Raw genomic sequence first — 72,089 nt, 5'->3', positions numbered from 1 at the left:
AGGTACTCTTCCCATCTAGTCTAATGATCCATGACGTACATGCAAAGCATATCCTCTAACACCTGGTTAACCCTCTCTGTCTGACCATCTATTTCTAGATGATAGGCTGTACTGAAGTTGAGCTTAGTGCCCATAGCTGCCTGTAATGCCTTCCAAAAGGAAGAAGTGGAGAGGAAATCCCTGTCAGAAATAATCTTGCATGGAATGCCATGAAGTCTAACAATGTCTTGCAAGAACACCTGTGCAACCACTGGTGCTGTGAAGGTAGTCCGAACTGGTGAAAAGTGGGGCACTTTGGTCAACTTGTCAACTGTCACCAAGATGGCATCATGGCTTCGAGATGAAATAGAAGACCAATGATGAAATCCATGGATATAGTATCCCACTTTCACTCTGGTATAGCATGAGACTGGAGAAACCCACCTAGATGGAGGTGCTCCACCTTGACTCTCTGACACTCAAGGCATTGGGCTATTAACTCAGCAATGAGCTGCTGCATTCCTGGCCAATGATATAACTGTCTCAAGTCAGAATGCATCTTCTTCACTCTAGGATGTGCTGCATAAGGAGCTCTATGAACCTCCATGACAATGAATACTCGCAATCTCCTAGAAGAAGGTACATAGATGTGCCCTCTATGGCATAATAGTCCATCGGACTCTAAAGAATAATCCACATATTTCCCTTCTAGAGTTTCCTGAGATCGTATCACCTAACAAACCTCTAAATACCATCCATCCTCTGGCAACTACTGCAATATCCGATCTCTCAAATCCGTGCCCATAGATATGGTGTATACCTCGTGACGTCTCCTACTCAAAGCATCTGCAACTATGTTTTCTTTCCCTTTGATGTAGTGAACATCAAAATCATACTCGCACAAGAACTCCATCCATCTCCTCTGATGTGCATTAAGGTTCGGCTGAGTGAATATGTACTGAAGGCTTTGATGGTCTGTATGAAGCTCAAAATGATGACCCAAAAGGAAGTGTCTCCACCTCACAAGTGCATGCACTACTGCTGCAAGCTCCAGGTCATGAGTAGGGTAGTTAAGCTCATGATTCTTAAGTTTCCTAGACTCAAAAGCTATAGCCCTACCATCCTGCATAAGGACTGCTCATAAACCCTCTAGGGAAGCATCTGTGCAAACCATGAAGTCAGCAGAGGGATCTGGTACTATAAGGATAGGTGCGCTAGTAAGTGCCTTTTTGAGTTCCTGAAAGGCCCTCTCTCACTTCTCTTTCGACTCAAATTTCTTCCCTTTATGCTAAAGAGAAGTAATGGGATGTGCGACTCTAGAGAATCCCTCGACAAAGCGTTGGTAATAACCTGCTAAGCCCATGAATCTCCTGACCTCTGTCACACTGGTTGGCACTGGCCAATCCATAATAGCTCTGATCTTTGATGGGTCAACTGAGATCCCATCACTGAAAATAACGTGCCCAAGGTACTTGACTGCTGAACAAAAGAAAGCACACTTTGACAAACTGCCAAACAACTGATTGTCCCTCAAACACTGCAAAACCTGCCTCAGGTGCTCCTCATGCTCCTTCTCATTCTGAGAGTATATCAATATGTCATCGAGGAACACAATCACAAAATGGTCAAGAAATGTGCGGAATACCCCATTCATGAGGCTCATGAAAATAGCTGGAGCATTCGTAAGACCGAATGGAACCACAGTGAACTCATAGTGGCCATATCTAGTGCGAAATATGGTCTTGTGGATATCACTTTCCACTATTCTCAACTGATGGTATCCTGACTTCAGATCAATTTTGGAAAATACTTTGGCACCTTGAAGTTGGTCGAATAAATCATCGATCCTGGGTAAAGGATATCGGTTCTTGATGGTTACTTTGTTCAACTGATGATAATCCATGCATAATCGAAGAGATCCGTCCTTCTTCTTCACAAAGATGACTGGTGCACCCCACGGAGATACGCCAGGACGTATGTGACCCTTCTCTAGGAGTTCCTCAAGCTGCATCTTGAGCTCATTAAGCTCATTTGTGGTCATCCTATAAGGTGCTCTTGAAACTGGCTTAGCTCCTGGTACAAGGTCCATATGGAAGTCAATCTCTCTACGGGGTGACATTCCAGGTAGCTCTGAAGGAAACACGTCTGAATATCCCTTAAGAATAAGATGGTCATCAATCGATGTTTCCTTTTCGTCCTCTTCCCCTCTTTCATTGATGGTGATGACAAATAACTGACATCCCTTTTGCATGCTCCGCTTAAGCTGCATTGCGGAAATCATACAAAGAGACACGGGTCTCTGAATCCCTATGATTACTATGGGCGAACCCTGATCATCCTCACACTCGATCACTTTCAAGCGGCAATCCATCTTGGCTCTGTGGGCATAAAGCCAATCCATGCCAAGTACGATGCCATATGATCCAAGTGGTGTAACTCTAAGGTCTACTAAGGTGGTGGTATTGCCAATCTGAAGTTGACATGCCCTAACCTTTGATTCCACTGACACTCTCGCCCCTGAAGCTAACTCCACTTCCCAATTGATACCCTATCTAGTTGCCACTAGCCTGTAATGCTCCACAACCAATGGAGATATAAAGGAGTTAGTAGCTCCTGAATCAAATAATATAGATACACTGTTACCTCTGATCATACCTGCAGCCTCAATGACTGTGGCCTGGTGCTCTGCCTGGCGGTTGTCAACCGCTGTGAAGACTCTATGGGACTTGCCCATATCTCCAATTGTAGGTTGTGATGCTGCCATCCTCTGATTCCCTGCCATCTGACCCTAAGGAAACTCTCTCGCCATGTGCCCCATGGCTCCACACGTGAACCAAGCACCGCGTGCCTAAAACTGGATGCCTTGAGGCCTAGAAAAAGATTGTCCCCCTGTCCTACTAGAACCACTATACCCACCCCTGGAGGACTGCTGAGTCCTTGCCAGAGGTGTGTAAGGAACCTGAGATCACTGATCTCGCCTTTGACCCTAAGACTACCACTATTTGGGCTTTGTACCCTGCTGACTCTGCGGAGGCCTCTACCTCTAGTTCTGTTGCGACTGTTGCGGAGGAGGGGGTTTGGAGAACCCCAATGTGTGCCTGTTATTTCCCTTCCATTGGGGTTTCTAAAACCCGTATGTCTAAGGTACATGGTTTCAGTTCTAGAACCGATCCCTTGTATCCAGTGGCTTGACCTGAATCTCCTCTGCTATCAAAGCCTTCTCCATGGCAACCCGAAGGCTCTCTAGAGCAGACATCCTCACTGGTCCTGCTATGCCGATATTCAACCCTCTGATAAAATTATTTATGAGAAGCTTCTCATCTTTCAAGTAGTCCATGTATGGCAAGAGCTGAAAGAACTTGCTCTCATACTGGGTCACTGACAAACCCTTCTACTGGAGGTCATGGAACTCATCTATCCTACGCTATCTGTAATGCTCTGACAAGTACCTCTCCCTGAACCTCTCTGTAAAAATCTCCCATGTGAGAGTATCAGCAACTAAACCACACTTGTATTCCTCTCGTCTCCACCATGTGGAGGTCGTTGCTCTCAATAGGTGGACTGCTACACATGCCTTTAGATTGCTCTCGTAAGAGCGCAATGCAAAGCACCTATCTAGGCTCAAAAGCCAAGCCTCAGCTTCTACCCTGTCAGTAGATAACCCAAAAGATGGTGGCTGGAGGCACATAACCTCTCTGATTAGATCCCCTCGATCCTGATGTGATCTCTCATAATACACTGGCTCTACCACTGGAGGTGGTCCTGGTAGGTGAACGGACTTGAGCTCATGCCCAACCTGACTCTCTACGAGATTAGGAGGTGGACTCCTACTTCGTTCCCTATCTGTCGATCTATGGCTCCCTGAGTTCTGATTTTCAACATGATGATCCTCTGCTGGAAGCCTTTCCTGGACTATCCCTATCAGGTTCTAGAGTGCTTCTAAGATGTCTCAGTTTGGGTCAACTGGCCGTTCAAGAGGGGCCTCTGGGTTCCTTTCAAGAACTGATTCCTCCCTATTGACCTCTTCACGTGCCATACTTTCACGCCTAGGACCTCTACCACGTTTGCGAGCTTGTTGTGTAGTTGGAGACATCCTAATGAAAATAAAATAAAATAAAATAAAATAAATAAATAGTTTATGGAGAAATATTTAATTAGTTAAAATTAAATATCATAGAAAATTAATTTAATATAATAAATTAAATAATTAAAGCGAAACATAATGGAGAAAGGTTCCTAGCATTGAAAATCTTGCTCTGATACCAAAATGTCATGCCCAAACTTTTGGGCATGACTGAGATAAGTTTTTTTTAAAAATAGCAACCTAATAACATTAAATTTGCTAAAATGAAACGCACTAACATGCTTTGTCTTAACTATATTCTGAGTTAACTCTAACCACTAACTCAAGTAAGCGAAAATAATTTAAAATTAAATTGCGGAATACTAAAAGAATTATTTATTATCTCATCTATCTTAATCAATAAATTAACTTAGTCATAACTCACTAAAATTAATTGATGAAGAAAATATTAATCTCCAATAATCATTAATTGCTTTTAGGATCTAATTAAATTAGTCCTAGCACTTAGATGTATTAATGCCTAAATTTTATTTTAACAATAATTAAATTGTAGTTAACTAATTCAACTAAAGGATCAATTAAATTCATAATGAAATTTGTCCTATAATGTTTAATCTCAAAACCCTATATCTAGGTGGACTAAAAATATTCCCTATAGTCAAATAACTTGCCAACAGAATAAATTTCCTAAATGATTAATTCCAATCTAATTTAAAATTTAAGAATTCATATTTAAATGTTTATTTAACATATATAAAATATGAAAGTTAAATAAACTAATTGAATTAAAGTCAAATTTATACATCCATAATTTTAAACTATATATATATAAACACCTATATATTTATATGTTAGGATATTCCCCCCCCCCCTTTTTTTTAAACATACATTTTTTTCAAATTACCCATGAACCCTAATTTAAAATATTATAAATAGAACCCATTATCTTAACCTCCCTTTTATTTCTTTTAAAATATCAAGTTTACCCTAACCCCAATCGGGTTAGGGTAACATGATTTTTTTTTTGTGTTGCAGCGAGGAGGCCCGAAGGGAAGCGGTGGCCATGGAGGAGAATCGACAGAGGTTTTTTTGTTGGGGCAAGGGTTGCTAATGGTGGCAGCAGTGCCGAGTGCCGCCCACTGTGTGTCCACACAGTGGCGGGCCGCGGGCATCACCCACTGTGTTCCCACATAGTGGCAGGTTGCGGGCCACCCACTGTGTGTCCACACAGTGACGGGCCTTGGCACTGCCCACTGTGTATCCACACAGTGGGTTCGCCCCCCCCGAAACCCCCTTTTTATATATATATATATATTTTTTAAATTTTCTTTAAAAATAAATTAATATATATTTATATATATTTTAAATATAATTGTATATATATATATATATTAGATGCACAAGATTTCTAGGATGATTTTACCATGCCAATATATGTTATTATTTTAATCCTTTGAACAGATTAATTAAATTATTCAATTTTAGATCAATGTATTAGTTTATTTTTTTCGATAACCTTGCTGCTTAAATCAGAGATAGACTAAATAATTTAGATTTATTTTATGCAATAAATGATTGACAGAAATCCAATAAAATTAAACAACAACTATAGAATATGATATTATTTAAATTAACTAGACTATTTAACTCTCTAGATTTTATTTTCTGCAAATAGGTAAATGACAGAATTCAATAAATTCAACAACAACTATATAAATGTGATATTATTTAAATTTATCCTTAGAGATATGCATAAGGAAATAAACTGATCCTTTTATTTTCAGAAATAATATGCAAAATAAAATTTTCATTTCCAAAACTAACATGCATACTATAATTTCAATAATTATAGGGAACTTAATCCAAGATAAACATTTTTTTTTTTTGCAACAAAATAATACTTTAACAAAATAAATGCATTTCTTTAGAGTACATTTAGAATACATTATAGCCATCAATACAAATGGGTGTGGTAACCGACTAGTCTCTCATTTCTATTAAATGAGGACTTTAATTAAAATAAATACATTTTCTTTTCAAAGTAATTACAACATATAGTTTCCCATTCACACTGCTGCAACTTAACATATAAAATATTCTATTTCCAATTCTTTTTCTGCAAACAAATAATTCCAGCAACTTCTACTTGTCTTTTTCTTTTCTTCCAACAACCTGCAAATAAATCATAGGCTATGACCATGGAGTGCTCACCTCCCAGCCTAGGCTTACTAGAAGCCACCCCCAAGCTTGGAGAACCAAGCCCTAGATAGGTTACAAACATGCAAACACAACAAGCAAGGGAAAAATCACATAACATTCACTTTCCCAACCAAGGCTACACTTCATCACAACATGTGATGATTTCACATGGGTGGTAGTGGACCAAGTACCCTGAGGAGACTGCAAGCATAGTAGAACACAATGCCACCTCATGGCAAACAAAGTTATTTCATAAGATCATTAACCCCACATTCCTTATGCCCCCTGAGGCATTCATGCCATACATTCTCCCCTTATGACCCCCAAATGCACAAACCAGGCCATCCAGCAAGGGTCACAAATACACCCCTTGAGTTCACTCTCATAAAGAGAGTCTCTCACTCGAGGGCTGTCAAACTTCTACCACCTGCAAGACCATTCTACTCTCCCAAGAGTAGAAGGCCTTGGTTACTCCCAAAACACAGAAATGCATACAAGACAATAAAAGATGTCACAAAGTAATTTTCACAATAGAAAATACAAGAAAACCATTTTTACATACAAACTAACTTTCCATCATAAACATGCAACATGAAAGAAACACAAGGAGAAGATAAACCAACCTTAAATCTGCCCAATGGTATACTAGAACTAATTTGAGCATGAGCAGCCCAAATCCACAAATCTTCCTTCCACACTTAGCCAAAATCTCGAATAAAAAAAAAAACTTAAACTTTTCAAAATGCAGTCTCCAAAAAATGGAGAGTGGGTGATTACCCACAAAATCTCTCATTCTTGCCTAAGAAGACCTCAGTGAGAGTTCTCATAGGTTTCTAAAATTGAAAAAGGAAAAAGTAAGAAAAAGATAAAAAATGATCTCTCATCAACAAGGAAGGTTATCAAACCTAGATGGCACCTTCTAATTTTGAATTTTCGCACATCTTAGAAAATCCACTTTTTGGGATGACTAAACAGTCACATGGGAGTAGATACATGCCTAAAAACACTCCTAACCCATAAGTATACCTTATGGGCTTTAGGAAACACCTTTAAACTACCCCTAGGAGTCCATTTCACCCCTTATAAACCCATCTGAAGTTTATTTTCGGGTCAAACTTGAGTTGACCACTCCAAAGACTCTCTACTCAGGGAAATTTTAGAACCACATTCAAATGTTTGAAAAAGCTATAGTTAAACAACTCCCTTCAAGAGACAAGTCAAAATTCAAGACATAATCAATACATGTGTCAAGTGACACAATAAAATGCATTACAAAATTACACATGGAAATTGTCTCTTGTTGGATTTAAATAAATCAATAATAAAATTTAACACACATGCATCATTCACTATCACAAATAAAATACTATACATACGGGGTGTTGTCTCTCCAAATAGACAACCCCTGGCTTTACGAACGTACATAGGTCTAGGTTTGGTTCTCCATAATATTTCCATGGTCACATGGATAATTTCCTGCGCATCTCAATTACACATTAGTACTTCCAGATAAGCTCATATAATATTTAAACATATGAATAAGAATACACGTCAAAAACTCTGCATACAATTGATATTAAACAAAGTCAATATATCTTGTATCAAAATAAATCCACATAAGCAATTATCATAATCCTCATAATTTTGATCCATACATAAAACATGCATCCTATTTCTATCATCATAGTAAAGTCCTGCAATTCCAATATTGACATACATCATCACAAAGTAATCCTATTCTAGAATCATATAGAGTTCTATATCTATAATGCATAGAAATGAAGCATCAATATATATCAATGTTATCCAAATCATGAAATCATATAAGTTCCAAATCCATAATGTATAAAAATAAAGCATCCATAATAGTCTCAACATGAAAAATACTGAAATGCTAGGATGAGTTGGGGTAGGGCCTCACACTTGAAGTGTAGAAGGTTTTGGTGTAAACCTTGTTATATGTTGTCTTTTGTTTCTGTTTCCCGTTGTTTCTCTCCATAAGCGACGAAGATTTAAGATTCAAGTAGGGAATACAAAGCAATTAGAATTTGAGAACAACAAGTCTATTTTAATCATTATAATTAAAAAATATAAATTTTAATAATTTGTCTTAAATTATAAACACTATTGATATATTAATGTTTCAATTAGTGCAAGTGAAATTTCTAGTGGGAGAATGAGAGAATTATCAATAATCTATGTCTAACCTTTATCCTCTTCATTGTGTGAGTTTTGCGTCAATTGCAGAGGCTACACAATTCAAGGAAGTGCTAGACAAATATATGACAATTTTGTTATTGTGAGGATCCGGTTATTACTGAGAGGGGGGGTGAATTAGTAATAACAATAAACTGAAATATTTTATCAATCTGAAAATACTTCTCAAAAACAGTTCATAACCAGTACCGGTAACTACTTAATCAATCACTTAAAGAAGATTTACCAAACTACTCATTCATTTGTTCATAGACATGTAAGCAATGTAATGATATCAAATCCAAGATAAACAAATCAACCACCATATGAACAATGAGATTTTTCACGTGGTAACCCAAATGGGAAAAACCACAGTGGGAATTCGTACCCACAAAATTTGCACTCTTTCAAAATGCGCCCTGTTAAAGGCCTAGTTTGCTTAGGAGCTTTACAATAATGGCTGGTTAAGAGCAGACCTTGTTAGGAGTCACTCGATGAAGGGATTTTAACCTTAGCTTTGTGAGTAACTCTACACTATTAGGAGTAACCTTGCTAAAGGATTTAAAGTCAAGTTAATGAGCCACACAATGAAGGGATTTACAATATTAGGCCTGTTAGTACCTACCCGGTTAAGGGATTTTAATACTATTGTAACTGTTAGGGAACAATATGTAAATGACCTGATCACAACACTCTCTACTTGCTAGTACAAATCCACTTTAGCTCCAATCTGATTCACACATGTACACATCTCAATTTGGTTCGGCACACTCTCCTTCTATGATCACCGACACAAAATCTCTTCTCAAAATCGACCTAAATACATTTTTCAACTAGGTCAGTTACATAACCCTAACCAGATTCAATATACATTAAATTTACATCATAGATCATATCATATCATTACAAATCATTAAAGTTCATCATACAGATCATTACAACAAATTTTAAGACAATTACAATTGTTAAATGATCATAACACATCATCGCACATCGAACTGATAAGTTGTCAAACCCTTATCACATTCTACTAAGAACTTCATTGTTTCCCAAGAAATTAGCTCCGTGATCATGCTCAAACAATATCTTATCCGTTCACATGGATTCTGACATGTCACCACTAAGATAAGATCATGAAAAGATTCACCGCCAAACCATAAAACATCACCGGTTAAATCTCTTGTCACCGGTTCTCAAACCCTACACTGAAAAAACAAAAACCAATTACAAACATGACTTTCGGTTCTCCAAACATGAAGTGGTCCCTGTCATAGACTCATTATAATGTCATAAGGATATATTCCAAACCACAACACCTAATTGAACACGAATCTCTACCGCAACCATCTCCTATTGTTCCTACTTACCGGATGACTGCAACTTAGCAGTTTTGTTGTCCAACTCAATTCATTACCGGTTAGGCTCTACTTAGATAACTTAGATGATATACCAAACATAAACAAACATGGCTGCCATCAATAACAACACAAATAACTGGTCATAAGACATCATATCATAATTATATCATCACTAATAGTCCAGTAATATATCATAATCATCCTTTACTAGTACATCATCATCTCCATCAGTTATGCCAACATGCCAACATTCTCCCTCTTTGGAATTTATGGAAACAGTGAAAAAATTCAACACCAAAACAATCAACTGATGACAAATACCAGGAACTCAACATTCCATGTTGTACTGATTTGTGCTTCACTTGATCTTCTCCTCCCTTGCATTACTTCTCCCTTTCATTGTTCTTCTCCCCCCTCTGACAACAATGCCAAAGGTGCAAAGGCATCTTTTGTCTTCATTTTTGCTACTTTATCTCTGTTGCTCCCCCTGAGGAGTAGCCCACTACTCATCAATCCATAGTGAAATATGTTCAAGAATCCCACTAGATTGATGTATCACTAGGATCCTAGTTGATCTTGTGTAGGGGTATAACCCCTAGCTTGCCTCTGAGATATTCAAAGGTTGCCTTAGGCAATGGTTTGTTGAATATATCTGCCAATTTCTCCTTACTTGACACATGCTCCAATCTCGCTTTCTTTTCCTACACTCTTTCTCTCAGAAAATGATATTTCAATTCAATATGTTTAGTCCTAGCATGCGGTACCGGGTTCTTAGAAATATTTATAGCACTTGTGTTATCACAATATATGATCACCGGTTTTGTCATATCCTCCTTGAATCCTTCCAAGACATGTATCATCCATATAGCTTGTGTACAATTTATGGATACAACCACATACTCTGCTTCTGTTGTAGACTAAGAAATACAAGTATGTTTCTTACTGGTCCAAGATACCAGTCTACCACTGGGTGAACTCACAAAGCTAGTTCCCACTTTTTGGTACGACCTGATTTTTGCTGAAATCATACATTTTTAAAAAAATATAATGATTTAAGCTTCGAGAGGTCCCATTTGAAGTAATTAATTGAAGAGAGTTAAATCAAAGGCTCTTAGATCAAAATTTCTTGGATAGAACCTCTCTACTTCTAAATCATACTTGCAATGGAGTCTCCTTTGCATCTATCAAATGCTGATAAAAAACCAATTTTACATTAGCTTTTGGGGGGTCAAATTAATTCATTTAAAAGTTTTTTTTTAAAAGTATTTAGTCCTTATTATAAGCTTTCCAAATAGTATAACTTTTAATATATTTAATTTCATTAATATATTTTCATTTTATTTCTCATGAATGTAGGTTTTTCACCGAGCATGAACTTCTTTGTTCAATGCATTGGGAAAAATAGTAAACTAATTCAAAAAAATTCTAAAAAATATCTATGCACTAGGTATTGGTGTTTTCTTTCTAACAAATAAAACAAAATTAAATTTTGATATATATAGAACAAGTTATGTGTTCAAACGTACACCTATATCCAAATTATAATTAGTCAAACTTCAAAACTTAATAAAATAAAAAATATTCAACATATCACTATCAAACAAAGTGCATGCCCTGGGTATTGATGTTACAAACCAAAATTCAAAACAATTAAGTTTTTATCATTTATAGAAAAAAAAATTATGTGTTCAGGATACACATCACTCTTTAAAAATGTTGTTTGTTGTAAACAACTAATTTTTGAGGGAGATGGAAAAATCAATAAAATTTTATTCAAACAAATTTGCAAAAAATATATTTAGAATCTACAAACAAGATGTTAAAAATCACTAGTTTATATCATCTTCAAATTCTTAATGGTTTAAAAGTTATAGGAGTTAGAAAGTGAAGGTTTTTTTCAAAATATTCATCTAAGTGTCAAAGTTGGTCAAAAAGTGGGAACCAGTATTGTGAGTTCACCCCACCTAGAAAGAATGCTCCACCTATTGTGCTTTTCTGGTCATCCACATTTCCTACCCAATCTGCATCAATGAATACCTGCAAAGAAAAATTTCCTCTATATGGATACCATAATCCATAGTCAATTGTCCATCTAATATATCAGAATATTCTCTTCACTATTGTCATATATGTCTTCTTTTGAAATCTTGCTACTAAACCAATGGCATGGGCAATATCCAATCTACTATGAACAACATAATGAAGTTTCCCAATCATAGATCTATATTCCTTCTCATCCACCGAGGGTGAATCATCTTATTTTGACAATTTGAAACCTGTAACCATAGGTGTTCCAACTGGTTTATAGGCTTCCATTCTAAAGGTGTTTAACACTTCCTTCACATACTTAGATTGACTGATAAAAATTCCACCTTCCAGTTGTTGGACCTGCAAACCAAATTTTTTTTTATCTCACCTATCAGAGACATCTCAAACTCTTCCTTCATCTCATCTGCAAAAGTCATACACATCATCATTTCCTCCAAATATGATGTCATCAACAAATATTTCTGCAATCAACATCTTGTCTCTTTAGTCTTCAAATAAATATTGTTGTCCTCATTGGTTCTCTGAAATCCTATCTTTATCAGATGTGCATGGATTCTTTCATACCATGCCCTAAGTGCTTGCTTTAACCCATATAATGCTTTATGCATTTTTCATACCATATCCTTATCTTCTGACAATGCAAACCCACCCGGTTGTTCAATATACACCTCTTCTTCAAGAACACAATTAAGAAATGTTGACTTTACATCCATTTGGTAAACTTCAAAACCTTTAAATGTTGCAAATGCAAGTAGCATCCTAATTCCTTCAAGACTAGCAACCGGTGCAAAGGTCTCTCTATAATCTTCACCTTCTTCTTGTTCAAACCCTTTGCAAGCTAGTCTTGCCTTGTTTCTAACAACTTCTCCTTCTTCATTCAACTTGTTTCTATATACCTACTTTGTACCAATCACATTTTTATCATCAAGTCTAGGAACAAGTGACAAAGTCTTGTTCTTCTCAATTTGATCAAGCTCTTCCTCCATAGCCTTTATCCATTCATCATCCTTGAGATCTTCTCTTATTGTCTTCGGTTTAACTATGGAAATCAGACAAGCACTTTCTCTAATTTTTCTCCTTGTCTATACTCCAGCATTCTTGTCTCCAATTATCTAATCTGTAGAGTGATTCAACTTCACATATCTAGGTATAATCGGTTATGGTATATAATTTTCTTCTTGTTCATCATCTTCATCTTCTTCATCTACCGGTTGAGAAGTATCCACCACACTATTCTGCTCAGCATCAATCTCAATCTCTTGTTCAATAATCATTAACTTCTATTCCTCAACTGCATTAGACTTGCTGGTATCATCATATTTCTTTGCAAGTAGGGTTTCTGGTCTGAATGCTCTTCCACAATCTTCACAATCTGCTATCAACTTCGCCAAAGTAGCAATTAAAAGCTCATCTATGTTCCTATAGCTATCCAGATGTGCTCTCAAAAATGTTAAGTGAAACATGAGACTACAAAACATCTTTTATTTACTTTTTACTAAACCGGTTGAACATACCCTAATCACTATTCAACTCTAAAACTTGTTGCCGACACACATATCACATTCAATTTACCAGTTTGAGATGTAACCAATTGAAAAATTACTTCATAACATCATATTGGGATTCTCCACACTAGGTGAAGAATTGGAGTCCTCTGATGGTTTCTCCTCACTTTTCTTCTTCCATATCTTATTCATCTTATTTCAGGTTTCTTCCACATCTACTTTCTTCTCTCCTTTCTAATCAACAGACTGATTAACTGGTTTCTTTAATCTAGCTCTGCAAAATTTTGCAATGTGTCTTGTTTTATGACAATGGAAACATGTCATTCTAGATGCGCTCTAGGCTCCAGCATTGCCTCTACCGGTTTTTCTCCAACAATTCATAGCATCATGTCCATAGTTGTGATAGGTTGAACATGTCACATTCCATCTATTCTTCATTTCATAAGGACTAGACTGGTTCACATAAGGTCTTTGCCAAGTAGGGTTACTCCAATCATTGAAAGATCTCTACCAAGTAGGGTTCCTTCAATCATTGTAAGATCTCTGATTGTTCACTCTTGACCTGTACTCAATAGCTCTATGCCCATACTTGTTAAAAATTGAAGCAATATCCATTAAAAGTTCTAGGCTTATATCCTGCATATGCATTAGATCTATATCCATCAAGAGTACTGGATCTATGTCTACAACCTTTAATAGTACGACCTACCTTATGATAGTTAAAGCATATTGGTTTGTAGATTCTCTTATCGATGTTCTTCTTTTTGGTCTTTGGTGTAGATTTGCCTTCATGCATGGCATCCTTGGTACTAGATGGCTCTCCTTGTTCAAAGGTTGTGAATCCCAAGCCATGTGTATCTCCATTCTGCCACTGTGAGTGAATCTTCTCATCAAGCATAGCATTGCTCTTATTGAATTTAGCTAGTATCTCATTAGCATCAGCGAACTCTTTGGTAAGTTCCTCATTATTCTTTGTAAGACTTTCTCTAAGAGACATAGCCATGTCTAGATCAGCTTGTATTTCCTCTTTCTCCTCTATTTCCTCATGAAGTTCTACATGCAAGGTACTAATCTCCCAGTTCATCTTTAATATCTCATGATCCTTATCTCTTATTGTCTCTTCAGCTGTCCTTCTGGCTTCCAACTCTTGGCTCATCCTAATGGCAAGGGCTTCTATCTCTCTCCTTAGATTTGTCTTATCATCATTCAGTTTTTCCACCTCATTAACCAAGGCATCAATGTTTTCTTCCTTACATGAACTATTTCCACTAAGTTCCATCAATTTCTCAACCAAATTTCTTCTCTTAGCCAGTGAATCTTTATACTTGACCTTTAGTTTATCATATGCTTCTTCAGATTCCGCAAGCCTGTTTGAAAGCTCTTGTTTACTCATTGAACCTTCCCCCATGTTATCCTTAAGGATCTTTAGCTCAAGTAGTTAAGCTTCTACACAAAGAGGACCAAGTTCTCTGATACCAATTATTATTATCAGGATCTGGTTATTATTGAGAGGGGGGGTGAATCAGTAATAACAATAAACTGAAATATTTTATCAATCTAAAAATACTTCTCAAAAATAGTTCATAACTAGTACTAGTAACTACTCAATCAATCACTTAAAGCAGATTTACCAAACTACTCATTCATGTGTTCATCAAAATGTAAGCATTGTAATGATATCAAATCCACACATAAACAAATCAACCATAATATGAACATTGATATTTTTTACGTGGAAACCCAAAAGGGAAAAACCATGGTTGGAATTGGTACCCACAAAATTTGCACTCTTTCAGAATGCGCCCTATTAAAGGCCTAGCCCAGTTAGGATCTTTACAATAATGCTCGGTTAAGAGTACACCCTATTAGGAGTCACTCAATGAAGGGATTTTAACCTCGGCTCTATTAGGGGTAACCTTGCTAAAGGATTTAAACTCAAGTTAACCAGCCACCCGGTGAAGGGATTTACAATATCAGGCCTGTTAGGACCTACATGGTTAAGGGATTTCAATACTGTTGTAATTGTTAGGGAACAACAGGTAAATGACCTGATCACAAAACTCTCTGATTGCTAATACAAATCCACTCCATCTCCAATCTACTTCAAACATGCAGACATCTCAATCTGGTTTGGCACACTCTCCTTATCTGATAACCGACACAAAATCTCTTCTCAAACTCAACCTAAATACATTTTTCAACTAGGTCAGTTACATAACCCTAACCAAATTCAAAATACATTGAATTTACATCATAGATCATATTATATCATTATAAATCATTACAGTTTATCATATAGATCATTACAACAAATTTCAAGACAATTACAGATGTTGAATGATCATAACACATCACCACACATCGATCTGATAAGCTGTCAAACCCTTATCACATTCTGCTAAGCACTTCATTGTTTCCCAAGAAATTTGCTCCTTGATCATGCATAAATAACATCTTATCCTTTCATACATATTCTGACATGTCACCACTAAGATAAGATCATGAAAATATTCACCACCAAACCATAAAATATCACCAGCTAAAGATCTTGTCATTGGTTCTCAAACCCTATACTAAATAAATAACAGTCAATTACAAACACGACTTCTGGTTCTCCAAACATGTTGCAGTTCCTGCCATAGACTCATTATAATCTCATAAGCATATATTCTAAACCGCAACACCTAACCCAACACAGATCTCTACCACAACCATCTCCTACTGTTCTTTCTTACCGGATGACTGCAACTTAGAAATTTTGCTATCCAACTCAATTCATTACCGGTTAAGCTATACTTAGATAACTTAGATGATATACCAAACATAAACAAACATGTTTGCCATCGATGACAACACAAATAACTGATCATAAGGGATCATATCATAATTATATCATCACCAATAGTCCATCAATATATCATCATCATCCTTTACCATTACATCATCATCTCCATCAGTTATGCCAACATGCCAACAAGTTTCATGTCATAAAATCAATGCTACCAAATCAAATTTTTTTATATTTAACACAAAGGAGGTATCAAGAAACATTCTGGGATTTTGAAAAGCATATTTTCTGTGTAAATATCTAGGAATACCTTTTTACAAAGGCCCAACAAAACCTATCTACTAGACCAAAGTAATTGAAATATTATAATCAGCTATTCTCACATGGAATGCCAAGTGGTTATCATTATCAAGTAGGATTCTTCTCATTAAATCAGGGTTATCAACCATTCCCAACTATTTCTTAGCAGATTTAAAAGCTCCCAAATCAGTAATTTCAGAAATGGAGAAAATAATAAGAGGGTTTTTATCGAAAGGCAACATTGACAATATAAAAAAGAGCCCCTGATTTCTTTAAAAAATATGTCATTGACAAAATTACAAGGTGGGGTTGGCATTCATAATATCTCAATATGCAATAAGGCTTTTGGAGCCAAGCTAGTATGGCAACTATATGCCAAACCCGATTCTAAATGGTGCAAGATTTTATGAGATAAATATCTAGACAACCCTTCCCTTACAAGGATCCTCACCATTTCAAATCCATCTAGAGTCTCGATAATGTGGAATTTTATAGTCTCTTGTAGAAGTCTTATTGCATCCTATGCAACTTGGGATATCCATAATGTAGAAAGTGTGTTGTTTTGGAAAGACTCATGGTGTGGTTTTCCTCTATTACAATCTAATCCAACCCTACAAGAAGTGATGCAAGTCTTATCTCTAGAGTGGGGTATAAACTTCTTGAACCATGTACAGACAAAGGAGGATCCAATGGGAAAGGTGGTGTGGAGAAAATATGTGGGCACTTCACTATCTCAACAACAATGTCAGACATTACAAAACCTTCTATTTGAAAGAATTGTTTTCTTATCAGATCAACTAGATAGGGCAATTTGGGCCCCTTCAAACAATGGGGCATATTATGTAAAGCAGGGATACAAAGATTTATCTATCCAAAGGGAACATGTAGAATTTCTTATAGAGCATTTTCATTTTGTTGGAATGAAAAAAATCTTCCTAAAGCAAGCAGTTTTACACGGTTAATGCTAAGGAAAAGGATTTTAACAAGTGACAAAATCACAAGGTTAAGGATAGAAAATCCCTTCAAATGCTTCCTCTTCTTAAAAGACATGGAGGATGTAGATCACTTGTTTCTTCAATGCAAATTATCAAAAAGGTGGTGGGATTTCATTCTAAACAAACTAGACCTAAAGATGACTCTACCTAATACATTATGGGATCTTTTCCAGAGTTGGCCAATTTTTTTAAATCATCATTCTTTGCTTCTATCTGGACAATTATTCCTTCATTAGTTGTCTAGAATATCTGGTGGGAACGAAATTTAAGAATTTTCAGGCAAATTTCTTCTGCTCGTGAAGTTTTTTTTTATTAAATTGGAGAAAGAAATTTTAGAAGCAGTTAATGTGTATGTTAACAAGCTTAAGCCTACTGGCCTACTCTTTACTTGGTGGGATATGACAATCCTAAAAATTGGAAGAATATTATATAACCTTTCAAAGGAAGTTTACACAAGGGACCGGATTTAAAAATTGATAGGAGTAAAGTCAAATGGCAGCCTCCACTTTCAAACTTTATCAAACTAAACGTCGATGGAGCATCTAAGGGAAATCCAAGCATTTCAGGTGTAGGGATATGTTTCAAAGATTTAGTTTGATCAGTGGTTGCTTTGAAATCTTCTTGTTTACCGATAGGTTCAAATAATTTGGCCGAGGCACATGCACTTTGTTGGTTTAGAACTTGGCCTATAGTTGGGAATTTCAAAAATTCATATTGGAGGAGATTCTCTGATCATTGTGAATGCATGCAAAGAAAGGAAAATTCATAATTGGCATCTAAGAAATATCATGTAAACAATCCGGAACATTATCAATAATTTTGAAGATTTCTCAATCACACATACATATCGAGAGGATAATAAGTTAGCAGATTGCTTAGCTAATATGGGATGTGAACTAGTTGAGGTGGAGATAAGGAATAAGTGTGATCAGATTGAAAATTTTCTCGCACTGATTTCAATTACAAAGTGTGATAAGGAAGGACAAAGCTTTGACTAAAGCTATCTTAATTTCAATCTTCATGCGGACCTTGGAAAACTGTGACTGCATCACTATCAGGTCCCCACTAGGATCTTCATATCTCCTGTGTGGATGTCTCCTTGCAGCTAGACAAATTTTTTTATGTTAATGTCATAGACATGTGCCTCAATCTTACTCGCCTGAACCTCCTGAAAGAACAATATGAGTGAGACCCCTACGATATATTTTTGATAGACAATTAGGCTCTAAAGGCTCAAAGTGATCAGATCAGTCTCACCGATGTACATCTGGAGGAAACCATCTGTGTGACATTGACCATTGATGAAAGATTTCAAATTCTAATTGTTGCTATAAGTCTAGGTGATGAGTTCTATTGGGGAGACTCTGGCCAACCTAAGTAATTGTCATGAAGTTCCTTCGATCTGCTTTGGACAGATTTTGGTATTCTGTGACAACCTTGGGGTTCGCTCTCTATTGTTTTGTTCGCCACCCCCATCCTTTATTGTTTTTCCCACCCTATGGTGTTTGGCTTCATTAGGCTTTCTTGGCCTTGGGTGGCTTCCAACTAACTTTTTCCCACCCTCACACTTGTTCTTCTGTCACATTCCTGGTCATGGCTTCATCCTCACCACCATCTCTACGGGATGCTTGAGTCCTCTGCTCTTGATCATTTTTGGCCCTTTGGCCGTGCACTTCTTCTTTGATCGCTCTTGGCTTGCACTTCACTCATGCCCTATGCCCAACACTTCCACCACCTGTCAGTCATTTCCCTTCATCATTGTCAAGTGATTTCCTTCACCGCCACTTCGAGGTGATGATCAATTGTGGAGTAACATTGGGTTGACTCGGGTTTTCAGTATGAGTCTCATAGAAAATGCATGGTCTTGCTGATGACGAGATAGATTAACTTCATCAACGTAAATCTTGCTAACAGGTCATGCTTGGAACAATGTTAGGGTGACATAGGTCTTCAGTCTGACTTGTGGATCTCTCAATGACACCTGATATCTGGTCAATGGGTTAAATCATTGTGACTTATGCTGACAATTTTTGGTCAAGATCCTAGCACTAATGTGTTCCATGGGGCTCGCCTTTCTTTTTTGTTGAGACCTCAAGATTCGTTAAGACCAAGTTTGGTCTTTTTCATCTGAAGGCATCACAATGATGTGCCCCTTTTTTGGTGGGACTTCTGGTGTCCTACTGACACTGGCTTGCATTTCGGTGTCACATGGCACTTCACCATGACTCAAATAGCCCTTTGCATACCTCTCAAGCTATAGTGATAGAACTTCATTTCTCTATGACGTGTGCCAAGTCTTAGCGATATTCTTCCAAGTGCTAACATTGGCTGAATGACATATTTTAGAGTCTTATCGGTGGGATTTTAGTTGGATCGTGATCAAATTTGATTTGATTTGTTTTAACTTGCTGAGTTTTCTAATGTTCATTGGAGGGTTGTGTTAAAATGGTGATGACCGTTCTTTTGACCTGGTATGGTCATAAGGGCCTTCTTGATGTTGGGTTTAATTTTTAAAATGCTATGTATGACCATGAGGGCCTGGTTTTGATTATGTGATAGGGGTAGTTGTAATTTTGTGAAAGGTCTCTTTTGGTTAAGACATTGTATAATCATGATTTGAGCCCATCTTTTGGGATGTTTTTGTAAGAATAGTTTGTAACTTCTTGAGCTACAATCGAAGGTTTTCTTCCTAGTTCTTTCCTATCGATATGCTTGCCTGAACTAGGTTTTTGTAATGTTATATTTCTATATATTTAATTTATGCTGGATTTGCCACTTTTACCACACAAAAAATATATCATGAATACAATGTTTACTAAAACCCTAAATGTGTGAACTATGTTAGTTTGATATATTAAATATTAATTTTCAAACTCGTGTTCAATGTGTTGGTGGTAGGTTTAATCCATTGGGTCTACATGTGTGAGGTTATGTGCAAACCCATATGGAAAATTAGAGGTTACTTTTCATAATAAATAATTATTATTTTGGATGTGGAAATGACATTTTCAAGACCCCAAGTTACACATGAGTAGGGTACGTGAGGAGTGTGGGGTATGTTCTGGAGTTTGGAAAGGTAATTTTGAATGCTTTTAAAAAGAACTCTCATGTGTGAAGCCTTCAATACTTCACCTAAGAAACCAAATTAGCCATTTTGTTTTTGATTAGGGATAGTTGGGAAGATAACACATGTGAACTTGCAAGAATGAAAGCACCCATGTGGGGTGAGGCCCATGTAAATTCTAAGTGTGTAGTCATGTCATCTTGTATGTGTACACCTCTATCATAATGCATAACATATGTACGAGCACATGGGATTAAAGTGACCTTTCTAAAGTTTGTGCAATAGGGTACTTGTGGTTGAGTTAGAGGCAATATGTTGGCATCTCATTTAGTGTGGATAAGTGACTTGGAACCCCTTGTTTATAATCTCACTCTTAAGCTTGAGAGGAGTCTTTCTAGTTCTTTCTTTCTAACGTTTTACTTTTTTTGTGGAGTTTCTTACATGAGGAGATTACTTTTGAAAAAGAGAGTGGATATTTAAAGTGTGAAGTCCATGGAAGCAAGTTTAGGAATGAAGGATGGATTCTTCTTACCATTTCTTCTTAATGGAAGAGCTTAGTCTTCCTCTTTTAAGATTTTTTATGTGTTAGAAGAGATGTGAGATTGTTTAATTGTGTTCATATTTGTTGTGAATTTGTGTGTTGAGGGCAAGGTGTCGTTGTTTTTATTTATGGGTTGAAATGAAACATATCTCATGTGGTAGGGTTCCAGGTGTTTTGAGTATTCATTGGTTCTTTTATACATCCCTCTCAAGATTGTGTTTTTAAGTCATGAAATGAGTTATTCATGGTTTTCTTAGCTTGACAAATAGATAGGGTCTTATACAAATCAATGGTGCTCTACAATTGAGCTGAGAAATTTTCTCCTTCCATTGGCTTGATCTTGATGCAAAGTATCTTGTTTAGTGTCAAGTATTTTGAGGAGGAAAAGCGGAATGCAAGATTGATATTTGATCAATACATCTTTTGAAATGTATTTAAAATGAGATAGGAGTGTGTACACAATTAAGCTTTATATAAATGTTAATGTGAGAAAATGGTAAGTTTTCCCGGAGTTGTACATACAACTCTTTAAAGGTAGAAACTTAGCTAGTATATATGTGTTTTTATTAATTTTTTAGTTGGCTTCGGTATATGGTCCATGTAATGATATCTAATTAAAACTAATATTACTCAAGGATACACCCACAATAGTGTTTCTAGTTGCCACTCAAATTGGTTATGTTGTTTCTATTTGAGTCTCTTCTTGTATTACCCTTTATTGATATTAATTTATGACTAATATAAAACAACTATATGCTGGACCTTTATGATTATGTTCCCTTGGTCGAGTTGCATTGAATTTTATTAATTCCAATTTTGGACTTAAATGTAGTGGGTAGCATTAGACCTATTAAGACAGTATGATTATACTTGCAAGATGATGTCAAACTCTTAGAATTATTGTTTATTGATACCGTTTTTATCTTGATCCCATTCAAGATTATGTTTTGTGAGTGATTTTCATTCTACCTTGCACTAAAGATCAAAGATCAATAATGATTAGTCAAATTTGATTTGTTATTTAGACTAGTTAATGGGAGTATTTCAACTATTTCTTTTACTTTGGATAGGTTCACGTTGATGCCTTTGCAAGAAACAATGTATCCCAACAATTCACCTAAACTCACCCCAAAAACATACTTCTTTGCATTTAGCCTCACTTGATATTTTTATTTCCTATGAAAAATTAGTTCAAGCACATTCAAGTGACCTTCTCTTGTGATGTACTTCCCTAAAAGTTCATCTACATTGTCTCCCATGATGTTGTGAAATAGGTCATGAAATATAAATTTGTCATTTCTCTTTGGTATGTGGCTTTGATAATTTTAGACCAAAAGTTATTAATTTCTTATAGTTTGTTTCCAAGAGCATGTGTAGGTTAATTTGTATTGATATTTCGGGGTGGTGTATTTGGTTATATCATGAAAAATATGCATTAAGGAGAATATTTCATGACTAGTACTTAAGTTCACAATGATGTCTGCATTGGGTATTGGGAAGTTATCTTTTGGATATGGTTTTTATCAAATACCTAAAGTCAATACATATATAATTTCCAATAGAGGTTGTTTGACTTGGAATAAAACAACTCCCTGATCCAGAGTTCACAAGAGGGGCCTAAAGGAGCCACGAATTCAATTGAATCTACTGGTATAGTACATTAAAATTTTACAAGTAGTCATATACAAGTACAACATAGGCTGGAAAGTGGATACTACTCGTTGGAGCCCCTATTGTAATAAAATACCACAGACAAAGTGAACAGATAGAGATTAGGTTGTAGTGCCCCTCTCTGATTCATCTTTTGATTTATGCACTGATAGACTTATCTAGACTCTTATGTGATATTTTGATTGATACTTATGACTTTATCTATATCTCAGATACCTATTGATGATGCTAGACATTTCCTATGGACATTTGATATATAATGACTTTTGTGGATGATGGAATATTTTTAGTTATTATGATGGATGGAATTACATTTGATGATTTATATGCACTCATTATTCACAGATGGATTATATTGCTTATGAGGTTAAGATGGCATATTTATTATGCTAACCCTATTTCATGATTATATTGGATGAGATGATGCTATGTTGATTCTGACTGTCTTACTACTATATTCATGATAGAGACAATGCCAAACCACTCATTATGAGCATGATATGATGTTGTGATTCTCTCCCACTTTCCTAATCATTTATGTTATATGTTATTGTATATGTTATATCATGGTTATTGGTGGTTGTAGGATTGCAAGTACTAGACATCAACTCCACCTAGTCTCATGCAAGCCTAAGCGTGTCTTTATCCCAATGGAAAGTTGATTAGAGATGGCATGAGTTCCCTCTATACACTCTAGACTTAAGTTGTCTTCCTTGTCAATTTGAGTGTCTTGGCATGAGTCCTCATGTTGGTATTTTGTGAGGTGATGTTCAACCCTATGTTGGGTTTCCTTGTGATGTTGTGAGTATTTGATCATTTAATTAATTAACAATTGATTTATATAGTTTAATTGAATTAAATTAATGTATAGCTTTGATATTTTATTTAGGTGATTTATTATTATTTGATTAATGTTTTATTGGTTTAATGGTTTATATTTATTTAATTGATTTAATGATTTATTGTTTAATTGGTTATTTAATATTTATTTATCATTTAATTATTTATCATTTAATTATTTATAATTTAAGGTTGGTTATGAACTTATATTTAATTGTGGTATTTATTTATTATTGCCCTTGATTTATTTATTGTTGAGCTTTGATTTATTTTATTGGGCCTTGATTTATTATTTAATTGTTACTGGTTAGTTGTATTATTATTAGCCCCTTTGTTACTCTTGGGTAATTAAATATTATAAATCTTACGTACCCTATATTTCTATTGGTTGAAATTTGGGGGTGAGTAAATAATATTATATTTTATAATATTTTCCCTTGACCGACATGTTCTATAGTGTTGGTATGAGGTTTATTTATTGAGCATTTTGTCGGGTTAGCCTTTCTGGAATTATTTTTTTCTGCATTGGAGATTTTTGTTGCTTGGTATGGATTTGGTTGAAACTTGTTGGATTTGGATTTGGCTCTTCATCAAATTTGCTTACCATCACTCCTATTTTTTCAGGTTGGTGGAGTTTTCTCCTTTGCAATTTTTGTTTCCGGGAAAAAGATTATTTGCTCTATGAGTGGATGAAATTGTCTATGGGGAAATATAAATCTGAATATGGTCTATAAAGTTGTAACATAAGGTTTTGGGGAGAATCTATAAATATATGTATATGTGTTTCTATGAATTTATTTATGGGTATTTTGTCATGAACAACTTTGTGACTATTTTGAGTTTGCTATTGTTTCCTGTGAAGCTGTATTGGTTTGAGTGAGGATGGAAGGGAATTACCTATTAGTTTACACACTTGGTTTTGTGTGAGCCTTAGAGCCTTATCTATTGAGGTTGTATGTCGACTCCTTGTGCATTGTCAGAAGTTGTTTCTATGTTTGGAAGATGTATTTCTTTATGTTGTTTTTTCCTATTGGTATTACTGAAGTCTCTTGTGAGATACCTTGTAATGTGTCCATTTGTAATGGATTTTTTATGATATTTATACCTTATTGAAGTTTTGGACTTGTCATATTTTTTGTGTTTCTGTGTCTGAAGCCAAGTGTGTCGAACTGAGTAACGTATTTGCTAAAAAAATTCAAGCCTTGTTTGTATTATCATATGTGCTAATCTTTTTTATGAAAGTGCTACTTTTCTAAATGTATGCGCTACCTAATTATTCATAAGCACTATTGTAAACCATGAAGGCACTAATAGTTTGAAAACATGTGCCAATGTGATTGTCAAAATCATTGTTCTACCTGATATAGGTGCTAGAGCATTAGACAAAGGCACTAATCCATCCGTCAAATGTGTCATTTTGTTCCACAGATGCATAATTCTACTTTGACAATTATTTTTTGATGTTTTTTGTTCTTCTAGGTCGGCTTTTCCAGTTTTGTCTTTGTACCAAAGGCTTTAATTGATATCCTTGTATTTCTCAAAGTTGATTTTGGACCAGTTTTGGTTGTTTTGATGTTGTTGAATGCTTTGACAAATTGATATGCCTCATTTTTGAGGATTTTATTTTGATCATGGCTAAGTAAGAAGGATTTATTCCTTACTCTTTTTTATTGTTGTGTTGATCATTTTTTAGGCTCTTGTTTATGTATTGTCATCTTGGCATTTGGTCATTGTTCTTATTGCTTATGTTATTTGGACTATCTCTTGATGTTGTTATTGAGCCTCTTTGTTATCTTGATGTTGTTGTTTATGTTTACTCTAAGGTCTTGGAACATGGCTACGAGGAGTGGGATTTCATGCACCAAGGTTTGTGAGAGATCGGCTACTAAGAGGTTCCTAGTAAAGAAGCTTAGAGTCTAGACCACTAGGGCACATTGGAAGTTTTCTTTGTTTAAATAAGTGATAAGGTTAATAATTAATTAGATGAGTTGGGTAATTAGGATTCATCTAATAAGATAATAATTTGATTGGAGCCCCAATGCTTAGTCCTAGGGAGGATATTTTAGGATAAGCTTAGGAAGGTCACAGAGATGGAAAACTGAACTCCCTTGATCTCTCATAGGTTGAGATGGTTCCACATGTCTATTAGGGTCCGTATTATCCCTTCTATGTGAGGATAGAATGTGATGACACTCTTTCCCTACATGTGTCCTTCTTCCTTATGCCATGGTTGTTGATGCGCCTTTGGGAGTTTCTATGTTCTAACTTTAGAGTCATGATGAGTTTTGGCTTATTGATTCTTGTGAGTTGCTTCTTGTTATGGTTCTTGAGTTGTTGAGTTTTGTTTGGTTGATAGGTGTTAGCCTAGGTCTAGAGTGTGTGTGGGACCTTGTGTCATCTCCTAGCATGGGGGTGGTTCCTTTGGTGCCACATGGCTGGGTGGATTGATGCCTTCTTCCATTGGGATGTTCTTTGTTGGATGCTCTTATGCATGGATGTGGATTCTTATCTCTTCAACTTATGGATGGATATTGTAGCAAATTGACATATATGATTCATATGACATATGTAATTGTATAATTTATGAGATAGTTGTATCGATGGTTGAGAGATATGTTCCTTGATGTAAATGGATTATGTATATGTAATGATAGATGATGTATTAGGATATGGTTGCGTCTCTCGTAAGAGAACACATTGTTGTATCATGTTGTATAATAGATATTGTTGGAATAATGGAATTAGGATATTGATGTACTTTTAGTGTTATGAAAATATTAAATGTGTTAAGAATAAAGATTAGTAATATGGTAGTTAAATGGGAATGGATTAAAGGTGTTACGATAATGATTAGGAACAAGAAGTAGTAACATTTGGTTTAGTGCTCTTAAAATTAATCTTAAGGGGTAAATAATGTTTGCATTGTTAATGAATATATTCATGATAGATGGGTTAGTAAATGATCTTGTATTTATATATGTGCAAGGAAGAATAAATTGTTAGATGTGTTATAATTGCACTAGATCATGATGTTAAGCATGGTGATATGTTCTTGTTGATGTTATAAGTAATGACGTTGAGATACACTAGGGAAAGATAGATGATGAGTTGTATTTATTTTCACTTGTGCAATGAGTTCATATGGTTGTGCTTCTTGATTATGTTCATGATGATTATGTGTATATCTTGTAAATGGATGTTTAGTGTATTTGATTACTTGGATACATGTGTTGTATTAGATAATATTTAAAAAAAAACTATCTCCATTTGCATATTAGATGGTTAGTTTATCTAGGGTATTTTGGCGGGAATTACATAGGTGGTGCTCACTCCCCCAACACAACACTAGCACACCTTTTCTCTTACCCCGAAGGTTCGAACACTTGTACCAAAAAAAAATTGTCTCACAATGAAGGGTACATGAGGGGTATCTATGAGGTATGATCCACACTCCCTGAACCAACAAGTAAGGGATTTGGGCTTATAATCACAAATTTTCTTAGTAATTCTTCAAGGAACAATGCCACATATAGATTCATTGGGAAATCCACTAAAAGATCTTACAACCCTTATTGGGCCTTAATTTTTGAAGGCTTCATAATTCATATTGCACCCATGTCATATGCACCCTATTGGACAAGTTTTCTCTTGTTAACCATTTATATAGAAGCTAGAAGATAAAACCACTACGGCCGTTTATCCTTGGATTCATCACTTCTCCAAAAAGGAAGGCCTTCTAAGAAAAGAAAAGATGGGCATCGTTATGTTTTTTTCTTACACCCAAGATCCTAAAGGCAAAGGGAGAAGATACTTAGTGCAACTATAGGTCCACCCTAGAAAAAAGCACAAGTGTGATTCCACCGATTCGAGCACAATGGTAGAGTGATTCCATCAATTTGAGCACAATGGTAGAGTGATACCACCGATTCAAGCGAGTGCAGTAATTTGAGCAACTAGAGGAGTATGGAGAGATAGTAAGTAATCCCTCACTTTGCATGTGTTATAAATTTATTGCATCATAAATAGGGTAGAAATTCTAGACAACCAAAAATGCAATAGAATAGGAAAATGCTAAAAGTGTGTTTATGTTAGGTAAAACTGCCTTTATGGCAAGATAACATGTTTATGCTAGGTCTTAGCATGTCTATGGTCTTTAGTGCATATACACAATGTAAAACTATGTATATGACCTACTAATGTGTATAGGGTTTTCTAGTGCATATGTAGTCAATTGCAACACATTTATGGTTGATGTCATGTATATGCAAGATAAAAGTTTGTTTATAGATTCTTAACATGTATATGATAAATATCAGTGTTGGATTTGTTAGGTCTTACTTGGGAGGCTAATGTACTGAGAGGGGAGGGGTGAATCAGTGCTTTAAAACTTTTCCTTAAAAACAATTTTATTGATAAACACAAACTATGTAATGCTGATCTCAAAGATATAAAATACTGAAACATAATCATAAAGATAACATGCATCAAAATGTCACTCCATAACACAATGATTTTTGGTCATGCAGAAACTCTTGGTTAGAGAGAAAAACTATGGTGGGGATGGCACCCACAACTTCACTACTACAGTAATCAAGATTGCTCGGTTAGAGCTACATGTTTAGCCATTTCTGATAGCTTACCCTGTTAGGAGTATAAATATCTTTAGATCTACCTTGCTAAAGGATTTTACAAGCACTTCTACAAAATGTTGTACCTAGTTAAAGGATTTAAAATTTATAGACTTTATTAGAGTCTTTTACCCTATTAGAGGTTTCTATTACAACTTAATATTTCAATCAAAATCTTTACAAAATATCTGCAACTTCACATTTGAAATGTTATAGCAGACACTATGTGCTCAATATAAAATTACCTTGCTCATAGCATTCCTCGGTAATTGATATATCAACTCGATAACCACTTTTGTATTCTCTGTTCCTTAAACTATTCTCTAAAACCTTCTTGGTAACCTGTGATTATCTCTTTCAATCTTATTCCTTCATTCTTGACTTAATCATTCCTTCATCTCTCTTCTCTTGATTGACCTTACATGTCACCTCTTTTCATGTACTCAAATCATTCTATTTATATAGATCTCTGAGATGATGATCTGTTCATGCTTCGATCATACAAACATGTTTTATTGAATGAATAAACATAGAAATTATTTCATTGGATATTCTTCCTCAAAATCATACAAAATCTTTAAATGCAATTTCCTATGTATTGACAGTTTTATCTTCTCAAATTATGTAACATGTTTCACATGTGTGTCCAGGTTCATTGAATCTGGTAACACATTTTCACTCGGTTTAGATTAACTCGGTATACCTTCTTTGCTTCTCGGTAAACATATAAACCTTACTTGTTAGACAGTCTGCATATGTCTCGGTTCACAACTCGATGTGTATCAACTCGATAACTTGTCTTTCTTCTATAACTGACACCGGTGACCTTGGTGTTTACCGACTGGACTTTTCGGTAGTATTAACTGACTAGAGTATATAGAATGACTTTGGGCATAAAACTAATGACAACTTAGTAAATAGCAACAATCTCCCCATTTGACATTAGTTTGGTATGTTTGACAAAACTCCTTTCAAAGTCATACTACAAAATCTATATACTTGCAAAATAAACTGAAATGTCAGTATATAATGTTCGAATACATACTCAAATACATACTCCCCTTATCAATCTTCTGTACATATCTTGATTTCCTATTCTGTATTCCCATGCTCTTGATGTTCCATGCTCCCATTGACAATTTCAACTGTACACTCAGATATTCATGCTCGGTCATTTGTTCGGTACACTCCCCCTTTTTGACAAACATCAAAGATAGTTACCATTTGGTGGGGGCAACTGATCAAAAATAGATTTATACTTTGTACGAGCTTCAATAAGAGTGTTCTTAAGTGCATCCTTGACACTTTCCAGTATTGTAATCTGAACTATAATATCAGCTGATAGTGTGATCAAACCATCCAATGTGCTTCCCTCTGCTTGAGTTGATAATTGGGTAGCTCGGTTGATCTGCTCTTGAACTAATGACAAATGGGGAATAAATAATGTTTGAAGAGTCATGATATACATCCTTATTTTATGCTCTTCATTCCAAAGTTCTAACTATTGAGCCATAAGTGTTTGTAGCCTTGAATAAAAATTTTGAAGAGAATTTGGCTCGATAGTCAATTTATGATCGGTGATCTCCTTTTCAATGACTTCAATCTTACGCTTGATATCTTTGATAAAGAATGAGAATGCACATAGCTTCTGGAATAAATAAATAATATGTTTGAGTTGAGGGGACAACTCAGCATGAATTCAATAAGCTTTATTTTACCTATAGCAATTGCTTTCTGCACTTCTTCAATCATCTTGGCAGTTAGCTCTTTTTCCTTCAATTTGCTAAGGTATTCGGTTGCTTCTACTCTTGATTTCTCCAATTGAGTGAGTAGTTCATCCAATTTCACATGGATGACAACATCTTTATTGATGGTAGCTTCAGGTATCATATCTGTCAATAATGTTTTGACCTTCTGAAGTACTCGGTTCTTCTATTGAATAGATATATGTCTTTCCTGCTCTGCTTTGGCTTTACAAAGCACACCGAATTCTATCAATGCTTGCCCTTTCAATTTTGTTAGGTCAACATTCGGTAGCACAATAGGCTTTGACAGATCTACCTTAAAACTGTGTCATTTTTCTTTCTTCTCCTTTGATGATGCCTTTTTCAATTGAATGGGTATAATGGATTTGGAGACTTGACCTTCCTCGGTATGTTGCTTGCTAGAGGCAACACTTTTGTTGGTTCCTGTAGCCTCTATTTTATCCTTCAGTGTTTCCTTGCTTGGAATTTCAGTGGCAATTGTCTCGGTGCTTGAAGTTATTTGTGAAGTTTGCTCATCGGTGGCCTGAGAGGTAGGTTCATCTTTTTTAACCTTTGGAGCCTCTATGCCTTCATATGTGCCCTGAGGTTTCTCGGCTAAGACTTGTTGAGTGAGAGGAAGATAGGACTTGACCTATTCCAGAACTGATTCACTCGACACAAGTTTGGCATAGGCATTTCCTTCTATCGTTTCTCCGTCCTGTGCTTCAGTGTCTATGACATCCTCATATAATTGAATAGTGGAAGCAGGATCTTGCTCAATGATGTCAACTATTTCATCTTCACCTTTTGACTCTTCAGCCTAAACCTAAATATCTTCTTCCATTTCTCTTTGGTTTTATTTTCAACTTCTAGATATAGTCCATTCATCATTTTTAAGGCTCTATGTTTTACTTGAAAATTTGTTTGGTAGTTTTTCAAGTGATCTCTTATTTCATCTATTGACATATCTGGAAAGAGATGTACCAAAACTCTTTCTCTTATTTGCTTCTCTAATTCCATAGCATACTTCCATCTATTATCAATATGTGAGTATAATGCTTCTAGAAGAAAACCAGTCACTTCCAATGGAACTACTCAGAATTTGAGAAGTGTTCTAACTACAGTATCTTCTATTTTCATCTTCTCTTCATCTGTTCTAGTATCATATTTTACATATCTAAATGACCCAAATCCACCATGTTCCTTCAATTTTGCACAAAATTGTTGACACTATGTACATTTTCCTTTGTGCTTTTTACAATCTAAAATTTATTTACATCTTCTGACTCTGTGTCACTCTCCAAAATCAGTTTTCTGTTCTTCTTTATATAATTTTTTGTAACCTTAGGTATTTATACATTCTTTTGCTTCTTACCAGGTGACACAACAGATGATCTAGTGTTTGGTCGCTTCACTAGTGGGGTTGGTGATACCTTGGTTGCATCCTGTTTCTTTCTTTTCAAAATTTTGCCCTTTGGCAACTCGATGCTTAGTGTAATTGTTGCTTCTTGAGCTTTAGACTCTTCTTTGATTGAAAGTTGATCACTCTTAGTAGGAGTGGAGGTAGAACCTTCTCCAAAATTTTCAGTTAAGTCCTTGATCATTCTTGTGGCTTTGTTGGAAGCCTTTGGTACAACTATGCTCATTTTTACTTTTTCTTTCACCTCTTCATAGGTGCCACATCTTTTCTCAGTAGCATGCCTTGGAAGTGCTAAGAAGGCATTTATCTACTGTTGAGCAATGTTGAAATCTATTTCATAACCCATAGGCTGTAGTGATTGAGTCCTGGGTTCTACTACATTGACATAACAGTAGTCTGTATCCAACTCAAAACATATGGTATCCTTGTATTTTTCCACTAGCTGAGGTGGAATCCTGTACCTGCTATGCATCTTTTCCTAGAATTTGTTGAAGTAGTCACCCATTATCATATTGAAATTATCACCTAGCTGATTGATGAAATCATTTATTTGATGGGTGATAGGTCGGTGTAATTCCCAAACAACGTTATCGACTGATGAAAAGAATTTCTGAAAATAGAAGAACATACACACTAGGAGTGACCCAAACTTTAGTGTGTTAGCAGTATTATTCTTCTTCAATTTCCTTATTGTATTTAGATTTTCAAAAAGATTCTTCAACAATATTTCACATAAATCACTTTGCATACCCTTTTTAACAATTTTGTAGGCCAAATCTACAGCCGCACATGGTACACTGTTTTCTCTTGCCGAATGGAAGAAATAATAACCAATAACTCTAATAGAAAAATTAAGTTATGCATCTGTCACATTGTTCAACTTAGGACCTCTGCTATCAGACTCAACTCCTGTTAATGTTATCAATTCCTTTTGTGAAATCATCTTCTATTCTTGGGCATGGTCAAATATAGGGTATCCGGTTATTATGTGAATAATCTCCTTGGTGATCTTGAAGGGTTGTTCCTCTAGCCACATAAAATCATCATGTACTTGGCTCAAGACAAATTTGACCCATTAGGGTTTGAAGACTCGAGGATAGGTTAGGGCTTCAGTTAATCCCTTGACTTTGATATGCTCAAACTTGCTATCTAGATTTCCATCGGTGCACAATTTATCATACATATCCTTAATCTCAGTGTGACCTACCTCATCAACTCTGCACTTGGTATAAAATCTAACATCTTCTATCAACAAAACCCTATCCAGAATAAGAGAAAATGCAGTTTTCTCATCGAGTTCAAAAGCCACTTTGGGAGGTAAGGTATATTTCAGTGTAGGCTTCTCAATGGTCTCTACTACAACAGGTTTCTGAACTTTGAGGGCCATTACAAACTGAAATTCTACTTACGAAATAGCTTAGGGTTTTAAATAACCAGAAAACGCTTTCAACTTAGTAAATACTTTGCAAATATTCACAACTTGACTTGATCAGTTAACTGCTGAAAATGTGGTTTTAGATTTGATAAATACCTTGAATTCGCTTTGGAAATGTTTGATCGCCTTTAGATTCGCTCTGCTCTGCACTTTGAAAACCGGTAAGTGAAAAATGACCGCGCTCAATACTTTTAATACCTCCTTTTGACCTTATCGGGATTCATACGGTTAGGTATAATAGGCATTAAATGCACTTGGTTTCCCTTTACTGACTAACTCTCTTATTAGCTTTTTACCAACTAGACATGCTTACTAGTTTTACCGACTTCCCTGGTAAATCAAAAGACTAGATAATTTTTTGAACTGCTATTGCATTTTAGCTATGTAGATTTTGAGTTTAAGTGCATGAATACATAGGAACTGTTAAGATCTAACCTTTGAGAATGCAGTCCCTCCATACCTTTATGGACTAATTCAAAGTTGATGCACCTAACTTGGTAGGTAAGGTCCTTCCTTCATTAGTTGACACATTTTCCTTCTTTTTCCCAAATTTCTGTAATTTTCTTCTTATCTCCTTAGTATCTCCTCTCGGTTGGTCTCTGCAGTCTTTAGCTATGTGTCCAACTTTGTGACAATGAAATCATGCCATTCCTGGACTTCTCCATGATCTTCGGTTGTTCATTCCAAACCTTATCATATAGTTTGCACTTATATGTCCATCTCTTCCACATCATTCACACCAAATTCTTGTATTGTAATCCCATGGTACTGAAGTATATTGTCGATTGAGATTTGTGTCAGTTCGGTAGCTTCTAGTGTTTGCTCGGTGTGGAGTCCACATATAGTTTTTCTGCTTAAACCAACATTTATCGGTGTTGTGTCCATATCTATTGTATTTTTTTCAAAACCCCTTGTATTTTTCCTTCTCATAATTGTTGACAGACTTTGTTCTACATTTCTTAGATGTGTGACCATACTTATTGCAATTGTAACAATAACCATAAAACCTAGTAACATCCGGTTGCTTACCTTTTCTGATCCAACAAACGTTGGCAGTATGTCCTTGTTTTCCACAATAGTTGCAAGTAGGCTTCTTGTCCTTGATGTTCTCTTTATTTCCAGCTTTCTTGGATGATTCTCCTTTCTCGATAGAGTTGTTTCCTTTGTTACTGAGTCCTACATTTTTTTTGCGTTTTCTCATATTCAGTTGCCCATCCAACATTTTTTATGCTTCATGGCTTTTCCTCAATGTTTCTTTTGACTTCTTTTCTACTTCTATTTCATTGGTCAATCTTGATGTTTCAAGTTTTAATGCTTGGTTCTCATTTTCCTTTTGAGTAGCTTCATGATGTGCATAGTCCAATTGATCAGATAGATTATGTTGAACTACAATCATCCTTGATATTTCATCATTCTTTGTAGACACCATTGCTTCTAGTTGTTGTTTTTCTCCTTCTATAATTCATTTATTATCCTCAGCTGTTCTCAATGCATCAAGATTTTCAATCATCTATGTGCTAAAATACTCATGTTCCCTTCTCATTGCTTTTAGCTATTCACTAAGTGCTTTGTTCTTTTCTTTCAGTTCTGCAATCATTTCTTCAGATTCTTCTAATATGTTGTTCTCAGATGATGTCTCAATTTGTTCCACCAACTCTTGTGAGTCCTATAAATCATCAGACAACCTTCTTCTGACTTTCCGTGATCTCTGTATTTGCCTCTGCATATCTACAATCATTTGATTAGCATGATCCAATTCTTCTTGAAGATTCACAATCCTGCGAGATTGTTTATAGCCTTCCATTGATAGGATCTTTCTCTTTAGGTTGTTAGACCCTTTACCAAGAATATAGCTTTGATACCAATTGTTAGGTCTTACTTGGAAGGCTAATGTACTGAGAGGGGAGGGGTGAATCAGTACTTTAAAACTTTTCTTTAAAAACAATTTTACTGATAAACACAAACTATGTAATGCTGATCTAAAATATATAAAATACTAAAACATAATCATAAAAATAACATGCATCAAAATGCCACTCCATAACACAATGATTTTTGGTCACGCAGAAACTCTTGGTTAGAGAGAAAAACTGCGGTGGGGATGACACCCACAACTTCACTACTGCAGTAATCAAGATTGCTCGGTTAGAGCTACATGTTTAGTCATTTTTGATAGCTTACCCTGTTAGGAGTATAAATATCTTTAGATCTACCTTGCTAAAGGATTTTACAAACACTTCTACAAAATGTTGTACCTGGTTAAAGGCTTTACAATTTATAGACTTTATTAGAGTCTTTTACCCTGTTAGAGATTTCTATTACAACTTAATATTTCAATCAAAATCTTTACAAAATATCTGCAACTTCACATCTGAAATGTTATAGCAGACTCTATGTGCTCAATATAAAATTACCTTGCTCATAGCATTCCTTGGTAATTGATAAATCAACTCGGTAACCACTTCTGTATTCTCTATTCCTTAAACTGTTCTTTGAAACCTTCTCGGTAACCTGTGATTATCTTTGTCAATCTTATTCCTTCATACCTGACTTAATCATTCCTTCGTCTCTCTTCTCCTGATTGACCTTACATGTCACCTCTTTTCATGTACTCAAATCATTCTGTTTATATAGATCTCTGAGATGATGATCTATTCATGCTTCAATCATACAAACATGTTTTATTGAATGAATAAACATAAAAATTATTTCATTGGATATTCTTCCTCAAAATCATACAAAATCTTTAAATGCAATTTCCTATGTAGTAACGGTTTCATCTTCTCAAATTATGTAACACGTTTCACATGTGTGTCTAGGTTCATTGAATATGGTAACACATTTTCACTTGGTTCAAATTAAATCAATATACCTTCTTTGCTACTTGGTAAACATATAAACCTTACTTGGTAGATAGTTTGCATATGTCTCAGTTCATAGCTCGATGTGTATCAACTCGGTGACTTGTCTTTCTTCTATAACTAAAACCGGTGACCTTGGTGTTTACCGACTAGACTTTTCGATAGTATTAACCAACTAGAGTATATAGAATGACTTTGGGCATAAAACTAATGACAACTTAGTAAATAGCAATGGGATTGGTTGAATGGATCGGAATACTAAGAGGGAGGGAATTAGTATTCCCACAAATGGTGTAGGAGAACCTAACACAAAGGCACAAAAGGAGTCTATAAGAGGATAAAAATCATTTCATAAGTATATTCAATTACATTTTCATTTGTAAATATATAAACCTTACTTGGTAGACAGTTTGCATATGTCTTGGTTCACAGCTTGGTGTGTATCAACTCGGTGACTTGTCTTTCTTCTATAACTAAAACTGGTGACCTTGGTGTTTACCGACTAGACTTTTCGGTAGTATTAACTGACTAGAGTATATAGAATTACTTTGGGCATAAAACTAATGACAACTTAGTAAATAGCAACGGGATTGGTTGAATGGATCAAAATACTAAGAGGGAGGGAATCAGTATTCCCACAAAAGGTGTAGGAGAACCTAACACAAAGGCACAAAAGGAGTCTGTAAGAGGATAAAAATCATTTCATAAGTATATTCAATTACATTTTCATTTGTAATTTCATTTTGAGTCAATATGAATCAATGAATCAATATGTAAGGCTAAAAGAGCCCATTGCAATGAGTTGTCCAAGTTGTCCTAATAAGGTCTTGAATTAGTCATTTGGTAAAATTTGTATAAAATAGACTTGGAGGGGTAAAATGGTGACAAAAATACATTATTATTCCATCCTAATATGTTTTGAAGGTTCTTTTGAAGGTTTAAAATCATTTGAATCAAAAGTTGTAAAAGTTGTAAAATGCAACTTTTCAGAAGTTGTAAAAAGACCAAAATGGGAAGTTGTATGGTCATAAGAGGAAGTTGGGTAGTTGTAACTTCCACGTGAAGATGAAAATACTATAAAACCTCTGTAATGGTCATTCATAAGGGTATGTAAAAATTGGAAAAGGAATTGGAAAGCATTGGAAATATTTTGGTATCATATTTTCATTGTTTTCAATCTCTTGTTTTGTGGTCTTGAAAGTTTTCCTCTTGTTTCCAAGCCTTGTATACCCATGAACAGCCTGGAAACAAGTGTATTTCTATAATGATAGTGTATTATATTGAATCATATTTAAATTTCTTTTGGTTTGAGTTTATTTCATGCATTTTTGAGAAAGTTATGAGAATTTTGGTGAAAACTGTTTGGAACTACCCAAAAGCCTGATTCATAGCGACCAGTTTTGGGGTAATCATCATAACATTGGATTTAACCAATGGATATTTCTATAACTTGGAGAAAATTTCTATAACTAGCATTTATATAATATTACTAGAGTGATTGTCCTGGTGATTAATATTTTAAGAGTTATTAATGACTGTAATTTCATGACCAAAATAGAGTAAATTTCATAGGTTGGGAAAATTCTTGGTTTTCATTTGAAAGAAATGAATAGATGAAGGGTTTAAATGATTCATATTTAATGCATAATATATGTATCTACAATCATTAAATATTTATATCTATGGAGAATATTTGATAATGGTTATTTGATTGATGATTTTGTTGGGAAATATATGACAGTGCCTCTAACATGTTGGAAGATTTGTGTTGATAATTGAACTTCACGAATGATTTGAGGTTCTTGGTTGGATTTCCATGATGCTCTACATCAACAAAATATAAAACATTCTTCCAATTTTTGAACCTTTTGCTGATATATTAATTAAGCTCATTAACATGAAATAACAAATGTATAATAAATAAGAAACACAACCACAAAAGGAACACCAGACTTTATACATGGAAAACCCAAATGGGAAAAACCATAGAGTATTGGCTCTCAAGACAATATAACTAGTTATATGGTGTTTATAAAATGGGGTGGCGCACTGCCAAAATACAAAAGCGTCTTACTATCAGAATGCTCACTGCAATAGATATAAATGAATTGAGGAAATTTATATCTTCAAATGTATGAAATTAGTTCCAGGTCAAGCTCAAATCACAACTCATAAATCTTACAATAGATCTAGTAAAAGATATATGTACCTCTATCCACAAACGCCTACAGTAGATCCGGTGAAGGATTACTGCATTGCTCAACCCAACCAATCACTTGCAGCAGATCCAGTAAAGGATTATTGCACTGTTGTCTAAACTCTGACTCTACTCCAATTGCTTCATTTTCCACAACTCACACTACACACATTTCACCCTTCCATCTACCACTTCTCATCATACATATCACACTCTACTACTCTTCTTCATATATATCGGAAAGCTTATACACCAGGATAATATGTCAGCCAAGCACAAGCAATATGCTGCTTGAAACAATACGTTATCCAATAAAGCCTTAACCAAAAACATGGTAACAAAGTTAGCCTCCACAAGGTCTCCACATGCTTCCTTCACACATTTTATTTACTAATGCATACACCTTAATTACCAGAATAGAACAGGGGTCAACTAGACCCATAAATACGAACCCATCCGCACAACAACTCCAAACTCCAAGATATAGATACCACACATACCACAGATGTTGGAACACAAAATATGATAGATACAACTAATATAACTAACATGGCAGATGTGAGAACACACAACTAATACCAAGACAAAATATAAACCAAAATTAGCATAACTCAAGATTCTGGATATGGGGATCTTTAGAAAATTACTCTAGTAGATCATATCTCATACCTTTCTTCCAACAATACCAAAATAACAACACCAATATCATACACCATTTGGTCCAAATCGGATAACCAGATTTGACATCAATGACAACAATGATAGTATTCACACAAGTCTAACAATCTACCCCTTTTTCATTAATGGAAAAAAATCTCAAAAAGAAACTTATCTACATATGAATCCCCCTAACTCATATATCTCCTTATTTCTCCTATACAAATACCTTACTCCATTTTCCTTTCTCCTCCTTTGACATCAAGGACAAAGGATACCTTTGATGAAAGTGAAAAGAAAGAATGAAAATGAATCTACAAAAAGAATGTCAAAATTGAGTACCAACCCAAAAGAATTTTCAATTGCTCTTCTTCTAAAATATTAGTTTGTACTTTTCCTTAAGTTCTGGAAGAACTTCCCTGGAATGAACAACCAATTTAATGCTCACTAATAAAATTATGCATTCTATCAACAAATCGACATCATGAGAAAAGTTGTCTAGAGCAGACGGATTTTGCTCATGCTCAACTACACTATCAAGCAATACTAAGAAATGCTCCAATTTTGCCTCAACTATCTCTTTCACTTTCCGGAAAACAGTCACAAAATCTTCTCTTTATCTTTGCAAAATAAATAATTCAGCCTAAAGAGAATTTATCTTTTTCCTCTACTCTCCATCCTTGTCAATCATAAAATCAAATGACTTTCCCAAGGAGCTCAATTAATCTTCGATAGCATCAATATTTGCCTTATGATTTACTGTAGTTGTTGACCATGAAATACAATGCATGTAAACTCTACTAACACTACTGGTACATTCTCTTATTTCATATATACATACAAACAACACTCTTTGTGCATCATTTCACTTCTTCAAAAAACTCTGCATATCATCACCTTTTTCTTCTAAATCTTCAACATCAATGGGTTGCTCAATCAATTTTTCTTTAACACTCTCAAATAGGGATTCTAGAAGCACATTACTAACATCTTCAATCTTGATATTGTTTAGAACCAAATGATTTATTAGAACATTCTCAATTCCATTTCACTCAATAGAAGTCAGCCACATCTTTCCAATCTTCCTTATTCCATCTGCACTGCCAATGATCTCCAACAAATTGGTCTCATCATCAAATTCTTTTACTTCCTATTTTGCAACAACCATCTCTCCCTTAGCCATAGGAGATTCCAAATCTTCAATTATCACAATGTCTTTTTCTTTATGATCCTTCTTACTCTTCTTAGATTCTGAGGTATAGGAAGGCACATAATCTCTCCTTTTTCTCTTTCTATAGGATGAACCTTCTCTAGCAGAACCGGTAGCAGGGGATATTGGACCAACACTCCACATATCTAGAAAATATTTGAAATAAACATTGCATGCATCCTCTTTCTTTTTCAATCCATTCAAATATCTAAATATTTTCCTCACAACCGGAATACCAGATTCTCATATCATATTCTCCTTAGCCACAAGGGATCCCAGACAATACATAGCTAAGAAAACAACCATTGATCCAAACCGGGAGGGGTAACCTTTCTCTTTTGACATCTTGATATTTTCTAACATTAAATCCCTTAGCAATTCACACAATTTGAACACAAAATCCTCCATAACAAGCATGTGTGCCATGTATACATCAATAGCCAAAGTGGAACCTTCCCTATTTCAGAAATAAATCTTGTAAGAAATGCAATATGCAACATACCTCACCATGAGATTGTTAATTTTGTCGATAATCAATACTCACTGATCACTCCTCACACCAATTAGGGTTTCAACTTGTTTATTCTTTATTTATTTCTTGACTGGAATGGATCCACTATCACATAAATCAGTAACAACTAAAATAATCTCCTTTGTGATTGGATAGGAATTATCCAACATGATGCAATCATCCTGCACGTGACTAAGAATTACTCTGATCACCTCCTCATCATCAAACCAAGGAAATTCAGTCCATAGATTCAGTCCTTTATACTCTAACTCCTTGACCTTCTACAAATTTGCATCACTATCAGGGTTAAATTCATCTAAAAATACCTTCTCCACAATCTAAAAGTCTCTGCAACTCGATTCTCCAACGACTATCTTGGCCTCCATGATTATTTGATCTACTCTTTTTGCTCTAATGCTCTTTAACTATTCACAAGATCCTCAAACATGATAAAGAAAAATTATTTCAAACATCAATACTTATCTTGCCAAAAATCTCCTTTAGGGTTTTGTCACCAAAAAGTGTCTTGTCAATGATTTGAGCACAAAAAACCTCTAATTACTAGATAGCCTCTCTAACACATTCATTCCAGACGAATGACATGATCCACTCAAAATGGGGGGAAACAAAGGATTTTCCTCCAAGAACTCTCCCTGAGCTGAAGCAATATGCTCAGTTATCGGAGGAAGAGATGGCTGCAGTGGATTTCGATACACCAAGATCGCTTCCATTATTCACTTCCTTCTTTCTCCAAACCAAGATTTCCTTTTTCTTTGATCCATTAGCCTTCATTTCACTCTTCTCAACAATCTTCTCCATATTTTCATTTCTACATTGATTAGCATAATGTTTGTTTTTCTTGCACTTATAACAATTGATGTTCTTTTGCATTGAATTTACTGAATGTGTTCTAGATCTACACTAATTATCTTTGTGACCATAACCATTGCATGTATGACAATATCCATGAAAATTATTATTCACTTCATTTTCTCCAAATAGATTATGATTATGACAATAGTTAACTTTATGACCAAACCTCTTGATATTGTAACATTGAATGTTTCTACAGTTTGCAGCCTTATGACCAAATTTATTGCATTGAAAACAATAGCCATTAAATGATGGGTACCTTTGTGCATTTAGTTTATGAACCGACAACCTCCTTACATTAGTACTTTAATTCTAGGTCTTGCTTGCATCTTCTAATTTCTTCTCAGCTTCTACCTTAGCTTCTTTTCTTTTCTCTTTGGCATCTTGATTTGAACTTTCACTAGGCTGAAATCCAAGTCCAGTCTTGTCTAAATGAGCTTTCTGCATGCTGATCAATTCTTCCAAGAGCTTACTATCAAGAATTTTATTCTCTACCTTCAACTTCTTCACTTTTTGTTCTAGCTTCTGACATTCTTCAGTGTTCAGCTTGATTGATTCCTTCAGGGTTTCCTTTGTCTTTTTCTTCTCCTCAATTTTCTACATTAGATCTTTAATAGTCTCATTTGCCTTCTTCAACTGATTGTTAAATTCCTTATGCCTCAATTTGAATTTCTAGATTTTCTACCTCAGCTTCTACACACATTCATTTGCTACCTTCACATTCTCTTTCAATTCCTCATTCTCAGATTCAACACTTTCCAGATCTTCAAGGGTGGTCTGTAATTACTCATCCAATTGAAATTCTCTGGTCATACTCATATGTGCTATGATTGAACCAATAAGGATCTTCCTCAAGTTGTTAATCTTTCAAGAAAGGGACCAAAGCTCTAATATTTATTATTGGATTGGTTGAATGGAACAAACTACTGAGAGGGGGTGAATTAGCATTCCCACATATTCTAAAACAAGAAAAACAGCCACAAAGGGAACACCAAACTTTATACGTGGAAAGCCCAAATGGGAAAAACCACAGAGAGTGTTATCTCTCAAGATAATATAACTAGTTATAAGGTGTTTACAAAATGGAGTGGTTCACTGCCGGATGACTCACTATTAAAAAAAAAAAGCAACTTATGTTGGAATGCTCACTACAATAGATATAAATGAATGGAGGAAAGTTGCATCTCCAAACACATAAAATCAGTTCCAGGTCAACCTCAGATCACAAATCACAAATGTTATAGTAGATCTAGTAAAGGATATTGGTACCTCTATCCATAAACACCTACAATAGATCTAGTGAAAGATTATTGCACCGCTCTACCAAACCAATCACTTGTATCAAATTCAATAAAGGATTACTGAACTCTTATCCACACTCTGACTCTACTCCAACTACTTCATTGTGCACAACTTGCACTACACACATTGGACCCTTTCATCTACCACTTCTCATCATACATCTCACACTCTATTACTCTTCTTCATATATACTAGAAAGCTTATACACCGGGATAATATGTCAGCCAAGCACAAGCAATATGCTGCTTGGAGCAACACGTTATCCAATAAATCCTTAACAAAAAACATGATAATAAAGTCGACCTCTGCAAGATCTCCACATGATTCCTTCACACATTTAATTTATTGATGCATACACCTTAATTATTGGAACAAAACAAGGGCCACCCAGACCAATAGATACAGACCCATAAGCACAACAACTCCAAACTCCAAGATATAGATACCACGCATACCACAAATGTCAGAACAAAAAATATGATAGATACAATTGATATATTTGACATGATAGATTCCAGAATACATAATTTATATCGGGATAGAATATAAACCAAAATAAGCATAACTCAAGATTTTGGAGATGAGGATCTTCTAGAAATGACTCTAGTAGATCATATCTCATACCTTTCTTCCAGTAATACCAAAACTGCAACACCAACATCATACAACATCTGGTCCAAACCTGATAACCAAATTTGACATCAATAAAAATAATGATAGTATTCAGACAAGTCTGACAATCGACACATATATGGTCAAAGTGCAAGCTAGGGGCTAGGGACATTGTAGATGTGATAAACAACTGCAGTAGGTAGGATGACCAATCAAATTGATAGAATCTAGCTATTTACCCAATAAGATAAAAAAAGTAGCAATTGATGAAGTGGATAAAGTCGATAAAGCTATTAGATATGATATATGAAAGTTGATAAATCTTGATAGGATATAAGCAAGCTGATAAAGTTGATACTGATACGATTGCATTTTATGATTGCAAGTTGATTTAGTATTGTTGGATTTATGGGAGAGATTCCCTCATACATAGAGATTGCAACCATAGTTAATCAAGGATGACCATGTGCTAATAGGATCATTGGGAAAATAGTACATAAAGTGTATGCCTAAGATTAGGGAAAATCTAGGATTGTTGTCTGCATTGGTTGAGCAGTTATAGAATAAGACTAGTTCTTTCAACCTATTGACAAGAGAGATGTTCATCACCCTAGAGAATGTCTACCATATTTTACACCTTCATATCCATGGTGAGATAGTTGTTTATGATATACACCATGGAGATGTGGATCCTCTACATCAAGTGATTGACAATAACATCCTAGAGATCAAAGGGAACCATGTTAGCTGGGAAGAGATGGTTGACTATGGAGTAGTACTACTAGTAATTTTGGGAGGAGTGATCAATGGGTACAATTACCTAAACATGATGACACATGGGATGTTATTTGGGTGGGCACGAGCTTTAGATATGATGGTGATAGAGGGGACTCAATTTGTATGGGGACATTGCCTATTGGCTCATTTATATAATGATTTGCATCAATTTTTATATTTAGGTGTGTGTTAACATTATTTTGGGTTTATCTACGGGCAGCATTTTCTATATTTTAGTGATCCTACCCTTTTTGTTTTGCCAGCTTTCCCTCTCTCATACATCAAGCAAGATAGATGTTTGCTCGGCAGGGGTTCTGATCGCTCGCCTTTCCTGTTTTAGTTTTGCATTAGCATCGAGCTACCACGTGGCATGGGTTTTCATGACACGACATTTCTCTCGGTCTGCCCGTCATTTTTTGATCATGATTCTCTTGTTGTGTGGTTGCAGAGGTTAGCAGAGCATCATGGGACTAACAACTTCAAGGGTAGTTTGTTGGGTATGGCCTGGAGGTATGCCACGCCATATGTAATGGAAGGCGGTGGATTCCACAAGTTTGTTAGCGAGCCTGAGGCTCTATTTATGTTAGTTTTTTCCTTTTTGTAAGGGTTCAGAACTTTTAAGAAAAATGATTAAGTTTCTTAGTAGGAATTTTGGCCTTTTAAGTTTTTATTGTTATCTGAAAGAGATCAATCAAACTGTGCCTACGACCTTTGTGATCTCTCTTTTTGATATGCTTTGATGGTTCTTTTATGTGCTTTTTATTAGGATCCCAATAACTTTGGGAATATATATCTAAGATTATATTGATTAAACTATGTTTTGCACTTGTTATCTGGTAGATGCATGATGGATATTTCTTTATGTTACAAGGAAATTTGATTGTATCTTAGTTGTGTTTCTGATTCAGACTTGTAGATTATTGAATGGGCTCAAAAACCATATGTATTTGGGTTTTTGTATACTCATGTCTTCTTAGAAAATGCTCTAGCATATCGCCTCAGTAGTTCAGTTTTATTATTTTTTGAGTGTTTTATTCTTCTCCCTTTTCTCAAAAACATAAGGAAGAGCCAACTTCTCAATCCTAGAGGTCATTCAATGAACCCTACGTAATTGGTCCCCCATCACTAAAATTCCCATAAGGCTGTTTGTTTTCCAAGGTAAAATTTAGAGTCAACAGTTCTTTTTCTAGCACACCCAATGGGACCATTACTTCTCAATAAATTCAAGCCAGTATATGAGCCACAGACCCATTACTAGGAGCTAGACAACTTTGAATCCCAATTTGCTCATTCCACCCCTGGTTAGCATTTATTAATTTGTTGTCTCCTCTTCCCAGAACCCTCCTAGTTCTTTTGCGACCATTCCTAGTGTAGTAATGGCTCAGTTTACACCTAGATATTTTGTGACATGGGATAATGGAAGTCCTCTCATTCCTCCAGTCTTTCCTATCATATGGGCCCAAATCCCCTCTGTTGCACTGAAAGTGATTCCTAAGTTTACTGGAGAATGTTCTAAAACTCCTGGAGAACACTTGCAAGATATAGCCAATGTCTGCACAGTCCATAGTATAACCGAACAGAATGTAGCTTTGAGATTTCTTGTGACATCTTTTAAAGGAAGAGCTCTAGATTGGTACAGATCACTCGCTCTGAGTTCTATAGGCGACTGGGATCAGCTGGGCGACCATTTTTTCTAGAGATTCTCTGACAAAGTGGATAGGTCATCTTTGATGCATCAGTTGATTATGATAAAGAAAGTGCCACAAGAAGCATTAACAGAGTTCAATTTACGTTTTCAAAGGACTTGGGAGTGGATACCCCTATCCGCCCGTCCTCCCACTGACATGGCATTTGTTTACTATCTAAAGGCTTTCAACTCCTACATATCGGTGATGATTCAATATTTAGGCTGTAATACTCTCCCTCAAGCTTTCGACTTAGCTGTCTCCGTAGAAAATAACCTGATTGATGTAGGGAAGCTATCGCCATGACCGCTTATGCCTGTCTTTCCAGATCTATCCAATCAGCCAAATGGCCTAAGTGTCCCAGAACCGGTTGTTGCAAGTTCATCCACTCCCCAATCTATGTACACCTACCCTGGACCCTAGCAAGAACATCCACCTCCTCCCTCATCTATAGCTGCAGAGGTCAATGATATGAAAAATTTGCTGAGATCCTTTTCAAATGAAATAGTCAATCCAAAAAGATCTCAAATTTCACCAGCTAGACCCCCTTTCCAACAAAATTACCAATCTAATAGACATGCTTATTAAAAAAACCAGTATGCGAACAATCAAGTTGCTCTGAATCAATCAACTAGTCAGATAGTTCCCGTGCCCAATCCATTGCAAGTGGTCTACCCTAACACTGGTAAAGAGTTGACAATGGGACAAAATAACCTGGTAGATGATACCAACTCTTGGTGTTTTCCATGTAACAGTGCACACACCCCAAGAAATTGTTTGAGAGGTAATCGACAATAAAAGCATGCAGAGCAGTGCTGCCAAGGTATGGCGACTGAAGACTCGACCTATGTGGCCCCCGACATGGATAATGCATCTTTCATTGCATAGATGTAAGACATGTCGATGGAGCAGGAAACAGAAATAGCCCCAGATCATGCACTTTTCTCTTGGATGGAAGAAGAGGATGTTGTGATGACTAATGGTGCAGCCCCATCAAGCTTAGGGGCTCCTCAAGTGCAATCAAATTATAATCTTAGATCAAAGAGGTGCTTAATAGGAGAAAATGTAAACATGCAAGGGAAGTTCCCCATTGACAAAGTTCCCGAGCAGCCCATAGCTACTGTTACTTATCCAAGGAAAAAATTTATTCCCTATAAGCCCAGAGAAACAAAGGTGTTAGTGTCATTAGTGTTGGACATGGTGGAGCAGTTGAGGAAAGCCTTGACTAACATATCTTTATGGGATCTTCTCTTTATCCCAGAGAAAAGGAGTCGTTTGAAGGAAGCCTTGTCTGAGGAGGTTAAACCCCCTAGTGGGAAAGCTACTACTTCTTTGTTGGTCATCGAACAAACTTCTCAGCCTCCTACAGATAGATCATACTCGCTAGCGACGTTGAAAAATGAATCCATTCCGCCAAAATCTGAATCAGAAGGTAGGCCTCAGCCCAAGCCTTTCTATTTGACCCTCATAGTAGTGGATAAGCTTTTGCATAATTCTATGATAGACTCTAGTGCCAGCACTACCGTCATGCCTAAGCAAATCATTGAGGTGTTAAATATTAAGTATGAGCCTTTAAATCGTGGTGTTATGCAGTTAGATGGAAATAAAGTACAGACCGTGGGCCTCATTAAAAATCTTCCGCTAAAATTGTTCACATGTCCTAGCGTCACAGTGTCTCAAGAAGTAGTGATTATCGACATTCCTCTTATTTTTGGCCTCTGTCTCTCTAGATACTTCACTGCCAAGGTAGCAAATTACCTATCTTTAGATTGGTCTCACCTTATCCTCTGTACTCAGTGGGGCACCAAGCTCAAAATCCTCTCGGAACCCCTCCATGCTGAACATGTGGCAGATCAAGCTATGCTCAATTTTGAGCCCACTCACACTTCAATCTCTGGCAAAGAAAGAAAGATGGTGGAATTTATTGAGGATGAAGAAATAATAGGAGATACCTCTTGAGGACAGGATGTTTTTCTCAAAGAATTCATTGACTTTGACACATATTCAAATTATCATGCCACTGGTCTTGGTACTTACTGCATTTTTTATGAAGGTTAGGTTATCCCAAAACTAGTTCAAGATCACTTTACCCAAAAAGATTTATCTTCTATACTCTAGACCCTGCATTTTGATGGTGCAAGGTGCAAAGTAGGCTCAAGTGCTGGGATTTTTTTTACTTCACCTTCGGGTGAACAAATTCTAAAGTCTTTTTGCTTACAATTTGCATGTTCCAACAATGAAGTAGAATATGAAGGACTGATTCAGGGCTTGATGTTAGCAGAAAATATGGGTATAAAGAAGTTAAAGGTTTTGGGTGACTTCAAACTTGTTGTTAATCAGATTTGGGGAATCTCCAGCACAAAACATGTCTGTATAAGATCTTACCACCACAGAGCGTGGGATTTGATTGAAAGCTTTGATGCTTTCAACATCCAAAGGATTCCCTATAAGACAAACACATCCGCTGACCGGATGGCCACTATTGGATCGCATTTTGACCCCACTATGGATTTGCTAGTCAACCCCCAAGCAATTGGCATCATCATTCAACCCACTATCCCTGATAATGATACCCATTGGCAAGTTTTTGAGAGTGATGATCAAATCGCCCTGTTCATCCAGAACTCAGGGGAATTTGTAGAGAAACTACAACCAAAATTTAAAGAAGCTTATGGGGATCAAATCATACAGTTAAATTCAAATAAGCTCCCTAATGGGTTAATCACCTTAGAAAATCTTTTCGACCATGATGATGCCAAAAATGATAAGCGAAAGCTTACGGCTAACAAAGGAGACTATATTGAAATGTCGGTAGGTTGCAATAGGATCCTCAAAGTCGAAAAAGAGATTTCCCCCCAAGACCAAAAGAGGCTGGCCCAATGCTGTGATGAATATGCGGGTGTGATAGCATGGTCTTATGAGGATTTGAAAGGATACAATCCTAATATCATTCAACATACTATCGAACTCACAGATGGAGCCAAACCAGTCCAACAGAAGTAGAGACATGTTAATCCGAAAATCAAGTTACTCATGGCCCAAGAGTTAAGGAACCTGATAGAATCAAGAATCATCTATCCCATCAAGCATAGTACGTGGGTATCCAATCTGGTGCTCATGAGGAAAAAGAATGGAGATATCCGGCTATGCATGGATTTTAGGGACCTAAACCAAGCATCCCTAAAAGATCACTACCCATTGCCATCAATGGAATAGTTGTTAAGCAGAGTGGCAGGATCAGAAATGTTCTCAATGTTGGATGGTTTTTCGGGTTACAATCAGGTTCTGGTAAAAGGGGAAGATCAACATAAGACAAACTTTACAACCAAATGGGGAACGTTCACCTATCAAAAAATGCCATTTGGGTTGTCGAACGTCGGCGCAACTTTTCAAAGGGCCATGGACCTGGCCTTCAAGGAGCTTATTAACAAAATCATCCTTATATATCTGGATGACCTGATTGTGTTTTCAAAAAACAAGGAAGACCATTTTGATCATCTAGAGTTGGTCTTCCAAAAGTGTTAAGAGTTTGGAATCTCTTTGAGCCTAAAGAAGTGTATTTTTGGTGTCTCACAAGGCAAATTGCTAGGGCATGTTGTATCCAAGGAAGGGTTCTCCATCGATCCTGATTGGGTCAAGGCGATAAAGAAGCTTCCCCTTCCTGTCAATAAGAAGGGAGTTCAACCTTTCCTAGGAAAGGTTAACTTTGTTAGCCATTTTATTTCGGATTTTGCAAGAATGGTGAGGCCTATCACCCTAATGCTTAAAAAAGAAATACTTTTCAAATGGACTTTTGATGGGAAGGATACTTTCAAGAAAATCAAAGAAGCTATTTTCTTAGCTCCTATGCTATCCAATCTTGATATGACTAAAGACTTCATTATGTATGTTTTCTCTAGCCCCTATAACATTGTTGTTGTCCTAACCCAGAAAGAGGTGGAGTCAGGGGGCGAGCACACTATAGCTTTCCACTCTGAGACTCTAAAGGAATATGAGGTGAGGTATAACTTCATCAAAAAACAATCTCTGGTTGTGGTTAAGGGCCTTAAAAGGTTTAGGCATTTCATCACCTGTAACAAGACTACGGTGTGTGTCGCTCATCCTTCAGTCAGAGAGTATATCATGGAGGGCGACATCACTGAGAAGAGGGAAAATTGGATCACCAAAATATTGGATTACGATGTTGATGTCAGGCCTACCAAGACAGTCCACAACAAAGGTTTATGTGAGTACTTAGCACAGGATTTTGGACCCGAAGACTCTGAGATAGCCACAAACGAATCTGTACTTCAGAACCAGCAGAAGTATGCTGGTTGGAGGAGCGAAAACAATTTATGAAGATAGGAATTTTTCCTAAGGGCCTCCCTTAGGGAAAAAGGAGGTTCTATAGGTTGTAGAATAGCGGCTTCCGATTGATAGCCGACGTACTTTTTAAAAGGAATTTTGATGGAGTCCTACTTCGTTGTGTGAATCAAAGCCAAGTTGATAGGATTTTACACCAATTTCATTATGGTTTATCAGGAGGTTACTTCTCGGCACCGACTATCATCATCAAAATCACACATGCCAGATATTTCTAGCCATCTATGTTTAAGGAGGTGCACACCATGGTAAGAACATGCAAGGAATGCCAGTATTATACTAAAAGATGCAGAAAAGCGGCTATACCACTTCAACCCATAGTGGTGGAAGAAACCTTTTCTCAATGGGGACTCGATTTCATAGGGATGATCAACCCCCCAAGCTCAGCTAGACACAAGTGGATCTTAACTGCCATGGATTATTTCACTCGATTGTCTGAGGCCATCCCTTTAAAAAATTCATCTATGTCCAAAATCTTAGCTTTCCTAGAGGATCTAGTATGTCGTTATGGTCCCCCAAAGACCATAATTTTAGACAATGCACCAGCATTCATAGGCTCATGACTCACCCAGTTGGCCCTCGGCAAAGGTATTTATCTAAAAACCTTCTCAAACTATTATCCGCAAGGAAACGGACTCGCTGAGTCCACCAACAAGAATCTCGTCAGACTCATCAAATGGATAGGCTCTAAACACAAAAGGGAATGGCATCACCATTTGAGGAGTGCATTATGGGTGGACCAGGTAACACCGAAGCAGGTTTTAAAGACCTCCCCGTATAAACTGGTCTATGCGAAGGATGCTTTGTTTCCCATATTCTGGAAATCCCAGCCTTGCAATTACTTAAGTCTTTCAAAGTGGCAGAGAATGGCCCCATGAATGTGAGGTTAGCTTAAATCATGGAATTGGAGGAAGCAAGAGAAGCGACATTCATGTCTCTCCAGACCCGTTAGCAAACCATCAAAAAGTGGTTTGACAATAAAAAAAGTTCTAGTCTGCAATTCCAGTAGGGCGACCTGGTTTTAAATTTTAATGAAAGGGCCGCCAAACCCGGCCAGCATGCTAAATTCGACGGGTTATGGGAGGGTCCTTTCTATGTAGTGGGTTACAAAGGTTACAATTCTTTCAATCTCGAGGATATGCAAGGAGACCTTCTTACGATCCCAGTCAACAGGTTCCACCTAAAACCTATTTATTAGCTTTGTGTCTTTGATGTACATAATGTAAATAGTGCTCTTGTGTGCTTTTATTTGTTTAATGCTTTCTCCCCCTAGTAAAGTTGCCAATTCAAATATGTCATTATTAAGGAAAAGAGAGAGAAATTCAAATTCACCATTTTTTAAAGAAAGGAGAGATTATCATATTTCGAATAGGTTTACAGAGATTTACAAAATGTAACAGCGCCTCTGGCTATATTTGTCAAAATTAAACAAGAGAAGAGAAGTGGAGGCTATCACTAATAAGAAACATCTTCATCCTCTTGCTCCCCTAGGAGAAAATTAGAGTCTTCAATATCATCCGCTACATGTTCTCCTTCTGACCACTCATAATCCGAAGTGCTTCCAGACTCTTCAGCCATGACCACGAGGACTATGTCAGGAGGAATGTCTGGCATCAAAACGTGTGGGAATATGTAGTCCCTAAAGTTGGTGTACCATTCAGTACCATCTGGAACATGGATGATTAGGTAGATTTGAAGGAGGAACTCCGCAGCGAGCTCTGTCCGAAATCGATGAGAAGATAGCGACATAGTCCATAGTCTGTAGATGAGTGGATGCCAGGTCACCTCTTCTCCAGACATGATGAATCTCTATAGTTCCGATGCTAGAGTTAATCCCCTAAAAGGGATGTAGTATGTTATGACATCCTCCAAACCTCCAAGATAATCTCCCGAGAAGAGAGCTCTCGTAAGCTCTTTGGCCTCATACCCACCAATTCTAGACTCCAGCAGGGAAACTACAAAGTGTGAGCAAATGTTCGTATTTACTCGGTAGCGATCTGCATTCTCTATAAAGTCCTCACCAAGCACCCATTTAATGGCAGAAATGATCAAAGGATTCTTCCTCCTCGTCATCCTATGTAGCCTCTGGTCGGAAATATTGCCAAGGAAAGCTACCTGCACCTTGTTGCTGACAAGCCTAACGGGGGTATCCATCTTTGAGAAGCCCCATTGATGAAGCCGATGATGTAAAAAACAATGTCTAAAAAGACATATTTATAAAAATTCTCAGCTCCAGATGACGATTGATAACAATGCCAGTACTCCCGATTTCCAACGTGCCCACCATTCTGCATCAATTTGCACAAGTGAAATGATTCCCATTGGCAAGTTTTTAAAGATGGCGAGCTTCGCAGTCGGTACCTTGATTAAAGTGGTCATATCCATGAATGCAATGCATTTTGTAAAGGTACATCACCTTTAAATAGAAATTCCCGCAGGACTGCCTCCCGTCGTGACAACCTGGTTGGTGCGAGATTTTCTTAATTAAGGAAGAAATCCTTCGTACAAGCAAAATGTGTCAAGTGGTTCTGACTAATGGTGGACAGCGCAAGTGTTCTCTTGGGAATCATAAATAGCAGCGCTCGTCCTCCTCAGAGTTAATTTTGACCCTAAAATATTAGTTGGCATACATGCAGTGGGTTTTCATCTTTAAGTATGTTCCTTTGCGGCGATCTAGGCATGCCATGCATTAAAGAAGGAAGAACGTCTGATTGTTTTTATTTTATTGACCTTCCCTAGCCAGAGCCAAGTGAAGAATTGAGAGACAAATTTTCTTAGTAATAGATGGAAGCAGAAGCAACCTCTTTGGTCCCTACACAGGGAGGATTATGGGTTGATGTCTTTGGTGAACTTTAATATGCCTCTCATGCTTTTCCACCTAAGGAAAGATATCCGAGGAGCAAGGTCAAACCTAAGACTATTATTCACAATACCATAACAATGATAGATCCTTTCAAAGATATCATGGAACCAAAACTCTGCAAGTAGCCTAAGAACCTAAGGGAGGCTACATGCAATAGAATGATTCAACATAGAGTAGAGCCATCTTCTATGACAGTCCACTTTTGGCACAGTGGCGCTCCCCAATTCATAGTCCCAATGGTCCCGCACTGTCCAGAGCTCATGGCGGTGATCGCTAATAGTTTCAACCCCATTTCTTGTTCTATCATCGGCTCTTGCTTAAGAATGGTCATATCACCGGATGCCATAAGAGACATGATGTGTTGTCTTGTTTTCGAAGGTATGGAGGTCTTCTCCAATGCGATCATGGAAGATTACTGGAACTCGAGAAGAGATGTCAATTTCTATAACAGTGCCTTGAATCGAAACCAGTCAACTGGTCTACCCAAGCTACCCTTGTCCTATAGTTATTTAAGGCATGAGGACCTTAAGGACATTTCATCCATTCTCACCTGGTTGTGTGGTCATGAAAATGACTGGGCGATTATGACTGCTATGATGGGTTTTCTGTTTAAATGCAGAAAATGGAAAGAGGCTTTCCATTTTGACTTCTCTATGCCAATAGCTAGAGAAATGATAAAGCAGTTGTCTGAGTTCCACTAGTTTTGGCGTTTTAAGTTCTCCTCAGTTTTGGTTCACCTGGTCCTGCATTAGAACGAATTCTTCTTCAACCAGTTTATGAAATTGGCCAGTTGTGATGAATCAGGAAATACAACGTCGGTTTCAGCCTGGACGCCCATTCTTTTGTCCTCCTATGATGCCTACCAGTTTTTTGATTGCTTCCTAACTCTCGCCTTGAAGGACTTTGGCGCCATTCCCAGCAAACCACTTTCCCACTTTTCACAGATCCAGATGAACTAGATGTATAATGAGCGGCCCCCTTCTGACTGGTTCATAAGTAGGAATTTCTCATTTGTTCAAGTGCATGGTTTCTCTGAGGAGCCTTTTCATTTGCCCACTTATATTATAGAGAGGACTCTTGCTCTTGAGATTTCTCGACAACTAATAAGGGTGGAGAGAGCTATAGGGTTCAGAAAGCATGACACCTCAATCATCGAAGACAACAAGGCTATCGGTCCCATCACTCTAGTTCAGCGAAATATTGCGGAGAACATTCTGCCATCGAAGCTGGTGCAAATTGGGCTATTGGTGATTGACGACTTATGGAGTTATGACCTAGATGGGTGCCTATCTCGCACGAAAAATGCAGTTAAACACAAGCCATGAAGCACAATTGAAGGGTGTGCTAATCCACAGGTTGATGACCCAAGCTTGTATGTGGGTCTCAATAATTTTTCCATGCTCAAACGCCCCCCTGGTTAAACTTTTACTCTGTTTTACAAAGGTACAACCCCGCGAAGCCCATTCCTCAGGCCATGCGCGAGACCATGGAAACAAATGCTTGGCCGTAGAGAAAGTAGAAGGATTTCTAGATTTACCGACAGGAAGTAAGTCGGCCTAGAGCGAATATTGGAAATGCTCCTTTAGATGAGCATTTTGATATTGAATGGTGCCAGTACAATGAATTTGACGAGGAGACAGGCGATAGTTCACCACGTGGGTATTCATCTCCTGAGGTCGCCCAACAATGGGATATTGAGATTATAAGTATTGAAGAGAAGGACAACAAACCTCATACTTTCCTCCCTCTCGACGATTCTTCTCATAGGCCCCGCTCTCAGGCGGTTAAAAGACAAGCTGAGAAGAAAGTTTGGGAAGGCCCTCTTCGCAAAAAGCAGTTTATGAGCTCTAAAATGAGGAGTTCATCCTCTCAAGTCCCAGATAATCCCTCAGATCCTTCATGGCCAATGAGTTGCATAGTTTAGGTACGCTCTTCCTTACCATTTTCCTCTTCTCAAATTGATATTTCTTCTGCTACCTATTTCACAGAAATGCATACTCAGATTCCCACTACCCTTACCTTAGCACTAGTCAGGATGCCAGTTGGCCCACATGATGCATTTCCACAAGTTTAAATCTCACTCCCAACCCCAAACTTTGTGCCCACAGCCTTTTCCACCCAGATATCTGAAGCGGCCACCGTCTCACGCAGGCTTAGTTTTAGAGAGTCCACTCATCCCCCAAATGTTGGAGCAGTGTCCGCTGATCCATTTTTCTCAGGAGCCTCTCCCTTTGTCCCATTATTTTCTCTCACCATGCTATCGCACCCTATACAGACTGCTTTTGGTGGTCCCATTTCCCAGTTCCCCTTTGCAATTCCCCTTGGCGCCGCATTTGCAGGTCAAGCTATTGCCAACCCGAATGAATATTATTAACAAGTTACTTATTCCAAGACTGCTCGTATTGGCAAAGCTGGTAAAAGAAAGGAAAAGGAAGGCGTTAGGCCAACCCATCCACACTTGCAAATCCATTTCAGTGAGGAGAAGAATAGTCTTTTCTTTGCAACTATGTTCCCCAAGGTCAATAAGCCAAAGTCTGAAATGAGGCCCAATGATTATGCTTTGCATGCTATTGGTGTTAACCTCTTGAATGTTATGGCGTCAGATAAGGTGGAAATGATGGAAGAAACTTCAAAAGCTGTCTCTTCAGATTTCATCAAAAAGAGTCATTTCCTGGAGAAAATGCAATTGGAGAATGTTAAACTCTGATAATCTCAGACCCAACAAAGAATAGAAGACAAATCTCGAAGTGTCGAGATCAATCATTTGCAGGGATTGCTGACATAGGCCAACGCTGAAAAAGGGAAGTTGTAGTCTACCCTCAATAATGTGAGTTCACAATTGAAAGGTTGGGAGGCAACCAGAAATGTGGCCTTGAAAGAATTGCAGGAGAGAGATCAAGAAATTCTGTAGCTAAAAGTAGCTTCTAGAGATGCCACGCAAATGCAGGCATAGTTGCATGAGGAGATCCGCCTAAAGGAGGAATATGCTTGATAATTGAGTGATGCCCAGGTCACGCTTTTGGAGGATAAATCAAAGTTTGAAGTAGAGTTGCACGAAAAAGGGATTAGCCTAGAGCTAGCCGAGAAGAAATTGCAAGATATGAAGGTTTTTTTTGCGTCAAGAGCAGGATTGTGTCGCGCAACTGTAACAAACGGCGCAAGATGGGAATGCAAGAATCCTCATGCTGGAAAGCCAAGTGGTCACCGAAAAAAATAAGTGCAGAGAGTTACAAGGTGAAGTGGCGACAAAGGATGAGGAGGTCTTGTGATTGCTAAATATTCCTCCCCCCGTGGAGATTTCTCAAGACTTTTCCCCTATTTTAACGAAGTTATATGTTTCTCATTGGGAAAAGGTAAAATAGTACTGCCCTTTGCTGCAACCTATGCTAAGATTCCTTAGTGAGGAACAATCCCTCTATGCCAAGGCCAATTCCCTCATTAACAGTTCTATGCTTGTCATCAGTCCTAAACTCCTAGTAGCCCAGGATCTTATCCAGTTGTATTTTGCTCAAGATGAAGAATTAAGGGAAAAAGGGATTGCGGATCATCGACAATTAATAAAAAAGATGAATTTTTTCATCAACCGACATAGGGTAATCATGCAAGTTTCAGAAACTCTTGCACCCATATAGTTTTTAGTTCCAGACATCAAACGGCGTATAGAGAGGTTTGTTTCGTTGGGCCTACCTTCTCCTTTTCCTATGGATGGTACTGTGTGAGTAATTGAGCAAATATTAAGCCAGGTTGAGCATTTACAACAAGATAGAACTTTCCTGCAGTGCCTAGGCAATCCTATTTTGGCAGACGAGGTCGAATGTCTTTTACACCCTCTGGCCCAACTCTTTGCTTTCCTAAAACTAGTTCAGGATGAACCTACACCCTTACCTTTCGATGAAGTGATTTGTCTGGATCAACATTTCTAGAATTTAGAGGTGCAGGTTTTGCCCCTCGAGGATGAATGGTCACCATTAAAGTAGGCCTTCGATCTGCTCCGTCCTATTTTGACATGAGGCCTGGTCTGCAAAACCAAAGATTTTGGGTCCTAGCTTCTGCAAGCAGAATTCCCCTTTTTAGTCACCAAGAAATGTTAATATTATTTAAGGTTTATCTACAGGCAACATTTTCTATATTTTAGTGGTCCTACCCTTTTTGTTTTGCAAACTTTCCCTCTCTCATACATCAAGCGAGACAGATGTCGGCTCGATAGGGGTTCTAATCGCTCGTCTCTCCTATTTCAGTTTTGTATTAGCATCGAGCTACCACGTGGTGTGGGTTTTCATGACACGACATTTCTCTCAGTCCGCCCACCATTCTTTTATCATGATTCTCTTGTTGTGTGGTTCCAAAGGTTAGTAGGGCATCATGGGACTAACAACTTCAGGAGCAGTTTGTCGAATGGCCTGGAGGCATGCCACAACATATGTAATGGAAGGTGGTGGAATCCGCAAGTTTGTTAGCAAGCCTAAGGCTCTATTTATGTTTTTTTTTTTCCTTTTTGTAAGGGTTTGAAACTTTTGAGAAAAATGATTAAGTTTTCTTAATAGGAATTTTGACCTTTTAAGCTATTACTATTATCTGAAAGAGATCAATCAAACTGTGCCTGCGGCCTTTGTGATCTCTCTTTTTGATATGCTCTGATGGTTCTTTTATGTGCTTTTTATTAGGATTCCAATAACTTTGGGAATATATATCTAAGATTCTGCCAATTAAACTATGTTTTGCACTTGTTATCTGGTAGATGCATGATGGATATTTCTTTATGTTGCAAGGAAATTTGATTGTATCTTAGTTGTGTTTCTGATTCGGACTTGTAGATTGTTGAATGGGCTCAAAAACCATATGTATTTGGGTTTTTGTATACTCATGTCTTCTTAGAAAATGCTCTGGCATATCACCTCAGTAGTTTAGTTTTATTATTTTTGAGTGTTTTCTTCTTCTCCCTTTGTTCAAAAACATAAGGAAGAGCCAACTCCTCAATCCCGGAGGTCATTCAGTGAACCCTGCGCATTGATCCCCCATCACCGAATTTCCCATAAGGTTGCTTGTTTTCCAAGGTAAAATTTAGAGTCAACAATGTGTAAAGGTGGAAAATTGAGGTTAGGGTTAAATTAAGATTATTAAACCACTAAGTGTCCTAATTAACCAATTGCATTAAAGAGGAGAGGAATCCAATAGATCTAGCCTTGCAAAACCAAGATTTTGAGCAGATTCCAGGATCCTTGGATAGGGCTCCCTCCTCCTTGAATTGAGTTGATTTGGATTGTTGAAGTTTATGATAGTTCTGATACTTAATGTTAAGTACAAATGCCAAACTAATAAGATGAGAGGGTAGGTGAATCATACAAACTTAATCTTCCATAAAAACATCAGATTCAACCTCGGTAACCTATACTTCAGTAATATAACCAAAACTACTAAACATGCAAACTCAAAAGCATATAAATATTATAACACTCATAACACCAGATTTAATGTGGAAACCCAAATAGGGAAAAACCACTGTGGGATTTCGGACCCACTAAGAAATATACTCTTCTAGAGTATGCTCGGTTAAAAGCAAATCCTGTTAAAGATTACAAACACATTGCTAGATGTGACCCAGTTAAGGGATTTCCCTCAGATCGATTAGGATCTTCACCTTGTTAGAAGTGACCTTGTTAAAGGATTTCAAACACTCAATCAAAATGTCACCTTGCTAGAGGGTTTTACAAATAAGACTGTTAAGTCCACTTCGTTAAGAGATTTTTTGTCATTTTACAAAATAACAGTAATAAAAATCTATCTGCAACTTCACATCTAAAATGCTAAAGCAGATTCTTATTTGCTCAATACAATATAGACATAGAACTAATCTTGTCCTTCTGCTGGGCTCTATACTCTATTATTCAAATAGGTCTTCAAGCTTCTGTGCTCGGTAGCCACTATGTAGCATCCCTGTGCATATTCACTTGCCCGCATACATTGTTTATCAACAGTTCCTTATTTATAAACAATTTGCCAACCACTTAATCTCCTTGATCACATTTCCCATGATCAATCATAGCCGTCAGATCTCCAAACTTTGACCAGGTTCAATGTATCCTTCGATCTGAAAATATTTTACCACGCCTTGGAACTTGCATACATTTCTTGGAACTTGTGCTAGGGTATTGTGGTTCAATCTGAGCTGTAGATCTTCTTGTCGATTTTCCTTTGCCATAGATTCTTTAACAAACTTCATTCACGACATACCAATCATTTAATTATAGCCAGCTCATCAGCTTCCTTCATTAAATAATGCTTTTATTTATTCAATGCATTCTATTATTGCTTGGTTGCAACTCGGTAAATACTAAACTTCACTCAATAGAAATTCTGCCTTCATTAACCGATAGCGATAACCTTAGGGTTTATCGACTAGGTTCCTTAGGGTTTACTGACTAGGTTCTTTGCTCGGTAACATAGTATAGTATTAACCTTACAATCAATAACATATGTATGATGTCAAAACAATCTAAACATCATGATCTCATCATTGTCTAACTCGATAATAGTTGCCCATTGAATAACTTATTTCTCCCCTTATTCATCATATTCTTTCTGTGTCTTTTACCGGCATCTTTATACTCATCAAATCATACTTCTTAAGATATGGCAACATCATACTGAATTAGAAAATCAATTTCTTGACATCAATGACAAAATAATAATATTAAGACAGTAAAACTGTTAGGGTTCCAACAGATACTGAGAGGGGGGGGGGTGAATCAGTATTTGACCGGTAATGAAATTTTCTTAAAACTAAATATGCAGAATATAAAGTAACAGTATACCGGTATGCAAGAATTAATACAAATAACATAATCAAAAGCATCCACATGAAAAGAACACCATAACACAAGATGTTTAATGAGGAAACCCGATGTGGGAAAAACCTTGGTGGGATTTGTGACCCACAATATTCACTTACTAGCCAATAAGAGAATATTACTTACAATAGGGGCCTGCACATGCAGGAAGGCCAACTGCCTAGAGCTCACTGCTCAATAAGAATTCACACTGACTTACAATGAGGATTTACACAAATCCAATATTTTGTACTGCTTTACAATAGCATCTTCAATGCCAAATTCATTACCGGTTCTTGCTCTGTTCTTTACATATACCCTTGACCTACAATTCACACATTAGGTCTGCCTTATAATTTATTTATTGCTTTCTATCCATATCCTACAAATGCCTACAATGATCTCTTTTATATACAAGAGTCATTTTACAATTTTCCAAGTTGGCTTACAATGATAAACAAAATATTACGTATCAAAAATCCTATCGACCTTTGTGCCGGTATACATATTTCCTTTTGTGTCGGTGTACATCTTCTATGTCGGTGCCGGTGTAGATTGATTTTGTTGATGCCGGTGCACTGTTTTGTTTGAGTAATGCTTTGTTGGTATAATGTCTTGCCGATGCCATAGGATTGCAAGGTTGCCTGTGTAATGCTTTGCTGTTATAATGTCTTGCCAGTGCCATATGATTGCAAGGTTGCCATCAATGACAAAACGTTCAATCACACACAATGTCTCATTGGAGTGTCCATATGCAAACAATCTCCCCCTTTGGCATTGATGGCAACACTCATGAGAAATTTCAAAAAGATATCCAAAAATGTGTAGACCAAAAAAATGTTACCAAAAATGTGAGAGCTCCCCCTGAGCATGTGAACCCTGTGTTTTGAAGAGCTCCTCCTGAGCATGTGATCCCTGTGTTTTGAATTTTCTCATCTACTACTCCCCCTTTGGCATCAATGACAAAGGTTAGTAGATTTTGTAGTTGTACCAATTCATAACCTCAACCTTGTAGTTGGGTAGTTATTATCTGAAGAATATCTCCCAAAATTAAGTTTATGCCATCCATAAACTTCTTGCTCTCCTTTATTGCTATCTCAGTTCTGTATACTGTACCGGTGAGATGTTGCAAGTGCTCTACCGGTGTTTTGCTACCCTATGTTAGTGCCTCTGAGATTTCCTTACACAGAGATGCTAAATAGTCCAATCTTGGACTTAGTTTAGATCTCAAAATTTTTGCCTTGTTTATTATTTTCTCTTTTTCTCTTTCTAATTTGAGCAATTCTTCCTCAAAATTTGTTATCTTTTCCTCAAAAACTGATAATGTATCAGGTGAGTTAACAAAATTATCAGCAAGTTTATTGATCTCTTCCTGTACCTTGCTCATCTTTTTGTCTACATCCGTGGTCAAAAAGTTTATCTTACAGGTGTCTTTGTACAGAGTTTTGTACTCTTTCAATAAATTGCACAGTTCCGGTAGAAGTGTGTCAAATTCCCTGTTACACTTCTTTATTCCTTCCTCAAAGAATTTTTGTTTCTCTTTTCCTACACTTTCCTTTACAGTTTCTACCTTTGTTTGCTCAAAATTTCCAGAAATATATTTACAAAGTGTATCCAATTGGCCTAAAGAATCTTTGTTGGCTATATTACAATTGGGAGCTATTGATTTCAAAATTGGAATTGAATCATCTATCGCTTTATAGTCTTGTGAGCTATAATCAGTTATTTTCTTGATAGATTTGAGCAATACCTCTATTACATTTTATGGTGACCCAATAAACTGAGTGTCGGTGGAAGTGACCATGCTGGTATTGACCTCTGGTAGGTTTGTTTGTGTCTCCATCTCTTTAAGCACAGTTTTTCCTACATCATTTCTTACCGGTGGCATCTATTCTGGAGCCTTTAGCTTTGTTGGTTGCTCTGTTTGTGTTCCAGATTCCATCTTTTTCTCTAAATCTGTTGCTGGTTTCTCTTTGTTTCTTGTTGCTGGTTTCTCTTTGTTTCCTGTTGTCGGTTGCTCTTTGTTATCAGATTTATCTGTGGTATCCTTATCTACCACTATGTTGATTTTTTGAGTATCAACATTCACAGTATATAGGACTTCAGGATTAGGATTATTATCCTCTGTGTCCATGCTCTCAGCTGCCAGTTGATCTTTTGCAGTTGTTGTTTTTACCGGTGGAGTATTTAAAGGAAGTGGGGGTAAGTTGTCTCTAATCTTGATACTTGGTGGTCCACCAACTTTACCTTTCCCTTTGTCCTTTTTATATACCAGAATGGGCTTGGGATTCCTATATTCTTCTTATTTTTCTTTTTCAACCAAGAATATGTCCCAACCATTTTCTGTTTCCTCTGAAACCTCAGTAACTCTACCTGCCATTAGTGATATTTGCCGGTGTGCAGTGGAAAAAACTGTCCAATTGGCTTGAGCTATCAAATCATCAATTTCCTTAGGTGAGTTGGCCAGGTATACTGCAAGTAATTTTTCTATTTTAATTTTCTTATCCAACTCAACTATTCCTTGCCTTCTGGCCTCAAGTCTTTTATATAATTCATCAGGAATTTCATTTAGGACTTGCATCAAAAACTTTTTATACATGTCCATGTGTAATATAACACTTTCCTCGACTTGTCCTTTCTCATCATCTGATAGGGTGTCATAGATTTTCCCTATGTTTTTCAATTTACCTTCCTCTATGATCTCATTCAGTAATATGTCAAAAGAGGCCAAGTCAGTGTTTGTCTTCTTCTTCTTTTCGGGGGTCAGCTTTTTCTTAGGTGTGGCTTTCTTAACTGGAGACCTCACAGCTTGTTGCTTCTGTCTTGTCCTTCTAGGTGAAGGAGTGGATACCGATGAGGAGTCTCTTTTCCTAACAACTCTTTTGAAAGTTGCTGGCATATCTCCTTCTGAGGAGGTATCTACCGGTGATAGATGAGTTTCAGGCTGTTTGGCTGCCAACTCTTCTTCTGTTATGCCGGTTTTCTTTAATACATCATCTTTTATGGCTTTTGCTTGCCTGGTCCCTTTCCTCACAAATGCCTCAACTTTCTTTACTCTCTTTTTAGATTGAATTTGACTTTCGATGGTCTCAGCACTACCAAATACTTCTTCCTTTGGTTCATTGGGGGCTTCCAGAAGTGCTTTGGCATAAATTTCCACTATGTGGTCATCTGTTTCATACCCCATCTCTGTAACCCAGATTGTTCTTGGGATGACTGCTTCCATCCATATCTCATCCTTTTTTATTACAAATCATATATCATCCTTGTATTTGTTGACAATTTCTTGTGATAGTCAGATTCTTTTGTTCATTCTGACCTTTAGTGCTTGAAAATACTCATTGATATTCTTTTCTCTGTTTTCACCCATGTTGTTGAATAAGTCAGACAATTGTTTTCCTACTGGTATGTCGAATCCAAAATTATTATAGCCTATACCGGGAGCTTGTTTGGTTATATGTAACATTAAGCATACAAGCAAATTTCCAAATCTAAAGGTTCCTTTCTTATCCTTCTTGATTTTTGCCAAATTGTCAATTAACTCATCTTTTAACCATTCACAGATATCAATTTTTACATTGTCCTTAACCATGTCATTAGCACTTTTTATGCATAAACTGGAAACAGAGTTAAGCCTATTTGCATGAGTTGCTTTGTAACCTAGAATCATGCTAATGAATCTCACATTTGTATCGGTCACATCATTAACCCTCAATGATCTTTTGTCGGATTTTGCACCAGTTAATTTCATTACTAGGTCATTGGAGACCTTCTTGGTTTTGTCGGGTCTGGTACTGGTGGAAGGTAACCCTGTTACTGCTTTCACAGCTACCTTTGTAATTTTATGCACTGAGTCAAGCCAAAAGAATGAGCCATGTACCCTGCTAAGAACTATCCTAACCACTTCCTTGGGAAATTCAGGAATGCAGAGGACTTCAGTGAATCCTAGGGTTTCAACAATTTTATGTTCAGGTTTCACATTTCTGGCATTGTCACATATAACGGATTTATACATGTTTTTGATTTCTTCATCACCTAATTCCTCTATGTTGCAATGAATATACATTCTAGGGTCTTTTGCATAAACAACACCCTTTGGAATTTGGGAAAAAGCACCCGTGTTGTCATCTTTCTTAGCTAGCTCGGGAACTAGCTGAAACTCAAGCCTAGGTCATTTTATAACCTCGACTACTGTAGGGTTTGCTATGAATTCAGGTGTAGAGGAGGATGCCATGATGATAAATACCTTTTTCTGCCTTTGGATGGATTGATTGTTGAAGTGCTTTGCCTCTTTGCTCAGAATGCCTTAGCTCGGAAATCTTCCCGCTCTCTGAAAGTTTGAATTCACAGTGAAATGAAATGGAGCCAAAAACCTTATTTTATAAAGTCTTTTCTGCTACCTACCACATTAATTGTTTTCCGGCAATGTATTAACTCAAGTTTATTTGCCAGTAATGAAGGATTTTCAACTTCTTTTCTCTAACCGAGGGAATAATAGCACACGTGTCATTAAATTGCCAAACCCTCAAGATAATTTTCTTCAATTTGATGAAGAACATCCTACCGGTGCAACATCATATTGTCCTACCGGTGAAGCATTCGTTGGTTCTACCGGTGGAGGAGTAACCCCAATATTTAGATCACCTTTTCTAATCCATTGCTTTGAAAATTCTTGCTTAAGCTCTTCAACCTTTTCTTTACCTTTCAAGCTAGTACTTTTGTTATCTACCAGTGTACCTTTACTTCTATAGAATTTAGCAATATGACCAATCTTGTTGTAAAGCGGAAAATCGCGATCGAACCCTAGTTGCACTCCCCTCTTCCAACTCCAAGGAGAGAGAAGGGAGATTCACTAGGGTTGATGGTTTTCACTTAGGGGAGAGACTTTACATTCAAAAGAGGGGTTGAAACCCACAAGATCCAATCCCACACAATGCAAGATTGGATGCTAAATGTGTTTCAAGGGTTAAGAAAGCAAGGCTACCCTCTTTTGTAAAGAATGTGCATAGAAAGTGACAAAGGTTCGCTTATAAACTGAGATAGGGATATAGGATGAAGCTGCGGACCTGGAATTAGCAGTAAAATGTCGATATGGCACTGTCCTGCAAATTTGAGCAAAAGTTGTCGGGACGATGGTGCCCGAGCGCCACGGTCCTCCGAAAAATTCGCGAAACGAAGGGGGATCTGTTCGTCTCTGCACAAGGATTCCAGATCTTCAATTTCAGCTGCGTACCTGCAACCTACACACAGCAAAGCAAAGAGGATTGGGGGGTTAGGGATTAGGGGTTTGCCTTTAGGTCAAACCCCGGTTTTGGAATTAACCAAGAAATTAGAAATTGTTGTAAATGTAGTGTAAAACAAGTACTAATACCTTGTTGTAAGGATGTTTGTATCCTTATGTGCGAAGGTATAGATGTTGTTGTTTGTTGTATGTTGTATGTTGTATGTAGCATGTAGTATGTGATCTCCTCTTCAATGGTTGAATCCTTGTCTTGAATGCAACACTTAGCCTTGAATGGAGACTTGAAATGATCAATTACTTGAAGGAATGCTTGAATGCTTGAATGCTTGAGTATAGTTTCCACGCGTGTACACATATGTCCTCCTTCCTCAAATGGGAGAGGCAAATGTAGTTTATATACTTGTCAATTAGGGCTGATAGACTGATTTTCCCGACCTTAGGCCGACCAGGAAAGATAATTTTCCAATTTGCAAACATAAAGACCCGAAGTCCAAAAGAGACCGGGCCCAAAATAGGACCCAGGGACCAGGGCGTTGGGCGCCCTGGTCCTGAAGGACCAGGGCATTGGGCGCTCTGGTCCCACCTCCCGGGACAGCAGGGTGCAAAGGAGGTTCAGGCCAGGGTGCAAGAAAATGTAGTTTTCAGTGTCGTGAGCAAGTTTCGGGGTCTCCATTCAGGTTGCGTGTTGTGTCGCCATCGTGAAGACCGAAATGCAGTCGAAATTGCAAGTGTCACAATTTTAGGATGCTACATTTAGCCCCCACTTTAGCGGGAGTATAGGCGTATGCTCATACTTCCGGTAAAGTACAAGGAAACAACATTGAAAGACTTTCACCACGTCAAGGAGGCAAGATACACCAAGCCCCCAGTGGACTAAGGATCTTACGACTTCGATTGACAAAGTAAAAGGGAAGATCACGAGGGAGAACCATGACTGTCAGTAGTAAGGTTCCCTCACTATGAGTCATGCAAGAAAGATATCAAAAATTTTCAAGGCAAGGTTAAATTTGCCAAGAAATTTTCAAGTATCTTGAAAAGATATGGACGGGATGTATGCCCCCCTACGTTAAAGCGATCACACACGCCTCACCGGGGGTGATTGCTTTAAGGTAGTGATACATATAAGAAATGAGAAAGGAGAGGAGCACGTTATCGCAAGGATTTAGCCCCCAAGTGTGAGATAAGCCCAAGGATAATAGACACAAAACACAAAGCACAAGGTGACTTTGCTTTCCTCGGGGCCAGTATGCTGTATGAAAATTCATGTATATCATATGTATGTATGCATAATTGTTCTTCATTCCCCAATCAAGGAAGGTCACCTAGAAGAAGGGAACACATGTGTCTTTTGAGTCAACATGAGAGAGAGACCAAAAGAGGTCGCAATGCTTTGCATCGTCCTCAAGTAGACAACACTAAGGACAACAAATAGAAGAATGAGAATAACACATAGAGGAAGTAACAAAAGAGAGGGGGAGAGAATCTGCTATGCTAATGAAACTAGTCTAGCACGTCATCTACCCCCCGATCTTGCTGATCAATGTTTCGGGAAGGTAGGGAACACGCTAGAGGAGGAACATCCAACACAGCAGATGGAGCTATCACAAGATCCAAACAAGGGCTATGTTCATATCCCAAGCCACGGTGTTCTTATCTAGGAGCTAGGATAAGTGCTTTAGAAAATTCATTAGATAGATGGTTATCAATATCAACAAGTTCATATTCACTATCAGAATGAACAGGAGAAGTAGCATTTTCATCATGAATAACATTTTCATCTATATCATCATCAAGATTTATAAAAATAGGATCTTTAACTCGCACAGGATCAAGACCATCATGCATCTTATGTTTAGGAGATTTCGGCTCAATTGTCGGCTGAGGAGAAAATGGAATAATGCTTGTTGAAGGTGTTTTTGGAGATTGCGAAGTTTGAGAAGTAGCTGCTTGAGCTCTAAGACGACGCTTTCGTCGGCGTTCACGTGCAGAACGATTTTGTCTAGTCTTAGTAGGAAGTTGAGAAGAATGAGGAGGAGGAATGTTCTCATCCTTAGCACTTGGGTGTTTAGGTTGTGGTCTCTTAGGTTGGATAATAGGAGAAGAGGAAGGTCTCTTCTCTCTATAAAAGGAAGGAGGAGGAACTGCTCCATATAAGGGAGGAATATTTGGTTTAGGAAGGAGACCAAGTCCATCATGATGAGGAGGTATAGGTATACTCTTAGGAGGTTTATTAGGCATAGACATAGTCACATCCATGGGGATGGGTTGGGAATCTTCTTGAGGAAAGACATTAGTTTTATCTTTCAAAGGAAGAACTTCCTTCTCAAGAATGATAGGAATGTCAAGTTTGGGTGTTCTAGGTTCACTTAGAGATAGGATCATGTCTTTTTTCCACTTTTGATAAGATCTGAAAAGATGATCACTTCGCAGAGGAAGAGATTGAAATTGTTTAGGCCAAAAGTAATCAATAGGAACGCTAGAAGTTCTTTCAGCTGGTTTAAAGAGACTATGATTGACAGTAACAACTTCACCATTATGGGGAAATTTCAAACACTTGTGAATAGGAGAAGCAATAGCTTTCATGGAAGATAGCCAAGGATAGCCAAGCTTCACACGAAATTGTTCGGAAGATGGAATAATAGAAAAGTTCACATCAAGGGATTTGTTACGGACCTCAATAGGTAATGTAATAGAACCAATTGCAGGAGAAGAAAATGCATCAAATAGTTTCACAACCACATTTGTTTTGTCATAGATCACTTGATTCAATTGCAAAGTAAAAAGAAATTCTTCAGTAATAACATTAACCATGCACGAAGGATCAATAAGCACTCCATGGCAAGGTGTATTTTTGACTTTTGCAACTATATATAAAGGACCGTCAGGTGCCCTGATAGTTTCACTAGAATCAAATGTGATGGAAGGTTCTTTAGGGATTTTCTGTTGCTCCACAAAATTAATCACATTCGGAGTCATAGACATGAGATCATCAGGTGAGACAGAGGAATCAGTAGTATCAATCACATTAGAGGTATGAGAAGGCAATGGATCAGTAAAAATCTAAAGATTTTGGTTAGGAAGAGCTACAGATGTGTTGGCTTTATCATTCACTCCAGAAACAGAGATAGTATTATTATCAATCAAATCTTGAATTTTCCCCTTTAAAGCAAAACATTTTTCAGTATCATGCCCAGGTTGACGATGAAATTGACAAAAAGATTTGTTATCAAAATAAGGTGAAGTAATCTTTGCAGGATCAATTTGCCTTATAGGAGGAAGAGTAAGCACATTTTATTCCAATAACTTATTCATAATACTATGCAATGATTCATTCAAAGGAGTAAACTTTCTTTCTTTCTTGAAAAACTTAGAAATAGGAGACACACCTGATGCTGCATTCACATTGTTGTTGATGATGTTTTCATTGAATTTGATGGAATCTCTGTTCGGTTGACTGCTATCACCCTTATCACTCGGAGCCATAGGATGTGATTGTTCCATTTGACTCACAGTCAGTTGATAATTGTGAAGAGTTGCACACAACTGTTGGAAAGAAGTAAACTCAGAAAACAGAAGTTTGTCTCGAATATCTTTTTGTAAATTAGAAATAAAGATTCTTTGAATATCATTGTCAGGCACTGGAAAAGAAATTTGAGCATACAAATGCTTATATCTACCAATGAAATCAGTCACTTTTTCTTTAACACCTTGTTTACAATGCATTAAATCAATCAAAGTAACTTTAGGACTTATATTGTTTTGAAATTGTTGAATGAAAGCATTTGCAAGTTGTTTGAAAGAAGTAATAGAATAGGAAGGCAACGAGCAATACCATTGTAGGGCTTTGTCTCTTAATGTTCTAGTAAACAGTTTTGCAAGCAACCTTTGGTCATAAGCAAAATCAGTACATATTGTTTGAAAGGTCTTAACATGTGTTAGAGGATCACCTTTACCATTATAAAGCTCCAAATGTGGAATTTCAACATGTTTAGGGGGGATAGCTCGAACAATGTCAAGAGAAAGTGGGCTCGCAACATCAAATGTGGGCACACTAAACTTAGATTGATTCATAGAGGCAATTTGTTGCTGTAAAGAAGAGACAGTTTGTGCAAGATTGTTAATGGTCGCTTCAGTCGAAGAGTTCATATTAGACGTGTTAGATTGTGATGGAGGTGTTATGTTATTGAAAGAAGGTAAAGAGTAAGGTGGCGGGACACTATGATAGTTCGTCATAGGAGATGATTGGAAAGGAGGAACACTACAAGGAGGAATGGAATGGTTGAATGAATTGCCCCCTTGTGTCATGTTCATTTGTGGAGATGTAATAGGAACACTCACTGAAGGAATGAATGAAGAAGTTGGATTGAATGAAGGAAGAGGGTTAATTGAAGAAGAAGGATTTCCCCCATGATTAGTGATCATAGGAGGAATGTCTTGTGTTGAAGTAGTCATTATGTTTGATGTAAAAGTAGGTATACTAGCAATAGGAGTCGTCAAAGGAATAGAATGATTGACTTGAGTAGGAGGTTGTGTATAACCTAAGGTTTCGGCACAACTTTTCATAGGCATCACATTTGAATCCACAATGTGTGCAATACCACGCAAAATATCAATTCCATTCTTATCACTTTGAAGCATATGTTTTAGACCCTCAATTAAAGGAAGAGCTTGACTATCAGGGTATTCTTGAGACATCCATTGTCGAAAATCGTCAAATTGGTTATCCAATTTCGAAAGTTGTTCTACAGAAACCTCATGGAGAGCTTCTTCATCATTAGGAGGATTAGAGGAATTACCCATGTCCTCGTTAAAAAGGCTTTTCAAATTAGGTTCCATCTCCTCAGCAATTAAACCTTGGAAGGACTTAATTCTAAGGCTTCGTCTAACGGGAATAGTGTAGGTAGGGCTTATTGTTGTAAAACTCATGCACTAAAGAAAGAGAGAAGATTTTGAATTTTAGAGGTAGCAAATTTCAGTAAAACCAGCCAATCTTCCAGATTTAAGTTGTTAAATACAATCAGGACAATCTCCCGAAATTTCAGAAAAAATGTCCGGGACCGTGGCGCTCGGGGTGCACACGGTCCTCGCAACTTTTTTTGAAATTTGCAGGGATGAAAGTTATGATGGTTTTACAGCTAACCTGAAAAAATTGAGTGATTTTACGATCTGTAGATAGGCCAAATTAAAGTTGCAATCTCAAAATTGAACCCTACCAAGATTGTCGAAAAATGCAAAATTTGAATTTTGAAAAAGAGAGGGAAACTGAAATTTTGAATTTTATGATTTTAGAGGGAATACCAACAGCAATGCAAGTTTTGAAATTTGAAAGTTGACTCAATTTCACGCAAAATTCAATTTTGAAAGCGGAAATCAAAGTTGTTGTAATTAAGCACTTAATTTCAAAAGTCCCAAATTGCAAAAATTTGAATAAATCACTGAAATTTCGAATGAATGCTAACACACTTTTCAGATTTAGGATAGTAAGAAACACAATTTTGACACAAATTTCAATTTCAACAATTTTTGAATGTTTAGAAGCCTCAATCCAAGCAATCACTAGACCAACTTTGACTATAATTTTGAAGGTGTTAAAATTGATAAAATCAGCCAAAATTCTGGATTTTAGCAAGAAAATACAGTAAGATCTCGCTCCCGAAATTTCGGAAAAAATGTCGGGGACAATGGCGCTCGGAGTGCACACAGTCCTCGCAACTTTTTTCCAAATTTTCAGGGATGAAAGATATTGTGATTTTATTGCGGAATCCAAAGTTACAGCTAATTTGGAAATGTTTTGATCAGTGAAATTGTCGGACAAAGGTTGAATCAAGAGGGTTTCAAAAATTAGGGTTTTGACACTTAACCACTTAATTTTCAAAATCAAAGCACAAATATGAATTGACAATTTGTAATAGAAGGGCAAATCTGAAACAAGCATCAACAATTAAACATTTCACAAGTTTAATTACTTAAAAAAGAAAATTTAGGGTTTTTATGCAATTAACCTCTAAAATTTTGCAAAAGATCAAACATGGAAATGTAATCAAGGAATCCAATTTTCAGATCTAACTATGAATAATCAGAAAGGATGTTCACGTCGGGTTCACCAAAATGTAAAGCGGAAAATCGCGATCGAACCCTAGTTGCACTCCCCTCTTCCAACTCCAAGGAGAGAGAAGGGAGATCCACTAGGGTTGATGGTTTTCACTTAGGGGAGAGACTTTACATTCAAAAGAGGGGTTGAAACCCACAAGATCCAATCCCACACAATGCAAGATTGGATGCTAAATGTGTTTCAAGGGTTAAGAAAGCAAGGCTACCCTCTTTTGTAAAGAATGTGCATAGAAAGTGACAAAGGTTCACTTATAAACTAAGATAGGGATATAGGATGAAGCTGCGGACCTGGAATTAACAGTAAAATGTCGATACGGCGCTGTCCTGCAAATTTGAGCAAAAGTTGTCGGGACGATGGCGCCCGAGCGCCACGGTCCTCCGAAAAATCCGCGAAACGAAGGGGGATCTGTTCGTCTCTGCACAAGGATTCTAGATCTTCAATTTCAGCCGTGTACCTGCAACCTACACACAGCAAAGCGAAGACGATTGGGGGGTTAGGGATTAGGGGTTTGCCTTTAGGTCAAACCCCGGTTTTGGAATTAACCAAGAAATGAGAAATTGTTGTAAATGTAGTGTAAAACAAGTACTAATACCTTCTTGTAAGGATGTTTGTATCCTTATGTGCGAAGGTATAGATGTTGTTGTTTGTTGTATGTTGTATGTTGTATGTAGCATGTAGTATGTGATCTCCTCTTCAATGGTTGAATCCTTGTCTTGAATGCAACACTTAGCCTTGAATGGAGACTTGAAATGATCAATTACTTGAAGGAATACTTGAATGCTTGAATGCTTGAGTATAGTTTCCACACTTGTACACATATGTCCTCCTTCCTCAAATGGGAGAGGCAAATGTAGTTTATATACTTGTCAATTAGGGCTGATAGACTGATTTTCCCGACCTTAGGCCGACCAGGAAAGATAATTTTCCAATTTGCAAACATAAAGACCCGAAGTCCAAAAGAGATCGGGCCCAAAATAGGACCCAGGGACCAGGGCGCTGGGCGCCCTGGTCCTGAAGGACTAGGGCGCTGGGCGCTCTGGTCCCACCTCCCGGGACAGCAGGGTGCAAAGGAGGTTCAGGCCAGGGTGCAAGAAAATGCATTTTTCAGTGTCGTGAGCAAGTTTCGGGGTGTCCATTCAGGTTGTGTGTTGCATCGCCATCGTGAAGACCGAAATGCAGTCAAAATTGCAAGTGTCGCAAT

The sequence above is a fragment of the Cryptomeria japonica genome, chromosome 11 (genome assembly GCF_030272615.1).
Source record: "Cryptomeria japonica chromosome 11, Sugi_1.0, whole genome shotgun sequence".
Taxonomy (NCBI): domain Eukaryota; kingdom Viridiplantae; phylum Streptophyta; class Pinopsida; order Cupressales; family Cupressaceae; genus Cryptomeria; species Cryptomeria japonica.
Note: the sequence above shows the minus strand (reverse complement) of the source record.